At 44.1% G+C, this 62,017-nt stretch overlaps 1 protein-coding gene across 1 annotated transcript; it reads right to left on the bottom strand.

Moving 5' to 3' along the window:
- Positions 1–2,479: 2,479 nt before the first annotated feature.
- Positions 2,480–48,100, bottom strand: LOC134356585 (uncharacterized). Its single transcript, XM_063067547.1, is given in 7 exon segments — positions 2,480–2,855; positions 36,307–36,406; positions 39,678–39,717; positions 39,719–39,975; positions 46,824–47,129; positions 47,336–47,415; positions 48,075–48,100. Coding segments are annotated over 7 exon segments (1,185 nt in total).
- Between the last annotated feature and the right edge of the window lie 13,917 nt (positions 48,101–62,017).

Genomic DNA, 62,017 nt, shown 5'->3' with positions numbered 1-62,017 from the left:
ATAGGTTATTGTCTTCGCACCATGCCACCAGGTTCTTAATTTCCTCTCTGTACTCAAACTCATCATTACCCGAGATACGGCCTACAATTGTTGTGTCATCAGCAAACTTATATATTGAATTCGATGGAAACTTGCTACACAATCATGGGTGTACAGTGAGTACAGCAGGGGCTCAGTACACAGCCTTCTGGTGCACCGGTGCTCAGAGTTATTGTAGAGGAGAGCCGGTCCCCTATTTTCACAGCCTGGGTCTTGTCTGTGAGGATGTTGAAGATCCAGCTGCAGATCTGAGTGCTAAAGCAAAGGGTCCGGAGCTTAGGAATCAGTTTATTTGGAATGATGGTATTAAAGGCTGAGCTGTAGTCAATGAAAAGGAGCCTTACGTATACATCTTTATTCTCCAGATGTTCTAAGGGGGAATGTAGGGCCAGAGAGATGGCATCTGCCGTTGACCTGTTGCTCCGGTAGGCGAATTGCAAAACGTCGAGGTTGACCGGTAGGCTGTGGGTGATGTGTGCCATAGCCAATCTCTCGAAGCACTTCATAGTAATTGATGCTAGAGCCACAGGTCGATAGTCATTCAGGCATGCCACTTTGCTCTTCTTCGACACTGGGATTATCGTTGCCTTCTTAAAACACGAGGGGATCTTAGACTGAAGCAAGGAGCAGTAGAAGATGTCAGCTAACACTCCAGCTAGCTCGCTTGCACAGGCCCGGAGAACCCGTCAGGGGATGTCATCTGGGCCCGTCGCCTTTCTTGGATTTATCTTCAGTAAGGACCTTCTAACGTCCTCCTAGATGTCGCTGAATCTCGATGCCACCAGATCTGGCCGATCCGGAGGGAACGAGACGCTCCTCTTCCGTTCGAATCTTGCATAGAACACGTTAAGTTCGTCAGGAAGAGAAGCGCCACAGTTATTGATATTCCCAGCCTTTTCTTTGCCCCCAGTGATCTCATTTAGACCCTGCCATAGTCAATTGGCATCCCTGTGGTTAGCCTGGACTTCCAACTTGGCTCGATATTGCCTCTTGGTGCCCTCAATGGCTTTCCAGAGTTCACGCCTGGATTCCGTGTAGCGACTAGTATCCCCGGACCTAAAAGCCGCAGCTCTAGCCTTCAAATGGGACTTGACCTCATAATTCATCGAAGGTTTGCGGTTAGGGAATACCCGGATCGCCTTGCGAGACACACAGTCCTCCGTGCATTTCCAAATAAAGTCCGTGACAGATAAGGCATACTCAGCGAACTCAGCTGCCGAGTCCTGGAATACTAACTAGTCCATCGATTCAAAGCAGTCACGGAGGACCTCATCCGTTTCCTCCGTCCAAAGCGACAATACTTTTGACACCGTGAACTCCCGCTTTAGTTTCTGTTTGCCGGCCGGGAGGAAGAGTACGGCCTGATGGTCCGATTTTCCGAAGTAAGGTCGTGGGATGGAACGGTAGGCATCCTTGACTGCTGTGTAGCAGTGGTCAAGTACATTCGGGTCTGTGGTGGGGCAGGAGACATGTCGGTATAACTTTGGTAGCGCCGTTCTGAGGTTGGCCTTGTTAAACTCCCCGGCTGTAATGAGCAAAGCCTCCGGATACCTGGTCTTAAGTTCACTGATGTTGGCATACAGTATGTTCAGAGCACACTTCACGACCGCCCGGGGGGCGGGATGGGGGGGGGGGGGGTGGTGGAATGTAGACCGTTGTCACTATGACCTAGGTGAATCCTCATGGCAGATAGTAGGGACGACACTTCACCGACAGGTGTTCCAGGTCCGGTCTGGGATTTGTCAGTGCCACAGTGTCCGAGTACCACGCAGTGTTGATCAGTAGGTAGACACCACCTCCCCTCGTCTTGCCCGAACACGTCATGCGGACCATCCGATGGATCGAAAATCCGATGGCACAGTCGGGGATGGCAAGGGAGAGCCAAGTCTCGGTGAAACAGAATACACAGCAGTTCTTCATCTCCCCGCAGTAGGTGAATCTCCCTTTAAAATCATCCACCTTGTTCTCTATGGCTTGCACATTAGCTAGTAGGTTGGTTGGCATAGCAAACCTGAAGCCCCTCATCTTCAGTCTGACCAGCAGCCCAGCTCTTTTCCCACGCTTCCTCAGTAAATAGTGCATTTTTCAGGTTTCCATCGATGCAGTGCGTTGTTGTCTGCTCTTTGAGGTTGGTGGACGCGTCCCGCGGAGATCGATCGGCGGGTCGCGTTGTCGGGCGCTCCGGGTCGGGCCGAGTGACGGACGTAGCTCCGCTGCCACTTTAAGTTGCCGGGGGCCCGGACCGTCGACTGGGTCGGGCCGCGAAGCCGACACTTAATCCCGGAGGGCCGGGCTGTTGGCTGAAACAAGTCCGTAAGCTGAGTCACGGTTGTGGAGTCCCCCGCTCGAGCCGAGCCTCGGAGTCGATTTCCGAGGTCGGCGGCGGAGGCCTCACTTCTGGCAGCTGTTGATGTCCACCAACGGGGCTTTACAGTGGTCGCTACGGGAAGGGTCTGGGACACCTTGAGGTCTCCGACGTCACTTCTGTGTGGTCGTCTGCTCTGGAGAGGTACTGGTTGGAATGGGCCGTGTCTCCAAGCAATCCGGCATGGTAGCAGATCGCGGGTCTCCGGGTACGTGGTGGGTTTCGGACCGGGCCTTGCTGGTCGGGTCCAGGTGCGGTCCGGCGTTTAAGAAACAATTCTGGCGCGGTGATCTCCAGCTGCGTTAGTAGCTTCGCCCGGGTGTTGTTGATCGACCTAGGTGTAGCAGATTGAAGGTTTATAAGGGTTTCTCCGGTATAGGATAGTGTGGAGGGCAGCTTGCTCGGGAGAGCACGCGAAGCGTCGCCAATTAATGGCACCATCTTACTGCATCTACTCATAAAAAATGCAAATGGCCGTTTGTTATTTCTCAGAAGGGCAATGTCGCATGAGTAGACAAATTTCTCAAGCGAGTGTGAGGCGCTGGTGATATCTTCCAAAGTGCTTTTTCAGGTCGTATTTAGTTTCAGCTCAGCTCAACATCGTTTCAAATGTATCATTATTTGCTCGCAGTGGAGAATGCCCTGTGCAAAAAAAAAACTCTCTAATGCTGATGCAATAGCACGTGTGTACTAAATTTTATCTGAAAAAATATTTCAATACAGACTAATGAAGATAGACAATAAATATAATAATTGTATAAATGATAACGGTTTCAGGGATTTTAAATATCTGTAAAGTGGTAAATTCCACTGTAAACCCCAATCAAGTCCATTCTGTCACTGCGACGGCCTGAAGATGGCGGCATCTCGAACTGCTACGCTGTTACGCCAATAAATCGACACCGCCCCGCCCCCCAATTCTATTTCTTTGAATTGTTACAATCTATTTAGAAACACTCCTCCACTAACAAAAAATGCAATAAATGATATGCTATTCATTTGTCGATAAACGATACCTTATTCGCTAAACATCAGACGTAATTTTGAACCTTGGCTTCTCACTTCGGTTCATTTCAGTATTGGAGGACGAAATCTCGGTTAAAAATGCTTCGGCGAATCACTGATGATGCATTACACGCAAAATGTTTTTCACTAAACATCTTAAATAAAGGTCGCCTTGCACTGCCGACTGAGCAGCATGAATCCTATGGTATCGTTTTCTTGGATGAGAACGATATCTCCCATTCACTGTTCAATATATATCCTTTATTCCACTTAGTAAAGCATATTTGACTCGACCGTTATTATATGCTTTTACAGGATTCCGCAATGAGCAAATTCGATCAATTTTTTTTTCTCGCTCCGCTTGCAAACACTCCACCAACCCATCCCGCGAGCTTGGTTCCATCTATCACCGGTCGCACACCTTTTTCATATTTATACATTGCGCATCTTCCCTACACTCGAAGCGTCGGGTCTCCAGCTCCAAACTTTGAACACCCGCATGCCTTCACCCGCACTGCCTGGCCCACCGAATTCGTCGAGTAGTTTCCTCTTATTTCAATTATTATTTCTCATGTTCAAGGATTCAGAGGAACGACGGAGTTGTTTAGTAATTCCATGCAAACACGGTATATTTTACTCTAAAATTTACGTCTATGTATTTAAATAATATGTTAAGATCGTGTTATTTTAAAATAATATTGCTCATTGTTGCATAAAAACAAGAATTTCAGTTAATTACCCAAATTTCTCATTAATATACGTTGCCTGCGTTTTGATTGTTATGCTGTTTCTCTTGTTTCCTTCTATTTTTTCAGTTGTGCATTCTAACCAGGATGTCCATCTAGTTTTCATTTCAAGCTTTTCTGAACTTGGTCAATGGACTTGCCATTCATGTCTTTTGCCACTAGCACAGCCTTGTGGCTCTGCAAATCATGTATATTTGTGTATTGCTGAAGGTGCGTCTTTCGTTGTGTGGTTCTCATTGAAAGCACGGATCAAGTAATATTATTGTTACGGCAGAATGTGTATTTGCGGTTTACATTTAGGTGATAGTCAGGAAGGGGAAGGATGGAAACAGTCAGCGCCGAGTAACTTGCGGCTATTCCCCTCAACAGCAGGTATCCCACTTGAGATACCGTTCGAAGAATGACCTATCAGAGGAAATTGACAGCGGTCAGGTCTTTGGCACTGAGCCTGACTGTGCCACTAAAAAATAAGTTGGCAGGTGCGGTGTGGGGAGGGGAGAAGAGGCGAGCTGTGGATATAGGGGATTCTTGAGGAGAACAGGAAGGAGGTTCTGTGGACGAGAACGACATTTTCCGATGATGTTGCCTCCCGGCTACTAGGGTCCAGGTCTAGGCCTAGGTCTGCTCCACAATTCAGTCATAAAGAAACGACTGGAACGCATAGAAAAATTGTACGGGAAAGATGCCAACGGTGAAGGCACCTGCAATGACTTCCTCATCGATTTGGAGCCGAACAATCTGGAAATTGAAGTCGAGTGTGTGATAAAAGAAACATTGACAATAATAAAGCTACAGGATGTGACAGAATTCTTGTTGAATAGTTTAAAATATTAAAAGGAGATGTTGTGTAAAAGTGTTGCATGCAATTTGCCAGCAGATCGGTAAAAATCAGCAATGGCCTTTAAACTGGAGAAGATCAGTTCATATCCCAATTACCAAGAAGCAAAATGTAAGGTAATGTTCAAATTACCGGACAATTTCACTAATTTCCAATGCTAGTATCTTAATGCGAAAGATCATGTAAGCAGGACTTCAGTAATATATGGTTTTAGAAGATGCAGCGGCACCAGACACCAAATAATCTACGCTAGATAATGGAAAAAATCGAGGGAATTTCAGAAAAAGAAGTATTTATCTATGTTTTATTGACTACTCTAAAGCCGTCGACAGTGGGGGTATTGGTGTGGGTGGAGAATTGGTTAGCAGACAGGAAGCAAAGAGTGGGAATAAACGGGACCTTTTCAGAATGGCAGGCGGTGACAAGTGGGGTACCACAAGGCTCAGTGCTGGGACCCCAGTTGTTTTCAATATATATTAATGACTTGGATGAGAGATTTAAATGCAGCATCTCCAAGTTTGCGGATGACACGAAGCTGGGTGGCAGTGTCAGCAGTGAGGAGGATGCTAAGAGGATGCAGGGTGACTTGGATAGGTTGGGCGAGTGGGCAAATTCATGGCAGATGCAATTTTGTGTGGATAAATGTGAAGTTATCCACTTTGGTGGCAAAAATAGGAAAACAGATTATTATCTGAATGGTGGCCGATTAGAAAAAGGGGAGGTGCAGCGAGACCTGGGTGTCATTATACACCAGTCATTGAAAGTGGGCATGCAGGTACAGCAGGTGGTGAAAAAGGCGAATGGTATTCTGGCATTTATAGCGAGAGGATTCGAGTACAGGAGCAGGAGGTACTACTGCAGTTGTACAAGGCCTTGGTGAGACCACACCTGGAGTATTGTGTGCAGTTTTGGTCCCATAATCTGAGGAAAGACATCTTTGCCATAGAGGGAGTACAAAGAAGGTTCACCAGATTGATTCCTGGGATGGCAGGACTTTCATATGAAGAAAGACTGGATGAATTGGGCTTGTACTCGTTGGAATTTAGAGGATTGAGGGGGATCTGATTGAAACGTATAAGATCCTAAAGGGATTGGACAGGTTAGATGCAGGAAGATTGTTCCCGATGTTGGGGAAGTCCAGAACAAGGGGTCACAGTTTGAGGATAGAGGGGAAGCCTTTTAGGACCGAGATTAGGAAAAACTTCTTCACACAGAGAGTGGTGAATCTGTGGAATTCTCTGCCACAGGAAACTGTTGAGGCCAGTTCTTTGGCTATATTTAAGAGGGAGTTAGATATGGCCCTTGTGGCTACGGAGGTCAGGGGGTATGGAGGGAAGGCTGGGGCGGGGTTCTGAGTTGGATGATCAGCCATGATCATAATAAGTGGCGGTGCAGGCTAGAAGGGCCGAATGGCCTACTCCTGCACCTATTTTCTATGTTTCTATGTTTCTATGTTTCCATAATAAACTATAGCAAATCTTTAAAGAAATGGGGATACCTGGACATCTGATCTGGCTTATGATAAACTTGTCCACAGATCAAGATGCAATAGTTAGAAATGAACACGGAACAAAAAACCGGTTCAAGATTGGGAAGGGAGCATGACAAGGCTGTGTACTGTCACTCTACTTATTTAATCTATATGCTGAGTACATCACGAGGAATGCTGGTCTGGTGAACACAAATGTTGGAATCAAAAGTGACGGACAAAATATGAACAACTCAGATATGCAGATGCTACTACTCCAATGGCAAAAGTAAGGAGGATCTGAGGAAGCTTCTATCAAAGTGAAAACAAGAAGTGCAAAAGCTGGATTTGTCATGGCCCGGTCCGTGAAGTCCGTGTTCTGGTTCACGGTCCGGTCCATGTTTCCTTGTTCCAGGGTTTCTGGTTTTCCCCATTTTCTGTTGTGGGCACATGTTTCTCGTTTTGGGACTGAGACATAAATACCTCTGCAAACCAGAGATTCCCTGCTGGACTGTTGTGTTCCCCTCCTTGTATCCCCACCCCACCCCCCACCTTGCCTGACTCTATGCCTGGATACCTCGCATGATCTTAGCCTGCTCACTTAGCTTGGATACCCCGTCTATATCACTGAAGTCTTACCATCGGAACAAGACTGGAGCCTTGTTAGCTCAAGATAAGGAACCGTCTTTCGTTGTCTGAAATTGTCTCTCTGTGTCTACGCCTTCGCTAAGTGGGTCCGGCCATTTGCCGCCACCTTGTGTTGTAATCTGTCTCTTCATGTTCAGTGTTCCGCGTATGAATCCCGGCCCTACGTCCTTTTCGCAAGGAGGGGTCCCGGCTATGTGCTATGTGTGTGAGTCCCGGGCTACCTCCTGTTACCAAGAAGGTGTCCCGGCTCTGTGTTATGTTTGTGAGTCCCGGCCCTAAGTCCTGTTCCCAAGGAGGAGTCCCGGCTCTGTGGTCCGTGCTCCTGTCTCTTCTAGTCCAAGGCTCCGTTTTCCTGAAGGCCCTCGTCCACTCTGTGCCTAGTCCAGTCCATGTGCCTTTACCTGTCCTTGTGTCTCGCCCTAACCAGGAGTTCCTCACCCAAGCCATATCCAGTCCTGTGGCCTCGTCTTGTCCTCGCCTATTCTGGAGTCGGAGCAGCAGTTAAGTCCCAGGTTCTGGGTCCTTGCCCAGTCTCTGTCTCAGAGTCCACACACAAGTCTCCTCATTTCAAGACCAAGACCCCAGTCTGCAGGCCTCAAGACCAAGACCAGAACCTGCAGGTCTCCAGACCAAGACCCCAAGCCTTCCTCCAAGCCTCAAACCTCATCACGCCAAGCCTGCCTGCAAACTTGACGCCTCAAGACCCCAAGCCTGCCTCCAAGTCTCAAGCCTCAAGACCCCCAAGCCTGTCTCCAAGCTTAAGCCTCAAGACCCCAAGCCTTTCTCCAAGCTTAAGTCTCAAGATCCCTGCCTGCAGGCATCAAGACCCAGACCCCAGCCTGCAGGCTTCAAGACCAAGATCCCAAGCCTTCCTCCGAGCCTCAAGTCTCAAGACACTAAGCCTGCCTCCAAACCTCAAGCCTCAGGACCCCAAGCCAGCCTCCAAGCCTCATGCCTCAAGACCTTGAGCCTGCCTCCAAGCCTCATGCCTCAAGACCTTGAGCCTGCCTCCAAGCCTCAAGCTTCATGACCCCAAGCCTGCCTCCAAGCCTGAAGCCTCAAGACCCCAAGCCTGTCTCCAAACTCAAGCCTCAAGACCCCTGCCTGCAGGCCACAAGACAAAGACCCCAGCCTGCAGGCATCAAGACCAAGACCCCAAGCCTGTCTCCAAGCCTCAACCCTCAAGACCGCATGCCTGCCTCCAAGCCTCAAACCTCAGCACCCCAAGTCTGCCTCCAAGCCTCAAGCTTCAACACCCAAAGCCTGCCTCCAAGCCGCAATCCTCAATACCAAGACCCCAGCCTGTCTCCAAGCTCAAGCTTCAAGACCAAGACCGCAGCATGTCTCCCAGCTCAAGCCTCAAGACCAACACCCCAGTCTGTCTCCAAGCTAAAGTCTCAAGACCAAGAACCCGGCCTCAAGCCTCAAGCCTCAAGACCCCAGCCTCCAGTCCTGCAGTCATGTCATATCCATGCCTGATTCTGGCGCCCGAGCCCGAGGCAAGTACCAGGTTCTGGGTCCTTGTCCAGTCTCTGGCTTGGGGTCCAAGCCGAAGTCTGCGATCTTGTCCATGCTCCTTGTCTGTATCCTGTCGTGTCCTTACTCTAGTCAAGTCCCGTTCCTTGTACTTCAGTGTCTGTGAATTGCATTTGGGTCCGTTCCTAGCGCCCTATTGTGACAGGGTTTCGCTCAATGTGAAGAAACCCAAGACTATGTCGATCAGCCTTATTAATTCCGTGGTAACCATATAACCACGTAATAACTACAGCACGGAAACAGGCCTTCTCGGCCATTCTAGTCCGTGCCGAACACTTACTCTCGCCTAATCCCACCGACCTGCACTCAGCCCATAACCCTCCATTCGTTTCCTGTCCATATAGCTATCCAATTTAACTTTAAATGACAACATCGAACCTACCTCGACCGTTATTATATGTTTTTACAGGATTCGGCAATGAACAAATTCGACCAAACTTTTCTCGCTCCAATTTCAAACACTCCACCACTCCATGCCGCGAGTCTGGTTCCATCTATCACCGGTCGCACACCTCCTTTTTATATTTATATATTGCGCATCTTTCCTACACTCTAAGTCTCGAGTCTCCAGCTCAAAACAAAACAATAAATGGAAAACAGTTGGAAACAGTGACGGATTTTGTTTTCCTCCGTTCAAAGATTCCTATAGATGGTAACTGCAGCCATTAAATTAAACAGCGCTTACTTCTCAGGAGGGCAGCAATGACAAATTTAGAAAAAATTCTGAAGAGCAGAGATATAACGTTGTCTACGAAAATCCGTATAGTCCAGTCTGTGGTATTTCGAGTTGTGCTGAATGGCTGTGAGAGCTGGACTATTAGTCAGGATGAATACAATAGAATCTATACCTTTGACTTGGACGCTGAGGAAAGTGTAAAGAGTTCGTTGGACAGCGAGGCTTCATTATGAGACAAAAGTTGATATATTTTGGCTACATCATGAGAAGACAGTATTCCTTGGAGAACACTGTCATGTGAGGTAATCCAGAGGGTAAGAGAAGGAGAGGGCAACAGAGGCTACATTGGACAGATACTAATACGCATGAAATGCATATGACATTCGGGGGAACTTAGAGAGATGGTTTCCAACAAGAAGACTTGGTGTGCAGGAGTCCATGAGGTGACGAAGAATCTGACCCGACTTAACGACTGAGTAACAACGAGGTTGACAGCAGTAGTGGGAAAGTATTGGAAGCTATTCTAAGGGACTGTAGATAGACATGGACTGATAAGGAGAGTCTGCATGGCTTCGTGCATGGTAGATCATATCTAACCAATCTTATAGAGTTTATCGAGCCAGGATATTGTTTGAAGAGAAGACAGTGCATGTTGCCAACAACGAATTTAGTAAGACATTTGTCAAAGCCCACATGGGAGGTTGCTCAAGAAGATTCAGTCTCTTGGTATTCAAAGTGAGGTAGAAAATTTGATTAGCCATAGACTTTGTGGGAGAAGCCAAAAAATAACATTGTATGGTTGCTTCTCTGATCGGAGGACGAGTGACATGCCGCAGGGAGCTGTGCAGGGTCCGTTCCTGTCTGTTATTAATGTTAACCATCTGGAAAATAATGTGAATAAGTAGATCAGGAAATTTGCGGATTACACCAGGATTATGGGTGTAGTAGACAGCGAGGAAGTTAATAAATGGAAAGGAAGTGGAAACAGTGACGGACTTTGTCTTCCTCAGATCAAACGTTTCTATAAATGGTGACTGCAGCCACAAATTTAAACGGCGCTTACTTCTGGGGAGGGCAGCAATAGCAAACTTAGACAAAATACTGAAGAGCGGAGGTCTAACATTGTCTACGAAAATCCGTATTGTCAAGTCTATAGTATTTCCAGTTGCGACGTATGACTGTGAGAACTGGACTATGAGTAAGGCTAAATACAAAAGAATAAACATTTTTGAACTTGGCTGCTGGAGGAAATTGTTAAGAGTTCGTTAGACAACAAGAAGAACCTACAAGACAATATTTGAAGAAATACAGCCAGACTGCACATGAGGAGGCTTGATTATGAGACAAAAGTTCACATATTTTGTCCAATCATGAGTAGACAGGATTGCTTGGAGAAGACTGTCATGTTAGGTAAAACAGTAGGTAAAAGAAGTAGACGGGACAGAGGCTACAATGGATAGATAATATTACTCAGATAATGCGTATGACCTTGGGGAATCTTAGCGAGGCAGTTTCCAATAAGAAGGCTTGGTGTGCAGGAGTCGGTATCGACGAAACGACTGAACAACAACGACGAGCTTGACAGCGGTTGGGGAAATTTATTGGAAGATATTCCCAGGGACCGGACATAGAAGTCAGCGCATGTTGTCAACATCGACTTTATGAAGGCATTTGAAAAAGCCTGCATGGGAGGCTGGTCAGGAAGGTTCATTCGCTTGGCATTCAAGCTGAGGTAGTAAGTTGGGTTCGTCATAGACTTTGTGGAAGAAGCCAAAAAATAACATTGTATATTTGCCTCTCTGATCAGGCATGCTGCAGGGATCTGCGCAGGGTCCGTTGCTGCCTGTCATCCATATTTCGATCTGGGTGATAATGTTAATAACTAGATCAGCAGATTTGCGGATTACGACAACATTATGGATATAGTGGACAGCGAGGAAAGATTTCCTGGCTGTGGAGGGATCTGAGTGAGCAGGAAAAATTAGTCGGAAAATGGCAGTTGCGATTCACTGTAGACGAATACCAAATGTAATGTAATGAGCACAATACCAATAGTTTCAATATAATTATGGAGAAGGATAGGACTGGAGCTAGGATTGAGATTTTTGATTGGTGAAAAGCTAACTTTGAGGAGATGCGAAAGGATTTAGAAGGAGTGGATTGGGACAATTTGTTTTATGGGAAAGATATAATAGAGAAATGGAGGTCATATAAAGGTGAAATTTTGACGGTGCAGGATCTGTATGTTCCTGTTAGGTTGAAAGGAAAGGTTAAAAGTTTGAGACAGCATGTCACAATGGGGGGAATTGGCAGCAAGGGTGGACCCAAATGCAAGACACATCTTGTGAGGTTAAGTAAATTGAGTTTATTGTTTGATACCAGGAGAGCAAAGCTGAAGCAGGAATAACTGGACAAGGACTCAGGACTACGACTGGGCTAGGACAAGTGTCTGGGCTACGACTCTGAAAAGGATCCCAGAACTAGAGGCGACGTGAAGAAGCTACGGTATGGACTCCGAGCCAGGGACGGGTCAAGGACCCAGTCGCTGGGTCATGCCTCGGGCTCGGACCCCAGAACCAGGCATGAACATGACATGGGCTAGGGAGATGAGGAACATGGAAAAATAGAGCCTCGGTCTCGGGAGAGCAGGTACATGGAACCATGAACACATACAAAGAACACAGAGTCAGGACGCATCCTTGGGTACAGGACATAGTGCCGGAACTCATGACTCAACGGGAAGACCGACTGACTTACCCCACGGAGGCGAGAACAAGACACGACAAGACATGACCCCCCGCGGGGCATCGGCAAGACTTCCTGACCTACCCCACGGAAGCGAGGACAAGACAAGACGAACACGAAAGAATACCAGACAGTACCTATCTAGCTCCAGCGATAGAACTAGACCGAGGTGCAGGCGAGGACTCGGGGCGAGAGGGGCAGAGAAGGGATTCAGACAGGGGGTAGGACAGGGACTTGACTCAGAACTGGGAAGCCGCCAGGTCCAGGACTTGACTCGGAACTTGGATGTCGCCAGAGCCCGGACTTGACTCGGAACTTCGATGCCTCCAGGTACGGGACTTGACTCGGTAGGTGGATGCCGCCAGGGTCGGAACTTGACTCGGTACGTGGATGCTGCAAGGGGGCGGGGGGACTTGAATCGGTACTTGAATGCCCCCGGAGCCAGGACTTGACTTGGAGCCTCAGGGTAGTGGCGCGCTCTGGACTCGGCCAGAGAACAGTTGACAACGGTTCTTGATTCCCTCCGGCGGGTTACCTCGGTGAGGAAACTTTACAGGCTCGCTTTGGCGAGGTAACTTGACAGTGGTGCTTCGGTGAGGAAAGGCGAATTACCGGCACTCGCTTCGGGCGGAAACTTGGCTTGTTCCGGCCAGATGACATTGGCACGCCGTACCTTTGGTGATTCTGCAGACGCTCTCGCCACGAACAGCTGAAAGCCGGAGACTATAAACTACCGGTTCAGCCGAGAGTAAATTGCCTCTAATCACCAAGACCGAGGGACACGGGAAAACAGGAAACCAAAGGTAAACAGGGAGTCAACGGTCCGGATGTTAGCATAAACAAAGTAAATTTTAGGAGACCCCGATCCGAACCATGACAGAGCCATGTTTCTCAAGGGATATTGTAAGTTTGGTTCAGAAAAAGAGAGGGATCTTCAATAAATATAGGCAGCTTGGAGTTAATGAGGTGCTCGAGGATTATAAAGAATGTAAAAAGAATCTTAAGAAAGAAATTAGAAAAGCTAAAAGCAGATATGAGGTTGCTTTGGCAAGTAAATTGAAAATAAATCCAAAAGGTTTCTACAGTTATGTTAATAGCAAAAGGATAGTGAGGGATAAAATTGGTCCTTTAGAGAATCAGAGTGGACGGCTATGTGCGGAGCCAAAAGTGATGGGGTAGATTTTGACAGAAATATTTCAAATGTAATTAGAAACGGAAATGGTGCCGGAGGATTGGCGCATTGCTCATGTGGTTCCATTGTTTAAAAACGGTTCTAAGAGTAAACCTAGCAATTGTCGGCCTGTGAGTTTGACGTCAGTGGTGGGTACATTGGTGGAAAGTATTCGTAGAGGTGGTATATATAATTATCTGGATAAACAGGGTCAGATTAGGAACAGTCAACATGGATTTGTGCGTGGAAGGTCATGTTGGACAAATCTTATTGAATTTTTTGATGAGGTTACGAAGGAAGTTGACAAGGGTAAAGCGGTGGATGTTGTCTATATGGACATCAGTAAGGCCTTTGACAAGGTTCCACACGGAAGGTTAGTTTGGAAGGTTCAATCATTAGGCATTAATATCGAGTAGTAAAATGGATTCAGCAGTGGCTAGACGGGAGACGCCAGAGAGTGGTGGTGGATAACTGTGTGTCAGATTGGAGGACGGTGTATAGCAGTGTGCCTCAGGGATCTGTACTAGGTCCGATGTTGTATGTCATATATATTAATGATCTGGATGATGGGGCGGTAAATTGGATTAGTAAGTATGCAGTTAATGCTAAGATAGGTGACATTGTGGATAATGAAGTAGGTTTTCAAAGCTTGCAGAGAGATCTAGGCCAGTTAGATGAGTGTGCTAAAAGACGGCAGATAGAGTTTAATGCTGAAAAATGTGAGGTGCTATATTTTGGTAGGACTAATCAAAATAGGGCATACATGGTAAATGGTAGGTCATTGAAGAATGCTGTAGAACAGAGGGATCTAGGAATAATGGTGCATAGTTCCCTGAAGGTCCAATCTCATGTGGATAGGGTGGTGAAGAAAGCTTTTGGTATGCTGGCCTTTATTACTCGAAGCACTGAGTATAGGAGTTGGGATGTAATGTTGGAATTGTACAAGGCATTGGTAAGGCCAAATTTGGAGTATTGTGTACGGTTCTGGTCACCGAATTATAGGAAAGATATCACTAAAATTGAGTCAGTACAGAAGAGGTTTACGAAAATGTTGGCTGGGTTTCATATCCTAACTTACAGAGAAAGGTCGAACAAGTTCGGTCTTTATTCTTTGAAACATAGAAGGTTGAGGGGGGTCTTGATAGAGGTGTTTAAAATTATGAGGGAGATTGATAGAGTTGACCTGGATAGGGTTTTTCCATTGAGAATGGGGGAGATTCAAAGAAGAGGACATGAGTTGAGAGTTAAAGGGCAAAAGTTTAGGGGTAATATGAGAGGGAACTTCTTTACTCAGAGAGTGGTGGCTGTGTGGAATGAGCTTCCAGCAGAAGTGTTTGAAGCAAGTTTGATGTTGTCATTTAAAGTTAAGTTGGATAGCTATATGGACAGGAAAGGAATGGAGCGTTATAGGCTGAGTGCATGCCGGTGGGACTAGATGAGGGTAGGAGTTCGGCACGGACTAGAAAGACCGAGATGGCCTGTTTCCGTGCTGTAATTGTTCTATGGTTATATGTTACATTTCGGTGGGGCCAACCAGAGTAGCTCTTACACGGTGAATGGCAGGGCATTGGGGAGTGTGACAGAACAAAGTGATCTGGGAATACAGCTGCATAATTTGTTGAAAGTGGCGTCAGAGATAGATAGTGTCGTAACGAAAGCTTTGCAACAAACTGCTGCCATCGGAGACACGGTACCGCAGCATAAAAGCCGGGACCAAATGGCTCCAGTACAGCTTCTTCCACCAGGTCATCAAACTGCTTAACTCATGTTTACGCAACTGTAGTTCTATGTTATATTGACTAGCCTGTTGTACATACTATTTATTATAAATTTGTATGAATTACACTTTGCACGTTTAGACGGAAATACGCCTGTATTTAAATACTAAATTCAATTCTATTCAATTCGACTCAATTCTACCTTCATCAATGTGTTTTGTTACATCCTCAAATCAGGTTCGCAAAGCATGCCCTGCCCTTGACGAAGCCAAAGCAATGCTGACTGTCCCTAATCAAATCATGTCACTCCAAATGCTCACAGACTTTGCCTCTGAGGATCCTCTCCAACAACTGGACCACCCCGAAGTAGGATTCACTGGTCTTTAATTTCCTGGGTTATCTCTACTCACTTTTTCCAAGAAGGAAAGGAGATTTGCAACCTTCCAATTCTCTGGTATTTCTGGCGCCTCTATTCATAATACCTTTCAAACCCTCCAGCACATCCTCTTTCTTAATGTCTATACACTCAGGCGTTCCAGTTCGCTGTAAGTCATCCCCACAATTTCCAAGGTCCTTTTTACTGGCGATTTCTGAAACAAAGTATTCATTAAGTACCTCCGCTATCTCCTCCGGCTCCATGCACTTGTTTCCACTCTCACTCCTGATTGGTCCCATTCCCTCAAGATTCAACCTCCTGCTCTTCACATACTTGTAGAATGCCTAGAGATTTTCCTTAATCCTGCTTGCAAAAGCGTTCTCATGCCTCCCTCTATCTCTCCTAATTTTATTCTTGAGCTCCTTCCTGGAAGCCGTGTAATTTTCTAGATGGTGCAAGTCATAACAGAATTCATAGATTACATGAAATATCCGCTTCAGGGCACTGAGAACTAGATTTTCATTTGATGAGTCTCTGACTGAGTGCAGTCCTGTGCCCACCCAGTACATTATATTATTTCCTGGTATGGCGTCTTGAATTATCTTATAATATTTTTCCAACAATGTTCTCTCCAAATCGAAGAGTTAGTCGAAGACCACTGGAAGCTGCATAGTTTCCCCAATCCTCCTCTGAAAGTACCAACCCTGCTATTTTCTCCCACTTAATTTAATATACAATGTGTTTCCTTTTTTTTTTGCCATGAGAGAGGGCATTATATAATCGAGAAGCTGATTTACTTGGTATTGAACTCTAAGCCGATTTGTGAATCTCGAAAAATTCTAATTCTACTGTTGATAAGTCTGTATATCTACAACTCTGGCTAACATGATGTCGTACTTGAAAGTACCTGAAAAGTAATTCTGTTCCAGGTCATGTTTGTCCTGCAGGGATTGAAAACTTCGTAATACAATTTTTTTGTGTGTGTGAATGAGAGGTAGGTTGTAAGACCTTTCTTGATCCACAGTTCAAATCTTTTATCTCCTCTGTTGGGACGAAATTCGGTATCACAAGCACACCATCAGAAAAAGTTTTGACATTTTATTGATTCCACATGAATTAGCCACTTTCTGCCATACTTTCAATATGAAATTTATCCAGCTGTTTTTAATCTTTTCCAGTTGGGCCATCAATCCTTTGTCCGCTATTGAGGACTGTAGAGGAAAACTTGCAATCAATCCAAATTCTGTTTTCTTCAATCTAGCCTTATACACCCTATTGCACCAATATAACAGAGGGGTTATCTGTGAAGCTCAAAAATAATTTCTCAAACAAGGAAATGCTATACCTCGTCCTTCCTTTCCTAACTGTAAGGTGTTAAATCGGATTCTAGGTTTTTTTCCTTGCCAGATAAAGCGGGAAATCCATTTGTCCCATTCTCTGAATTGATTATCGCCCACGTCCACAGGGAAAATCCAGAAAAGGTAAAGTAACCGAGGGAGAATATTCATTTCATCGTATTTAACCTTGAATTTAAATTTAGAAAGGGGATAATATTCCACCTATGTATATCTGCTTTATTTCTGAAATTAATTTACCTGTGACTATGTTGAGAAATCTTTTGCCAGGGTATTCTTAAATATTTTAATGATTTAGCTTCCCACTTAAGATCAAATGTATCCTGCAGTTTTTCGGATGCTGTATAATTTAAGGACAAAACCTCTGTTTTCTTTACATTAATTGTATAACTTGATATTATCCCGAACTCATCCAACAGTGTAAACAATCCTCTAAATGATTCTTCTGGTTCACTCAAATAGACTAAAACGCCATCTGCGAATAGCGCCATCTTCTTTTCAATCCCTGCCACCTTGATACAGTTTACAATTTCGCTCTGTCTTACTAGTTGGGCAAGAGGTTCAATGTTTATTGCAAAATAGAGATGAGAAATTGGGCATCCCCGTCTAAATCCTCTCTCTAAAATAAAAGAGTCAGAGAGGTCCCCATTTATCTCAATTCGAGATGTAGGGCTGTCATATAAAGTCTAGATTACTTTAATAAACTTCCCTGAAAGCCGAATCTTCCTAACACTCTGTAAAGGAATACCTAACTAACTGAATCAAAAGCTTTCTCAGCGTCTATCCCACTATCAGTTTCTCTCTCCCGTTCTTAATAACTTGCTCCAGTTTGTGTAAAGTTCTCCTTATGTTGTCCTGATTTTGTTTTGCTGAATGAATCCAGTCTGGTCTAAGTGGATGAGGTCAGGTAGAAGCCTATACAGTCTTCGCGCTAATATAGATGTAAATAATTTGTAGTCTGTATCCAGAGAGCCGTGCCTGTCACGGCTCAGCACTGCCCTCTACTTGGTCGGAAGACACACAACATGCCAGTCAACATTTCACCCCTCCCAACTAATCAATACACACTTAAACGTTGGCCACCTTAATTCTATTAACCCGTTTAGCACCAAGCCGGTGGCCCCCCGGTGAAACACCTTGGCTAGATCCTCTTTTATGCCATCCTCGAGGGACCCTCTCCCAGCCCCGCTGAAGACTGCAGAATAGCGCTGGGGACACGTGGTGAGCTGTGAATTGAATAGAGTTTTGGGAGCGTTTATTGTTGTCCCTGTAGTAGAGAGCCCTGTCTGCCCGTAGCCAAGGGGTGGCAGGTTTCGTAGTTACTTTTATATGTACCTGTACTCTGTCCCCACACCGGTTTCCCGTGTATTGTACTGCGGACCCGACTCTTCCCACGCTCGTCTATTCTAAGATCGTTTGTGCGAATATTGTAGCCGCTTGTGTTGTCCCCATTCTCCTCTCCCCTTGTACATAAACTCCTTATTGTTAAAGTTGTGTGTCCAGAATCCTTGGCCTTTGCGACCCAAAGAATCTGTCTCATTCCATCACAACATAATCCAAATTAAGAGCACTGATTGGCCGGTAATTACCACGTTCTAGTTTATCTTTCCCGTATTTAGGAATAACTGAGATAATCTTCTCTCTCCAGGAAAGTGGAATTTCTCGTCTCTGTAAGATCTAATTAAAGGTGCTGAGAAATAATGGAACGAGCTGTGACTTCAGCGATTTGTACCACTCTGAGGTAAACGCATCTGAGCCTGGAGACATTCCGATCTTTATTCTAGAGACGGCCGCTTTCAGTTCTTTGGCAGTTATTGGTTCTAATAGGCATTCATTTTGTAAATCCGTGAGCTTGGGTAGATCAAGAGAATTCAGGAAATGTCTATATAGGGCTCATTGGAGGCTCGGGGTTGAGAGTAAGGTGCTCGATAATATGTTTCAAAACTCTCTTGAATTTTCCCTGTTGTATTCTCCACAAACTTTGTTTCTGGATTCTTTATTCTATGAATTGTATTGTCTGCTTGTTGTTTACGTAACATATGCTGATTTTCCTCCTACTTCATAACTATGTTGTCTCAGGTAAATAAAGTTTCTTTGAGTTTCCAATGTGCATATATCATCAATTTCACTTTGCACTTTCTAAATTTCCTGTTTTAAATTAGAAATAATTTTGTTGCTATCTGCAACTTGAAGTTGTTTTAATTTTCCTTTAAGGTCTGCGAACTTTTGTGCATCGAATTTTTCATATAAGTAGGAATGGAAATAATTTTCCCTCTCAGTACAGCTATCAATGTATCCCATAAGATCACTGGTGATGTTTCTCCCGTGTCATTATGGTCTAAGTGTTGTTTGATATCTGCCCTTAATTTCCCCATTGCTTTCAGGTTATTGAGTATATGTGAATTTAAACTCCATAGTGATTTTCTTATTTTCCTTTCCAGAATTAGAGTCATAGAGACTGGACTATGGTCCAGTTGCAATATTACACAGTTTTATCCTGAATGTTAAATATAAGAAGAGTCTATCCTTGAATAAGCTGAACGAGGGAAAGATTAAAGCGTGTAGTCTTTACTAGCGGGGTGTAATGCCCTCCACATATCTATAATTCCACACAGCTCATCTATCAATGAATTATCTTTCCTGGTCAGAGGTTTATTCTGAATACTAGTTCTTGAAGAATCTACTGCAGGGTTTAACCTAATAATAAAATCCCCTCCGCAGATTACTGCCCCTTGAGTGCTGACCATTAGGAGAACAATGTGTCAAAAGAATGACCATTCACAACCTGGTGGAGCATAAACATTCAACCGTGTTATTTCGGTACTTTCTATTCTTCTTGTAATTTTTACAAATCAACAGTATTTGTCTTTATTCTCTGATATATGTTCATAATTAAGTGCATTTGATCTTAAAGTAGCTACTGCTCCTTTGTGGCCCAATTTATATGATGAGTAAAATACATGCTTAAATCCTTTTTTTTTAAATTTTGCAATTTAGATTGGCTCATGTGCATTTCCTGAAGGAAAGCTATTTGTGTCCTCCCTTTTTTTCAATTTAGACATAATCTCATTTCTCTTAATTGGATTCAAAACCCCATTTACAGAGAAAATTATTTTTACCTGTTCTATTTGCATTTTTCTCCAATCGAAAAAAAATACGCTCCTTTTCTAAACCAACCGTAAGCAATCCCTAACTGTAAACCAGAAAAGAAAACCAAACTCGAGGCATTTCTTAACAGAGAACATTTGAACATTTTTCCCGACTTCTAAATTTAAGGCCTGAGCACCGACTCGCCTCAGTTCAGAGGGATAACTCCTATCTCCAATCTGTGTGAGAGGGCCCTCTGCAGTGTGAACAGTCATAGGGAATTCTCTCCTTTTCATGTCTCGGCCATAATGCTATCATTCAAGTTATTCAGTCTAGATTATTTTCAATTATCAGCTTTCATTTTACCTTCAAGGACGATTTACTCTTTTCAGACATTTCTTAATTATTCTACACTCTCTGTACGTTCGCGTCTGAATACTTGCAGCTTTTCCTTATAGCTTGGCACTGTGGTTCGAATGGACCATCCTCGCCGCACTGGCTGCCATGTCCACCGCGGAATCTACTCCAGTGACGACTCCGCTTGGGTGATAACTTCTATGGGTAGCCCCGAACCGCCAAATCCATCGTTGCCTCCTCCACTGCAGCGTAGCTTTTTGTCCCCTCGTCGTTAAAGACTCTTAGCCGAGCTGGATACAGGGCCTGAAAGCTGATGTTGTTTTCCTTCAGGATCCTCCGTGTTTCCGCGTATCCCTTCCGTCTGGCAAGGATCCCCGGTGTGTAATCGTGGTCTAAACTTATTTTACAGGTGTTCCACATAAAGCCGTTCTGTTGTCATGCCAGTTTAAGCACTCCTTCCTTCGTTCTGTAACTGAGAAATCTGACTAAAATCGATCTGGGCTGGGCATCAGCCGGGGGTTGTGGTGCCAAGCCGCGGTAGGCCCTTTGTCGCTGTGGGTCTTTTGCGTCTGGTATTTCAAGGTTCTCTCGAAGCAGCTTCTCCACGAATGGAATCACCAATCCGGGTTTACCTTCAACTCCTTCGGGAACTCGTAGATCATCATATTTTCCCGTTCTAGAGCGGCCCTTTTGGTCTATTAGCTTCCACTGGAGCTGCTCTGGTACCTTCAGTATTTCTCCTATCACTTGCTCTGCGTTTTGTAGCCTCTCCACAGTCCCTGCAATCCTCGCTTCGGCTTCATCTAACCTCAGATTAGTTTTTCCTATTTAGCCTTTAATATCTTCCAGCTGTTTGTTGATATCTTGTCGGAAATCACGAATCTCGCTAAGAATCAAAGTCGAATTGACTGATACTTGGACATTATCTCAGTCCTGGCTCGCCGTGAGGGGAGCTAGGCCCCTCGTCTTGCTGCTTCTGTTTATATTTATCAGCCTTCTGAGCGGACATTTATTCTTGTACTTAGACTCCATCCATGCCCCTTTTATTGATTTAGTTAAACAATACTAAATATTTGTCTAATTTCGACTTTGGAGCAGTTTACCTTCTTTTTTTGTCGAGAGATTTTCCCTACGCTACTGTTCTCTTGGTGACCCTGAAGTCCTCCCCACAGATCCGATCATTCAGAGAAAAAATAACTTACTGCCTTTCGAGCGACCCAATAGTTTTGTCCCCACAAGCCTTACAGGATGAAAAATAAATCCAGAGGTTAGCCACCACCGGCGAGAATTTTTTTTTTTGACAAGGAAAACCCGCCAGTTAGAAAATATTCATGCACAATAATGTGAACGTTCAACCGAGGGAAATATATATCGGACGATATTCGAATATTCGCAACGCGTTCTCCTGACAACACTTCTCTGCCTGAGTTTTGATGGAGCAGGAAAGATAACAGAGATTTATGATTAGTAACCCGATAAAAGATTATAAATCTAAGGCTTTAGAAAAAAAACATAGAAAACCATAGAAAAAACTACAGCACAGAAACAGGCCTTTTGGCCCTTCTTCGCTGTGCTGAACCATATTCTGCCTAGTCCCACTGAACTGCACACGGACCATATTCCTCCATACACCTCCCATCCATGTATTAGTCCAATTTATTTTTAAGTGTTAAAGAAGAACCAGCATTTACCACCTCGTCTGGCAGCTCATTCCACACTCCCACCACTCTCTGTGTGAAGAAGCTGCCCCCTATTGTTTCCTTTAAACTGTCCCGTCCACCACCCTTAACCCATGTCCTCTGGTTTTTTTCTCCCCTTGCCTCAGTGGAAAAAGCCTGCTTGCATTCACTCTATCTATACCAATATTAACTTTATATACCTCTATCAAATCTCCCGTCATTCTTCTACACTCCAGGGAATAAAGTCCTAACCTGTTCAACCTTTCTCTGTAACTGAGTTTCTCAAGTTACTGCGACATCCTTGTAAACCTTCTCTGCACTCTTTCAACCTTATTAATAGCCTTCCTGTAATTTGTTGACCAAAACTGAACACAATACTCCAGATTCGGCCTCACCAATGCCTTATACAACCTCATCATAACATTCCAGCTCTTTTGATTAATAAGGCCAATGTACCAAAAGCTGTCTTTACGACCCTGTCTACCTGTGACGCCACTTTTAGGGAATTTTGTATCTGTATTCAAAGATCCCTCTTTTCTACTGCACTCCTCAGTGCCTTGCCATTTACCCTGTATGTTCTACCTTGGTTTGTCCTTCCAAAGTGCAATACCTCACACTTGTCTGTGTTAAACTCCATCTGCCATTTTCAGCCCATTTTCCCAGCTGGTCCAAATCCCTCTGCAAGCTTTGAAATCCTTCCACACTGTTCACTACACATCCACTCTGTGTGTCATCAGCAAATTTGCTGATCCAATTTACCACATTATCATCCAGATCATTCATATAGATAACAAATAAAAGTGGACCCAGCACTGATCCCTGTGGCACACCACTCGTCACAGGTCTCCACTGTGAGAAGCAATCGTCTACTGCCACTCTTTGGCTTCTTTGATTGAGACAATATCTAATCCAATTTACCACTTCTCCATGTATACCTAGCGATTGAATTTTCCTAACTCAGCTCCCATGCGGGACCTTGTCAAAGGCCTTACTGAAGTCCATGTAGACAATATCCACTGCCTTTCCTTCATCCACTTTCCTGGTAACCTCCTCGAAAAACTCCAACGGATTGGTCAAACATGATCTACCACGCACAAAGCTATGTTGACTCTCACTAGTAAGTCCCCGTCTATCCAAATGCTTGTAGATTCTGTCTCTTAGTACTCCCTCCAATAACTTACCCACTACCGACGTCAAACTTACCGGCCTATAATTTCCGGGATTACTTTTTGATCCTTTTTTAAACAACGGAACAACATAAGCCATACTCCAATCCTCCGGCACCTCACCCGTAGACACTGACATTTTAAATACATGTGCCAGGGCCGTTGCAATTTCAACACTAGTCTCCGTAAAGGTCCGAGCGAATACCCTGTCAGGTGTTGGGGATTTATCCACTTTAATTTCCCTCAAGATAGCAATCTCCTCATCCTTTTCAATCTGTACAGTTTCCATGATGTCATTACTTGTTTCCGTTAATTCCATAGACTTCATGCCAATTTCCTTAGTAAATACAGACGCAAAAAAAAAATACATTTAAGATCTCCCTGATTTCTTTTGGTTCCGCAGACAGCCGACCACTCTGATTTCAAGAGGACCAATTTTATCCCTTACGATCCTTTTACTCTTAATATACCTGTGAAAGCTCTTTGGATTATCCTTTACTTTGACTGCCAAGGCAAACTTATGTCTTCTTTTAGCCCTCCTGATTTCCTTCTGAAGTATTTTCTTACACTTTTTATACTCCTCAAGCAGCTTATTTGCTCCCTGCTTCCTATACATGTCATACAACTCTCTCTTCTTCTTTATCAGAGTTGCAATATCCCTTGAGATCCAAGGATCCTTATTCCTATTCACTTTGCCTTTAATCCTGACAGGAATATACAAGCTCTGCACTCTCAAAATGTCTCCTTTGAAGGCTTCTCACTTACCGATCTGATCCTTGCCAGAGAACAACCTGTCCCAATCCACGCTTTTCAGACCCTTTCTCATTTCTTCAAATTTCGCCTTCTTCCAGTTTAGAACCTTAACCCTAGGACCAAGTCTATCTTTATCCATGATCAAGTTGAAACTAATGGTGTTTTGATCACTGGAGCCAAAGTGCTCCCCTACACACACTTCCGTCACTTGTCCTAACTTGTTTCCTAATTGGAGATCTAATATTGCATCCCCTCCAGTTGGTACCTCTATATATAGATTTCGAAAACTTTCCTGAACACATTTTACAAACTCTAACCCATCTAGACCCCTAACTGTATAGGAGTCCCAATCAATATGTAGAAAATTAAAATCCCCTACCAGCACAACTTTATGTTTCCTGCAAGTGCCTGCTATCTCTCTGCAGATTTGCTCCTCCATATCTCGCTGACTATTGGGTGGTCTATAATACAACCCCACTAATGTGGCCATACCTTTCCTTTTTCTCAGCTCCACCCATAAGGACTCAGTTGACAATCCTCTAATCTGTCCTGCCTGAACATTTTCCCTGACAAGCAATTCTACACCCCCCCCCCTACTTTTCATTCCTCTGCCTCTATCACATATGAAACATTGGAACCTTGGAATATTAAGCTGCCGGTCCTGTCCCTCCTGTAGCCAAGTTTCACTAGTTGCTATAACATCATAATTCCACGTGTCAATCCACACCCTCAACTCGTTTGCCTTCCCCGCAATACTCCGAGCATTGAAATATATACACCTCAGAATATTTTTACCACCACTCACAACCTTTCTATTTGCGGCTTTGCTTGAACTTTTAACATCATTTATCTTCACACCCGTCCCACTGTCAGCTCTGGCACTTTGATTCCTATCCCGCTGCAAATCTAGTTTAAAGCCTTCCCAATAGCACTAACAAACCTCCCTGAAAGGATATTGGTCCCTTGTGGTTCAAGTGTAACCCGTCTCTCTTGTACAAGTCCCATCTGCCCCAGAGGAGGTCCCAATGATCCTGAAATCTGAAACACTGCCCCCTACACCAGTTCCTCAGCTACTTGTTCATCCTCCAGAGCATCCTGTTCTTACCCTTACTGGCACGTAGCACAGGTAGCAATCCTAAGATTACCACCCTCGAGGTCCTGCTTTTCATCTTCCTACCAAGCTCTATACTCACTCTCCAGGACCTCCTCACTCTTCCTTGCTTTGACATTGGTACCGATGTGCACCACGACATCTGGCTGATCACCCTCCCACTTCAGAAGGTCATGCAAGCGATCAGAGACATCCTTGACCCCGGCACCTTGGAAGCAACAAACTACCCTGGATTCTCTGCCACCACCACAGAACCTCCTATCTATACCTCTAACTACTGAGTCCCCTATCACTGCTGCTCTCCTCTTTATCCACCCTCCCTTCTGCACTGCAGAACCAGGCTCAGTGTCAGAGATCTGGCTGCTGCAGCTTGTTCCAGGTAAGTCGTCCTCCCCACCGCCCCTCAACAGTATCCAATGCGGTATACTTGTTGTTGAGGGGAATGGCTACAGGGGAACCTTGCTCTGCCTGCCCTTTCCTTTTCCTTGCCTGAAAGTGACACAATTTCCTGTGTTCTGCTCCTTTGGCGTAACTACCTCCGTGTATCTACTATCTATAATCTCCTCATTCTCCCGAATGATCCGGAGGTCATCCAGCTCCTGCTCTAGTTCCCTAACGCGGTTTGTTTGGAGCTGCAGCTGGATGTACTTCTTGCAGGTGTAGTTGTCAGGGACACCGGAGGGCTCCATGACCTCCCACATCCTGCCTGGCATTCTCTCTACTCTAAACAATCTGGACAAAAAAACTTACCGGAACCTACCCTGGCCTCTACCTGCTTTCGCCGAATCCTGCTGAGCCAAAGCCGTCCCACTCTGCTCTCTCTTACTCCGCTGCCCGCTCACAATGCTGCCCGCTGTATGTGGCGGTCTGTTTTCAAACCTTGGCGCGTTACGTCACGCCCTGCGCAGTGCAGACCATTCCCCCCGAGCAGTGTGTAAAAAAAAAAGACTTTTTGTACCCGATTTCTTCACTCCTTTTTTCTCAACTGCTTGCTTCGACTGAAACAACAACCGTTGAAAATTTCTCTTTTTAAAACTTGGCGCGCTACGTCACGCGCCTACGCAGTGCAGACCCTTCTCCCCGAGCAGTGTTTTAAAAAAAGACTCTTTGTACCCGATTTTTTCACTCTCTTTTCCTCAGCTGCTTGCTTCGACTGAAACAAGAACCGTTGAAAATTCCTCTTTTTAAACCTTTGTTTTAACTTTGTTTCTCACCTTTGATTCTCCCTAGAACCTTTTAAGTAATAACCGAAAGTATCGTGGAATTTGCCGCAATTGCAAGTGGTTTGTAAAAAAATTCTCTTCAATTATGTCATCGATCCCGATGGCCAGAGAAAGATTTTATGAGATAAAACCATGCACATGAATAATATTACATAATGCATGGACTTACATCAATAGTCCGATACGTATCTTGAGAAAATTAGTTCAGTAGTCTCCAGTGTTAACTCCGACTGTAAAATCGAAATCGATTTAAACGGGTGATTCATTTTTTTTGGGCTAAATTTAAAGCTTCCAAGATCTTTCATCCCAACAGGCAAATAGATGTTTTTCTTTGCTATCTCTACTTTCAAAGACCAAAATACATTTTTCCAGTACAAGTTTCAATTAACAAGCATCTGTTGAATGAAAAACAATCTGGTCAATATTTGTAAAGTGTATTTGGAACTGATAATGTATCTGTACTTTGTTTTCCCCTTAAATGTGATTCCCACCATTCCATTCCAGTCGGACAATATACCTTGCAGTTCTGAACTCCAGGTAGGTAGTTTTGCACTCAAATTGATTTCATAGGTGGGGTTCCACTTTTTACTGATTCACTGGAGACTCTCTCTCTCTCTCTCTCTCTCTCTCTCTCTCTCTCTCTCTCTCTCTCTGTCTCTCTCTGTCTCTCTCTGTCTCTCTTTCTCTTTCTCTCGAATAAGAGCGATACAGCAGATTTAACACCGTAACTCATCGAACTGTTTGCTTTGTTGTTCCCCTCTGTCGCTCCTGACAAATCCCTGTCCCTTTATTAGGGACAGAGGGAGATGGGGCACGTTGAATTCGTTGGCAGGGCGATTAGTTTTTCTGTACTGCAAATCATGGTCTTTCTTGGGTTGTCACACTAGGGTGCTGTGAACGCTCCCAAATGCGAGACACAGACAATGAAGTACAAGGAACAGGACTTGACTAGAGTAGGGACGTGACAGGATACAGATAGGGAGCAGGCACAAGAATGCAGATTTGAGCTCGGGAAAGCAGGACCAGGACGAGAAACCAGGGACTAGGAGACAAGGCTTCGACTCCAAGCCCGAACCTGGGCAAGGACCCAGAACCTGGGTCTTGCCTCAGGCTCGGACCCCAGAACCAGGCAAAGACATGACATGGCTTCAGGGCATGAAGTGGCTGGGGTCTAGAGACCTGAGCTTGGAGACAGGCTGGGGTCTTTGCTCTTGAAGCTTGATGCTGGGGTCTTGGGTCTTGAGCTTGGCTGCAGGCTGGAGCCTTGGGTCTTGAGCTTGGAGGCTGGGGACATCAGGCTTATATTCTTGGAGCTTGGCTTGGGATCCTCGAGGCAGGTGTTCCTGGAGCTTGGCTTGGGATCCTCGAGGCTTGTGTTCTTTGGAACTTGGCCGCGGAATCTTCGATGCTTGGGTTCTTGGAGCTTGGCTGCGGGATCTTCGAGGCTTGCGTTCTTGGAGCTTGACTGTGGTATCTTCGAGGGTTGGGTTCTTGGAGCTTGGCTGTGGGACCTTCGTCTTGAAATTCGGAGGCTGGAGCTAAGATACAGACTGGGAACTGAACATCAACATAGACCCGGGACTTGTCCTTCGAAAAGCCAGGACTCATCGTTCACAAGACACCAACATGAGACAGGACAGTACATAGACATAGAGATGAAGTTGAACAAATTAGGGCTGAGGGAGTAGGTAACTCCTTGAAGCAGCAGGTATAGTAGAAAATATTTGGCTAACTCAAAATACAAGTGTATTTTTTGTTATATGTGACTAATTGCCGGAAACTGTTTAGTTTGTAGATCGTACGGGTGTTTCCTCAGTCACACCTGCAAAACAGAACTCCAAATGCACTCAAACACTGTCATCAGAGGATACCGCCAATTGACAGAATGAAAGTTGACACTTTGTTCATTCATGCCGTACGGTTACTCTTTCGTCACTGTTCGGTATTTCCAAGAATAACACCAATGTTCGGTTGGTTCAGTTTTCCGCGGTTGTTATCAGATATTCGTGTTCAATATGGATCTGATAATGGGCGTTGAAAAGGACGGCTATTGCCAGTTTCATTCTTTTTAGTGTTTCCTCGTTTGCAAATTGCATATGAAATTAAATTCGTAAAAGCAAGGGGGAAAAAAAAACTAATCTCGAGGGACTCTGCCGAATGTGGAAATCATGAAGAACACACAAAAAAAATGCTGATATGATTCATTCGGAAAAGCAACATGTACGAAGTTAAGTAAACTGTCGATATTTCAGGCTGAAGCGCTTTATCGGAACAACAAAAGAGGGGGTCAGAAGCTGGATTGGTAAGAAGGTGTGTGGAATATAGGAGCGGCAATGACGGAGAAGCTGGGAGGTGATGAGTGGAAAAGGAAATGGTGCAAGAAGGAATCTGAGAGGAGGAGACAGTAGACCTTGGAAGAAACGGAAGAAAGAGAGGAGCCAGTGGAGGTGAAGGCCAGATGAGGAGAAGAGAAGAGGTGAAAGGGAGCCGGAATTGGGAATAGAGAAATAAAGAGATGGGGGATGATGAAATAATTATCAAAAGTTAGAGAGATCAGTGTTTATGCCTTCAGGTTGGAGTCCATTCAGATGGACGAAAAATGTGATGATATTTCGAGGGTGTTGAGTCGTAAATGTTACAATGACAAGAGTCTGCTCAGGTCTGTTAAATTAAGCTCCTTTGGGATACTGTTTATACACATGTTGGAATCGATTATTCGGAATGAGATTACGGAGTACCTGGAGGTACATGACAAGATAGGTCAAAGCCAGCATGGTTTTCTGAAAGGAAAATCCTGCCTGATTAACCTACTGTCATTTTTTTTCAGGAAAGTACAAGCCTGGTAGACAAAGAATATGTAGTAGATGTTGTGTACTTGGATTTTCAGAAGGCCTTTGACAAGATGCCCCACATGAAGCTGCTTAGCAAGATAAGAGCCCATGGAATTACAGAGGCTTTACTGGCATGGTTGGAGCAGTGGCTGATCGGCAGAAAACAGAGAATGAAATAAAGAGATCGTATTCTGGCTGGCTGCCGGTTACCCGCGGAATTCCACCGGGGTTGGTGTTGGGTCCACTGCTTTTTATGATGTATGTCAATGATTTGTTCTATAGGATTAATGGATTTTGGCTGAATTTGCCGATGATACATAGCTAGCTGGAGAGGCGGATAGTGTTGAGAAAACAGAGACCCTGCAGACAGACTTAAATGGTTTAGGGGAATGGGCAAATAATTAGCAAATTGAATACAATGTTGGAAAGTGTATGGTCTGCACTTTGGTGGAAGATGTAAACGTGCGGACTATTACCTTGATGGGAAAATAAATAAAAATTCAGAGATGCAAAGGGACTTGGGAGTCCCTGTGCAAGATACCAGAAAAGTTCATTCCTGGAGGCATCGAATATAACAGAGTTCTGACGTTGAGACTCCGTAAGGCATCCGTGAGACCAGATGGAGTATTGTTTGCAGTTTTGGGATACTTCTTTTAGAAAGGGTATACTGACATTGGAGAGGGTTCAGTGAAGGTTTACGAGAATGATTCCAGGAATGAAAGGGTTACCGTATGAGGAACGTCTGGCAGCTCTTGGGCTGTATTCCCTGGAGTTCAGCAGAATGAGGTTTGATCTCGTAGAAACATTCTGAATTATAGAAGGCCTGAACAGATTAGATACGGCAAAGTTATTTCCCATGGCACTGGGAGTCCAGCAGAAGAGCGCACAACTTCAGGATTAAAAGACGTCCATTTAGACAGAGATGAGGAGAAATTACTTGAGTCAAAGAGTGGTATGTATGTGGAATTTGTTGCCAAGAGGGGCTGTGGAGGCCAAATGATTGGGAGCATTTACGGCAGAGATAGTTAGGTTCTTCAATATCCAGGGCATCAAAAGGTATGGGGAGAAAGCTGGAGAGTGGGGATGACTGCAAGAATTGAATCAGCCCATGATTGAATGGCGGAGCAGCCTCTATGGGGCGAATAGTTTACTTCTGCTTCTATATCTTATGGTTATATATATATGTATGTGTGTGTGTGTGTGTGTGTGTGTGTGTTTTGCGTGGCTCTGTAGCATAGAGGCTAGCGTAATACTATTAAAGCAGCAGTGATCCAGATTTAATTCCCGTGCCCGACTAAATGGTGTGTTTCTAAGTTTCCCATGACCGTATGACTTTCTTTGGGCGCTCGGGTTTTCTCCAACATTCCAAAGGCGTATGGGCGAGTCGGCTAATTGGTCACATGGATATAAATGGGCGGCACGGGCTGGTTGGGCTGAACGGCTTTGCTACAGTGCTGCATCTGTCAAGCAAATTTATAAGTTATTCATGGCTATCTCTCTGCTTTGCCTGAGAATAGATAATGCGCTCTTCTTGTTGTCATTCTTTGCGAAATCCTTTGTTCTCCCTCAGATTTAATGAAACATAGGCAGTGGTGGGCTCAACCGAAGCTTGTTCACCCTGTTGGAAAAAAAACATGTTTAAAGTTGATAACTGATAGAAAGGTCAGTGATCATGAACTAAGTTTGCTTCCGAATATCTAATAATAGAAAACGATTAAAAATGGTTGGAATAACCTTTTGTCCGCGTATAATGATATATCATACCAGAGGTATGATACCAAACGCATTTCAGGCTGGAAGTCGCTACGTTTACTTTAGATTTCCGAACACCCACTAACAACCATCCTATCAATTGGATGGGTTTCTCAGGTCTGACCATCTCTGTTTTTCATCTCTTCTGTCATATTCCGTCCGTCCTTCCAAGTTTTGTGCATGGGCTTCATCCGATGCGTTTCTCTTACGCACCCCATCAAATTATTATAATTATTGGCATGACCAGGTTTCCTACCCACGGTGCAATTAGGATCTGTGATCCTTCAAACTCGCATTATCTAAGTTAAGGATATTGCAACAATTGACAAGACCTGATGTCCTGTTTCAGCCTGGCTTAACTGAGCGGCGCAGCACTGTATGGAAGGTGCGATAAGCTGCGACTTCCCCTTCAGCAGCCTGGACGAGGAGTTCAGGGTTTCCCGCACACGAGAGGTGCTGCAGTACAGGGATTCCAAGGACCCTAAAGTGGAAGCAGCAGGCATCCATGTACGGACGGGCAGGAAGTGGAAGGCACAGGAAGGGCTGGTGGTAGCAGTGTCCCGGCTGAGATACAGGGCTCTAGTGGGGACAGTGTGAACTGGGCGATCGAGGCTGGGCTCCGTTTCACCAACTCGTTATGACAAGGCCAAAGGCAAGGACAGACGCCACCTCGTGCTGGAGGAAGTGTGGGCTGGCGTTGAAGAGGAGAAGAACATCATGATGGTGGACATGCGGCAGCAGGGAGCATGGAGAAGTTGGGAAAGTGCGCTAGAGCGGAAATACTCCTGGTCTGACATCTGGCAGTTAGAAACCCAGCGCAAGAAATTTATGATCCAGGCTGTCTGTGATGTCTTGCCAAGCCCTGCAAACCTCCATGTCTGGGGCAGGAGCGATACACAAGCATGTCCTCTCTGTCCAGGAAGCGGATCACTGGAGCACATCCTTAGCACCTGCTCTAAAACCTTGAGGAAATATCACTAGCGGTGGCCTCATGACAAGCTGCTGAAGGCAATGGCAGAGAGCATTGCAATGGCCATGACCACCGGCAAACAAAGTGGTCAGAGGAAAATATCCCCTTGTCAGAGCCGGAACATAGCCCCTACGTCAGCCCAGACCACCATCATCATCGGGCCCGCTTAGCACCGCTTCACGTTGACCTGGGTAGGCAGCTGAAGTTTCATCATCAAATAGCAACAACTACACTGAGGCCGAATGTGGTCTTTTCTTCAGTGTCCTCTCATCAAGTTGACAGTTCCCTGGGAGGACCACACTGATAAGTCAAATGAGCGGAAGCTGGTCAGGTACCAGGAGCTGGTGGAGCAGTGCTGGAGGCAGGGCTGGATGGCTCGCTGTGAGCCCATTCAAGTAGGGTGAAGGGATTTTGCCGGTCGCTCAGTCTGCAGAGTCTACACCCTAGTTGGCATCATTGGTTCTTGCAAGAGGAAAGCTATCAGGACCATCACAGAGCCCGCTGAGAGAGCCTCCAGATGGCTATCGATCAGGAGGGGTAATCCGTGAGCCAGTGTTTCTGGGACACAAGCTGTGGTCTGATCAACCCTGGCTGGGTCGCCTGGGCGAGGGTGCATGATGTTGAAAGACCCGAAACACCCTATGACCCCAGGTTATATCGCTGGTGATGTGTCCTAGCGCATCTGTAGGATGTATCTCAGAAGCAGGTAGAAAATTCAGGAGGGGCATCTTGCCTGCTGTTGAGCTAATTGGTTTTGCTGGCGAATCAATTAAATTACAATCGAAAGAAGTAGAACAGTTGGATATGCCTATTATAGTAAATCGGTAAAATAACATTTGTTTTGGCTGACAGAATAATACAGCATTCCAGAGGAATAAAGCAACGGTAAAAAAAAAAATATATATATATATATATCTTCAACGTTCCAGCTTCAGTTTAGACTTTACTTTCAGAAGCGGTCCGTCATTTCGGGTAGTGCTATGAACGCTGACAGAAGTTTCACCGGAGTTCTACTATAATGAAACCAGTGATATATGTCAACGTTGTTTTGGTGATGCTGCAGCAAATATCGTTATGTAAAAGTAAAAATATGCGGTGAAATTAGGAAGGTCGTTAATGGCACACAAGAAGACGTTTCCAGTTGTGGACAGATGGGTATACAACCGATAAAGATTTAACATATGCTAACAGGAGGATCCAGGTGAGACAAGTATAATAACATTGAACTGCTGGAACTCTGAAGTAAAACAAACAAGTAATACACACAGTAGGTCAGGAAACACGAGAGCAAAGAGAAAGAGTTAACGTTCACGTTACTTTCTGCGGAGGTGCGTTCAATACGAAAGGACAACGTTCTCTCTTTCCCAAGATGTCGTGAGAGATTTTTAATTTCCGGATTAAATCCAAAATGGCGATGACAAACATTTATAAGTTTCAGGCATTTCTTTCAAAATTGAGGATGATAATCATTCAGCGTAGCCTCATCGAGCAGAAGGCGCCTCGTTCAGTTTCGTTAAAATGTGAGTATCATTATGCACCAGATACTAGATTACATTAGATTATTAGGATATGCAGTCCTCTTGTATTGTCATTTAATAATGCATGCACTAAGAAATGTTACAATGTTCCTCCAGAAATGATATCACAGAAATACAATACAAACCGACTGAAAAACTGACAAAACCACATAATTATAACATATAGTTACAACAGTGCATGGCAATACCGTAATTTGAAGAAGAATTGACCATGGGCACGGTAAAAAAAATGTCTCAAAGTCTTTCGAAAGTCCCATCATCTCACGGAGACGGTAGAGCAAGAAAAAACAAACTCTTCCTGCCATGAGCTTCCAGCGCCGCAAACGTGCAGCATCCTGGAAGCACCCGACCATAGCCGACTCTTGAGTCCGTCCAAAAACTTCGAGCCACTGATCAGCCCTCCGACATCGAGCACCGAGCACCATCTCACCGACCCCGGCTCCGGAAGCAGGCAATAGGCAAAACGGAGGATTTGGGGCTTTCTCCTCCGGAGAATCTCGATCGCACTGCAGCAACGGCAGCGAAGCAGGCATTTCAGAAGTTTGCCAGGTGTTCCTCCGTGCTTCTCACGTCTGTCTCCATCAAATCAGGATTGTGCACAGCCCCTAGTTAACAGATATGATATCATTTCGGTGCTAGGAACGGACGCAAATGCAGACACAGACGCTTAAGGACAAGGAACAGCACTTGACTAGAGTAGGGAAGTGACAGAATTCAGACCAGGAGCAGGGACAAGAACGCAGACTTGGGCTAGCGAAAGCGGGACCAGGACTAGAAACCATGGACTAGGAGACAAAGCTTCGACTCCGAGCCCGAGACTGGACAAAGACACAGATCTTGGCTGGGGTTCGGACCCCAGAAACAGGCAAGGGCATGACATGGCTTCAGGACAGGATGTGGCTGCGTTCTGGAGGCTTGTATTGGCTTGAGGCTGGGGCCTTGGGCCTTGAGCTTGGTTGCAGGCTGGGGCCTTGGGCCTTGAGCTTGGCTGCAGGCTGGGGCCTTGGGCCTTGAGCTTGGCTGCAGGCTGGGGCCTTGGGCCTTGAGCTTGGCTGCAGGCTGGGGCCTCGGGCCTTGAGCTTGGAGGCGGGGAATTTCAGGCTTGGGTTCTTGGAGCTTGGCTGCAGGATCATCGGGGCTTGGTTCTTGGAGCTCAGAGACAGACTGGGAACCGAACATCAACATACAGCCGGGACTTGTCCTGAGACAAGCCGGGACTCATCTTTAACACGACACTAACATGAGGCAGGACAGAAGATAGACATAGAGCCGGTACTTATCCTAAGACAAGCCAAGCCGTGGCTCAACTTCATCTCCACACCAAGGTCGGACAGATCCCTCCGTCAGGTAACGGCAGAACGGCCGGAACTACCCAACAAAGGCAAAGACAAGACAAAACAGATCCCCTCGCAGGGCAAGGGCAAAACAGCCTGGCTTACCCCACGGAGGCGAGGACAAGAAGAGAAAACACCAAAGAACGACAGACAGTTCCATCTCTGCTCCGGGGTAGCTCCGAGGCTCAGATCGCCCAGCAACCTCAGCTGGCCACGGAGACAGCCGGATCCCTACCTAGCTCGGAGTAGCCTGCAGCCACTCAGCTGGCCCGGAAAACGGCCGAATCCATACCGCAAAGACAGCTCCGACTACTGACAGCAAGGCTCGGTGAGAGCTTGGTTCTCCAACGCAGCCTAAAGATGGCAATTGGCTGTTCTAACCTTCCACCGGCAGGTTACTCGCAGGGGATCTTCACAAAACAAACCAGCAGCCCACACTCAACCCCAAGGCTACTTATATTCCAAGCCACAAGATGGGAATCAGGTGCCTATGATTAACTCAAACAACAAACTGCTGGAAGACCCGGAGTCCGGAGTCCACGGACCGGATCGTGAACCGGAATGCGGGCTTCAAGGACTGGACCATGGCAATACTACGCTGTTAATTGGACGCATATTCAATTCCATTGCATGTTATGCACAGCGATTTGGATCTTTGCTGGGAATCGGGTTTAAAAACTGTATATGACTTTCCAAATCAAGATTTCGCTGCATATTCAATTTTGCTTGCTGTGCGTTTAAATCAAATATAACATATATTGCCAAATGATTCGTGCGTGTACTGTGTTTCGCCATTGACCACTACACCGCGATTCTCTTAAGTCGATATTTGACACTAAAACTCTCAGTCTTAGATTTGTACTTAATTATTCGTCACACGGAGAATGATTAACAGCCTAACTTCCATTGGTATATATTACTGTTTATCTTAATGAAAGAGGTCATGAACTGGTGCGGAATCCTGAAAGACTATAGGAAGCAAATTCAACAGGACTATTCAAATATATCTTGGATAAATACTTCAAAATAAAGAGTTGTCAGAGAGTTTCATTCTTCCCTACTGCGTTCCAAATGTTAGAACAAAAATATTTATTGTATCTCTGCTATATGCATACGCCACTCTGAAAGAAGACAAGCCATTTCATCTACCGGCTCTGCATTTCGACATCAGTCCAAAGAACTTGTGTTAATCCCTTAAGAAAAATGCATTGTAAAAATTGGACATTATTCGTTTGATACCAATCGGATTCAGCGCGTAAGAGGAACTGCTGAAGGTGCGGATCTTTCAGAAAGCATTTTGCGGTACCAGTTGTCTTAATACAGTGCATCAACATCATGGCACTATGCTCAAGAGTCTTTGACTTTTACCGAAGCTGTAAGGTGATAATAGTATATGAGTGGTCGTACTACATTTAAATACTGTCGCTAAAATGTAAATTAAAATCAATGAGACATGCACAAGTTCGTCATCATTCTTTCCACAGTCACAGTAAGCATAGACGTATGCGAAATTGCTTACGCTTCAAAGTATGGATCTGCCCTTGTATTGAAAACGACATTTGAAGCGTTCCAAAGGGATATAACGGCATTTATGAACAAGAAGCAGCTAGTAAATACACACGAGTAGACTGGTGAAATTATTGCATTTTAAGATCCTGCTTCTATTGTGCCTGACGATTATTTATGTCATCAGGTTCGAACATCTCAATCCCTGTCTCATCATGCTGTAACTACATTTATTCTTTTTGAAGTTAAATATCTTTCGTGCATCTATTTTGCACGAATAGAGATCATATTTCTCAACGATCAGGGTCCTTACCGTCCGATCTCTTTAACTTGACTTTCATCAAGACTTATTATCAGAGCTGAAATTGCCGATCCGCCCACTGCACATGCCAGAATCAATTTAGTATCAGTGCCTTATGGATCTACAGGGGTAAATAAGAAACTGTGAAACGTTTATACATCTAAAACCAAAGGCACACATGAGAATCAACAATGTAAAATATTTTATAGGCTGCTTTCACATCTCACTACACAATATCGGAAAATATATCATTAGATAGGAAGTGCAAATTTCCATTTTGTTATATCAGGATGAGAGAAAAAGTTTAAGTTTTGCTTTGTCACAAATTTGGAAATGATCAGAAGTTGGTAACTTACAAATACTGCACGAATTTAAGTTCTGAATTCGTCCCACATGATTTTAAAATTTCACGTTGTATATTCACTGTCAATTACTAAGCTTTGTTACCTAAACCTCAACAATGAATATCAATCGAGACAGGTTACATAAAAACAACCAAACAATTATTAAACAGGGATAAACGATAAGGAAAAAAAAACAAACGAAAACTTTAACCGGAAGTTTTACCGGAACTTTAACATGCGGCCGTTCAAATAACTCGGCACTCGGCACTGGTTCTTAAAGCGTTAAATGCGAAAAAGCGATAAAGTTAATATAGTTCTTCAAGCTGTAACTTCGAAAGTCCAACAGATTTACACGTTGAATTGGGAGAGACTTCTCTGGAGTAAGATTTCTTCACAGACGCAACTTTACTGCTGGTTCTGTCCACAGGATTCACGATGCCAAAAATAAACAGTTTAAATCAACTGACCTTAAATAATTTTATAGAGGGAGAGCAAACCGTTGCATGAACTCCTTGCTCTTTTTGGGAAGAGTTATTTTTTGATGCAGGTTGCTACTCCACCAACGAAGATTCAATAAGGTCGATCCTTTGTTAAACTGTCGAGCAATGCAGATTCCTCTCAATCCTTCGATCCTGCAGTTCGATAAATTCTTCACTCTCCCTTCTACTGTTAGAATTGAGTAAATCAACACATCTAGCAAATATATCCAGTCCAATAATATGGTATCTTGCAATAGAACGCAAAACCAATAAAAAAAATGAAATTGCGTCACAAAAACAAACACGCAACAGAAACGGAGATACAGCACGTTCTACCTGGAAATCTACAAACTAAAAACCAACTGTGTCACCTGGGTCGACCCTTATATATTCATGGACCACACGTCATCATGTGACTCACATCGGCGGGAAAATCACATCAGGTGACCTCCAAAAGACCATTACATCATTTTCACAAAAAGAACACAGATCTCCTTGAGCATGTAACAGCTGCAAGAAGGTCAAGAAGGCGGTCTCTGCAAGCGTCGTTGAAAACGTAGAGCACGACAAAACACCGAAGATGACCTATTCATCCACTGCGCCTAGTCCGATCTCCAGCCGTATCGACTCTTGTCTTGCCAGTGGATCCAGATGGGAACTGGGAGGAGAGAACGAGGTCGACGCTGCGCATATCTCCCTCACTTAAATCCAAATCAAGGGCCAGTCTCGACACCATCATCATAATGGTGTCGAGGTCTTCATCTTCATCGACGACGATGGACGAACAACAACTAAGCTTGAAAATCAGTCATTTTCCGTGTTTGGGTAGCTGTTCCTTTACTGTTCTTAAAAAAGGTCACACTGACCCAACACTATGACACATAAGCGCTTCCATCTTATATTGCGCGTGTGACGGCAAGCAAAGCTATCGGACGATTCATGCTAACGAGAGAGATAAGAAAGACAATGGAGAAACATTCAAAGTGCTAATAAGAGAGAAGAGAGGAATTAACGGAAAAGAAACACAATTCAGAATATTGACAGACCGGTTGCTTTGAACCTGAACTGTTTGAAGTTTGATGGAAAGGTGATACCCCAGCAGGGGGATAAAAAGAGCAGGTTTGCTAAGGCACGCAACACACCAGGAGACCACGAGATCCTGGAAAGAGCAGTGTACCCCCACAATGGTGGGTGTTTGGAGGTCCGGTTCGTGGGAACCGAACAGAGGCTCACAGGTGTAAAGGTACGATCGGTGGGACCCTGGGGCGTGTGTCCGCCCTTGCCTGGGTGCCGAGTTCAACGCGCAAGAACGATCGTAGCCGGAACGGAGGGGTCGCAGTCGGTGACCACAGCAGGGATTAGAAGACATAAAAGAGTCTGCCCGAAACCAACTGCGCAGACATCAAAGGTCTGCTTGAACCAAATTGCATCTCTCTCTCTCTCTCTCTCTCTCTCTCTCTCTCTCTCTCTCTCCAACTGTACAACAACAGCGATTACTGCGAACTGCACTAAACTGAACTGAACTCTGCTTCACTTAAGACTGATTGTTTTACCCCTAGGCTGCGATAGAGCTTGGTTGATTCCTATTACCCTATTTATGTGTATATGTGTGTATTATCATTGCTAACCTGCTACATTGATATCCTTACGATTAGAGTACTGTATTACTTATGTCTTTAATAAAACTTTATTAGTCCCTGGTAATCCAGCCTCCAACGAGCGATCCATTTCTGCTGGTTTGCCAACCAAGTTACGGGGTATGTAACAGGCGCAAAATATATTCATAGGAAGAGGATTCGAGTACAGCAATAGTGAGGTACTACTGCAGTTGTACGAGGCCTTGGTGCGACAATACCTGGAGTATTGTATGCAGTTTCGGTCCCCTAGTCTGAGGAAAGACATTCTTGCCATACAGGGAGTACAAAAGAGGTTCACCAGATTGATTCCTTGGATGGCAGGACTTTGATATGATGAAAGACTGGATCGGATAGGCTTATACTCGTTGGAATTCAGAAGATTAGTGGGGATCTTATTGAAACGTATAAAATCATAAAGGGATTAGACAGGCTAGCTGCAGGAAGATTGTTCCCGATGTTGGGGAAGTCCAGAACGAGGGGTCACAGTTTGAGGATAAAGGAGAAGCCTTTTAGGACCGAGATTAGGAAAAACTTCTTCACATAGAGAGTGGTGAATCTGTGGAATTCTCTGCTACAGGGAATAGTTGAGGCCAGTTTATTGGCTATATTTAAGAGGGTGTTAGATATGGCCCTTGTGGCTAAAGGGGTCAGGGAGTATGGAGAGAAGGCAGGTACAGGGTTCTGAGTTGGATGATCAGCCATGATCATACTGAATGGCGGTGCAGGCTCGAAGAGCCGAATGGCCTACTCCTGCACCTATTTTCTATGTTTCTACGTTTCTATGTTTCTAAAAGATTCTGGACATGCTGAAATCCAGAGTCACACAGAAAATCCTGGAAGAACTCAGCCGATCAGGAAGATCTAAAATGTCGACGTTTAAGGCCGAGATCCAATATCATGACTTGATGAAGACACCATCTTACTTTGCTCCTGGGTGTAGCTGAAACTGGCAGGCGAAACTGGTGAGGGAGACATGCGACACCAGTCAGGTGTAATCATCTTTTCCACAAGTAGACTTCGTGATTTCTAATAAACCTAAACCTTCGTACAAGCCATCCATCGTTCGCTTTGTCACACTTCCTATTCTAGTGCAAATTTGCTTGTTATTTCTTTGCCAAGAGATTTCAAATTTCTTCGTGTAGAAAGCAGCCGTTTTACAAAAGAGCTTTCGAAGAGACAAAAATCCTCCAACAGGCGCAATTTCCAATGGAGTTTGAAGAACTTGAGTAAAAACAAAGATATATTGGAAATTTTAGATCCATTTCTGTGCAGGTTGATTCCTTTATCTCCCCACCAACTAGCATGGCACTCTAACTTAATTACCCACCAGTATTACCAGTATATAATAAATCCTTTCACATCCTTTGAATTTCACGCATTTGCTAAACGACACACAGACACAGACACACAGACAGACAGACAAACAGACACACACACACACACACACACACACACACACACACACACACACCTAAGCGAAACAATGTTCTTCCGAGGCAAATTTGCAACATAAATTAGACAGAGCACATGTAGTTACTATCCAGCACTGACAGTCACAATCTAAGCGAAATAAAATACAGTCAGTTTGGGAGACGGAGTTCAGAGAATACACCTCAACAGTGAAGCTAGGAGGTCCGAAGTGAGGAAGACCTTCTCTTTTGAATGGTATTTGAGCTTTATTTTACAGTTGGGTTTGCGGCGGGCGTTAGCTTTGGAAACCTGGGTACTTTTGGACTTTTCATTTCGTGTCAAGACTGAGTTACAAATCCCCCAAAAAATCACTGATTTCTATAATATGAATGCAAATAGTGTTTAGTATTCTGGTAGCTCAATGTTTAGGAGTGTTTCAGGTTTTGGTGTTTAGCTTTCTAGTCATAAACATTCAGCAGTAGAGCTATCCCCGGAATGTGAAACTCTCCTGGAATAGTTCCCCCATATTGAACCTGACAAATCAGCTCCCCCATGAAACAACCAGGAACGCAAATGCAAATTGATATTAAGCACATTGATTATCTCGTTCTTTTCTTTCTAAACTCTGAAGTCCTGCAGCAATATGGTGAACAGTGACTTGGCACTGCTATAGGATCGCGTGTGGAAATGATGCTTTGCAGAGGGTCAAACAGGAACTGAACGAACTCAATTTCACCATGCACAGAGTTTACTGAAACGTGAGCCCAAGTTTAAGGTTTTGTAAACGTGACCGCTTCCACTATTGCTATGGCCGGTGTCTATCCGGGGAGATTTAATAGTTAGATTGCTTTATCTGTTTGTCACAGCAGTTAGGATTTCACTCTGCCTACAATAGCCATCCGGAGCTCACGATTGCCCGACTCCACTTCCTACGTCAATACCGACGTCAACGTTATTGGCCTTCTCAAATTCTTGGTGAAGGACAAATCTCAGGTGAAAAAGAAATGTAAGGGCTTCTGCAATTACACTAAGCATAAAGGGATAGCGACAGGCAAAATTGATCCATTTGAAGATCAGCCGGTTCAACAAACCGAAAGAGAAGGAGCTGATATGTTATATTATTTCCATTCGTATTTATTCGGGAGACGTACACGGAGACGATACAATTAAGGCAATACAGAAGCAATGTCATGGTCCATATACGGATTACAAACTTGAGGCAAATTAGGATGCAGAAGTCCCCAGAACATGGCAATGTGTACCAACGGATCTTGTTGGAAGCTAATGCAGAAAGTGAAATGGCCCCAATAGAGGTATTCAAAATGTCTTTACCCGTGGGTGAAGTGACGGTGGACTAGAGTATAACTAATGTTTTAAGACGATATGACGATAGGGTATAGAAGCCAAATTAAGCCATTTGGCCCACCAAGTTTGCTCGACAATTTCAACATAGATAATATATTCTGCTCAGCCCCAGTCTCCCGCCTTTTACCCGTAGCTCTTCATACTCGAACCAATCAAGCCTGCATCAACCTCTGCTTTAAATATCCATAAAGACGTTGTCTCCATAGCACCGTGTGACAAAAAAAAAAAAATCCACAGGTTCACCACACTCTCGCTATAGGCATTCCTCTTCATTCTCTTTTTTTAAAAGTATGCCCCTCTATTCTGAGGCTGCGTTGTCTGGTCTTAGCATCTCCCACCATAGGAAACATCCTCTCCACATTCACACCTTCAAGAACTTTCAACTTTCAATGAAGTTCAATATGGTCACGCCTGATTTTTTTTCTGAATTCTTGTGAAAACAGGCACAGAGCCATAAGACGCTCTTCATATGACTAATTATGGAATTCTGGATTCACTGTCGTGAACCTTCTTTGAACCCTCTGCAGTTTCAGCACATTCTTTCCTAGGTCAGGGAGCTAAAACTGTTCACAATACGCCGTGACGTCTCACCAGTGCTTTATAAAGTCTCAACATTACAGCTTTTTTTATATTCTAGTCCTCTTGACGTAAGTGCGATCATCGTATTTTTCTTCCTGCCACAGACTCAACTGGCAAACTAACCTGCATAGAATACTGCACACCGACTCCCAAGTCCCTTTGCACCTCAATGTTTTATGTATTTTCTCTCCATTTGGAAAATATTCTAAACTGTCACACCCTCCACCAAAGTGCATGACCACACACTTCTCTTCACTGTATTCCATCTGCCACTTCTTACCTATTCTACTGATCTGTCAGAGTCCTTCGGTTGCCTTTCAATTTTCGAAAAACTACCTGACTATCCACCTAGTGTCATAAGGAGGGGCGCTGAGAGCGGACCCATATGCAAGACACAGACACTGAAGTACTAAGAACAGGAATAGGTTTGTCAAGAAAGGAAGGGAAGTGGGGAAGAGACGACGCTGGACAAGGCACGGGACCTGGACGAGGCTAGGATACAGAGCCTGGGCTAGGACTGGATTTGGAAAGCGGGACCTGATCGAGGAGCTAGTAATTTGGAACCTGAACAAGGACTCCGAGCCAGAGAATGGATAGGGACCTGAAACCTGGGTCTTGACTCAGGTTCGGCCCCCGGATCCAGGCATGGAAAGGATGTGGCTACGGGACGAGGAGAGGCAACAGGACTGGACGTGAGAGTCCTGGACATGACGAGGGAACCCCAGCACCGGGCTAGGCGAGGTACTCCTGGGCTGGGCTAGGCACATGGACAGGACGAGAACATAAAGACTACACATGGTCTTGTGAGAACAGAAACGCAGAGTCTTGGTCGAGGGACAACAAGAACGCAGAGCCTTGGTTCAGAGACAATAGGAACATAAAGTCTTGGTGGACAGAGAACAGGAACATGGAACACAGAGCCAGGAGATCTCCTTGGGAACAGGACTTGGGGTCGGGGCTGTACACAGAGTCAGGACCCCTCCTAGGGAACAGCACGTAGGGCCAGGACTCATACACAGAACACTGAGAGACAGATCTCCACTCAAGGTAGCGGAAAACTGCCAGAACTACCCAGCGAAGGCGAGGGCACAAAGAGACGGCTCCCATCGCAAGGTAACGGCAAACGGCCGGACCTACAAAGCGAAGGCGAGGTCACAAAGAGGCAGCTCTAAACAACGAAAGACAGTTCCTTATCTAGACACAGTAAGGCCCCGGTCTTGCCCTGGCGTTTGAATTCGAGGGCGTTACGTGCGAGGACACAGGCGAAGGTAACAGGCAAGGCTTCAGACGAAGGTAACAGGAGAGGCTTCAGGCGAAGGTAACAGGAGAGGCTTCAGGCGAAGTTAACAGGCGAGGCTACAGAAGGAAGGGGAAGGAAAGGGAACAGTCCAGCAACTGAAGCTAAGCCAAGACCTGTTTATGTCGCCAGCACAAAATGAGAATCATGTGCCTCAATTAACGCACACAACAGGACAAGGGAAAACCGAAAAACTTGGTATAAGGAACGACGTACCGGACCGTGACACCTATCTTCATATCCTCTGCAAACTTTGGAGGAACATCTGGAAAACTTCCGAAATTCCTCTTCGCTACCGCAGCTACTGTGTGGTAACCGAAATTTCCGGAGCAGAAGACCGCGAAAATCTCGGTTTTGCTTGCTTCAGCGGCTGGGGCGAGGTCGAAGGCGCTCGGCAGAGGATGGCGCTCGGGAGGCTGCATCGGAGGACTGGTCGGAGGCTCGAATTTTTCGGATGGATGGACTTCGTGTCGGCGGTGGTCCACTGCTTCCAAGGCATTGGCAAGTTCACGGTGCCTGGAGGTTTATGGCAGGGAGTTTCTCCCTTTTGCCTTCTGCTATCGGGGAATCGGGAGTCAATGGACTCGGGAACCTTTGAGACTTTTTTTTTTACCATGCCCATGGTTTGTTCTTCATCAATTTATGGTATTGCTTTGCGCTGCTGTAACTATATGTTATAATTATGTGGTTCTGTCAGTGTTAGTCTTTGGTTTGTCCTGTTTTCTGTGATATCACTGGAGGAACATTGTATCATTTCTTAATGCATGTATGAATTTTTAAATGACAGTAAAAGAGGCCCCAGTGTTCTCATAAGCCAGACAATGTCATTTATTCTATTATCCATATCCCTGACATATAATCTTAAACAAATTGGTCACAACTCACACCCCTGTGGAACACCGGTAGTCACGGTCAGCCAACCAGAAAATGCTCTCTTTGTTCCCATTCATTGTCGCTTACCAACCAGCCACTGCTTTATCCACCCTAGAATCTTTCCTGTAACACTTTGAGCTCGTAGCTTGTTAAACAGCCTTGTGTATGGTACCTTGTCAAAGGCCTTCTGAAAAAACAAGTACACAAAAAGCGATTTTGCCTATATTTATCTATCTTGCTTTCCATTCTTTCAAATAACTTAATCAGATTTTTCTAGCGAGTTTCCCTTGAGGAAATCCTGCTGACTATGGCGTGTTTTATAATGTGCCTCCAAGTAACCTCACACCCGATTCTTAATAATGGACACCAACATTTTGTCAACCAGTGAGGTCAGGCTGCCTCTCTGCCTTCTTGAAGACTGGAGTGGCATTTGCAATTTTCCAGTCTACCAGAACCATTCTAGAATCTAGTAATTCTTGAAAGACCTTTATGAATGCCTCCACAATCTCATCAGCAACTTTTATCAGAATCCTGGGGTGTACATCATCTAATCTACGTGAATTACCTATTCTCAGACATTTCATGTTCCCAAGATCTTACTCACCAATTATGTCTCTCGGTTTGTCATTATTCAAGATAGACTCTCGGAATAAGCCAGGACATTATAGATATTGCAGATCAGTAGTTAATTTTTTGGAAGATATTCTAAAGTATATTTGAAATATTTATATAGACTGGGTATGATTGGGAATAGACAACATTGTTTTGCGCAAGGTAGGCTGTATCTATCAATCTTAAGGAGCTTTTGATGAAGGATAACAGTGGATATGGTCAACATGCATTTTAACAAGGGCTTTGGAAAAGTTTTGCAATGGGGTGGTGGGCTCATCAAGAACGTTAAGTTGGCATTCAGGATAAAGGAGTAAATTGTATCTAGCATTGGCTCGTGGGAGAATCCAGCGTATGGTAGAAGGCCTTTCACTGGTGGTGTGCCACCAAGGATCGATAGTGGTTATTTTCTTCGTGGATTATAATGTAGTAAACTGGATCAGCAAATTTGAGGAATTGCATAACCGGGAAGGCTATCGAAGGTCGCAGCGTGTTATGGACCAGGTGGGCTGAAAATGGCAGACAGAATTTAATGAAGGTAATTGTAAGCTGTTGCACTTTGAGAAGTCAAACCACTCTCGGATATACACAATGAACGAGACTGGCATTGAGGAGTACGGAAAAAAATAATCTTGGAATTTTGATCGATAATTCATTGAAAGTGGAGTCAAAGACGGATAGTACTGTAAAGATAGCTTCCGTCAGATTCGCCCTCATATATCAGAGTATTGAGTGCAGAAGTTGGGAAGTTATGCTGAATTTGTATTAGACGTTAGTGAGAACAGATTTGATGCATTGTTCGCAGTTCTGTTTACCAATCTGCAGGAAAGTTATCAATACGAATGAAGGAGTACAAAGAAAACTTACAAGGATGTGCATGACTTTGAGGACATGTGTCATGAGGAAAGGTTTAACAGGTGAGAATTTTCTATTATTCGTAAGAGAACGAGCGAACATTTGATAGAGGTGTAAAAATTATGATGGATGCAGAGATGGTGCATGTAAGCCTGCTTCATCCACTGAGGTTGGGTTAGAATGTAATTGGAAGTCATAGCTTAAGAGGGAATTGAGAAGTACTGAAGGCGAACATTAGAGGGAAACTTCTTCACTCAGACGGGGATGCTATTGTGGAACGATCTGCCAGAGGAAGTGTTGAATGTAGGTTTGCACTCGACTCTCTAACCTTTACTATCTAACAAAATCCACCTCGATATTGAGACGTCTATATTTCTCACAATTTGTATGGTGAAAGAAGTATAGATTTTGCTAATCCTGCATGACAAAAGTTAGAATGACGATTTGCAGTGGATGTGACAAATTGTTACTTGATGTTGGAATTAACTCGTTTGGAGCTGGGTATTATTCCTCTCTACTTGTTGATACGGAAATAGAGCATAGTTCTGCTGCATACAGACCCTTTGATAGAGATTATATAAGTTTTCATAATTTGTGTCCTCTGTGATGACGAATCGAATTATCTATTTCCAGCCGTTCACATTAATATTAATATTATTTCTGCTTCTTGCTTGCAAAACAATCCTAACCTTGCTTGAAAATTAATTCGTTGTATTGAAAGTACCTGCGCGATAATAAGGGTAAATTCCAAAGGTATCACTAACTTTGGATATTAGGTTTAACTGGGAGAGAGTTGATGAACAGGGCTGAACGAACAGCAGTAGAAAAGAGCCGGGGAAATACCAAACGATAAACAGAATTAACTTTACTATGTACCTAATAGTTGCTACATGAAATGTGATTAATTCTTCTGTTCTTTGCAATTCTGAATTTACAATCTATGGACTGCGTACATTTTAACTCGGGAAACAAATGTATTCTTGCCGTTTGTTTTATGAAGTAGAAACATTTCGCTTTATCCTCATCACCAAGTTTGATGTAAAATGCACAGAGCCGAAAATCTCCAAACAGCCACACTCACCGAACACAGTGAACTTGCTGCCACTTCCTCTCCCGAAAGATTGTTCCTGATTCTTTGTTTCACAGTAATACAGTCCGGAGTCGACGACTTTGACATTCCAGTGTACAAGTATTCCCCTTCCACTTTCTGCAATAAAATATTTTCTTCCATCCCTTTCTAAAAATGGCTTCTCCCCTTCCCTCCACCAATGAACGTCAATAGTATCTTGTGATAGTGGAAATTTGCAGAACACTGTAACACTCGCATGAAGCGGGACGTCCAGGTCTCTCGGGAATTGAGATACTTCGCTCCTAGTTACCTTGACGGCTGCCGGTAAAAATAAGCTAGAATATTAATAACAGTTAGACTCAGTAAATTAAAAACAAATTAAAGACGTAGGTGACTGGATATTTAAGACCCAAAGACGATCGAATAGCTGAAACACTGTCACCAAATATGCTGCGGGCACTCAGGGTTAACTTTTCGAAAATCGAATAATTCAGTTGGAAAATGGCATGCATAGATCAGCATACTTAACCAAGTATTAGTCAGAAGCGCCATGTACAAAACTGTAAATTTCTCCGATATTTTACAGAAACCGAATCGACCAATTCTTGCAATGCAAGTAGTATTAAAAAAATGCTGGAGGAAAAGGTTTTCGTGAGGAAATGTATTAATCATGTAAGTACGAGGTAGGATGACGCCGCCGCAAGGCAGAATAATGTGGTTCAGGTTTAAACTCTGCCTGGACTGGGAGGGAGATAAGAACTCTTATAATTCTAATTTTTGCGTGGCCTACCTAGTGCTTTTGCGATTATGCTGGAAATCTAGCCATCTTGCTGAATTCAGGAATTATCCAAAACTTTATTGAGATATAAATTCAAAACTGTGCTCTGCGCATTTTGATGGTAAAGGTGGAAATGTGGAAAGATGGTAAATGTAGGAGTTGAACAATGTCTAATAGGATAGGCAGGCAAAAATAATAACAATTCTTAATTCCAATTTACCTTTGCAGTTTTGCTCCATTTCAATCATAAATAGCACCCTGCTGGTTTCTCACTACATAGGGGAGCGCAGTTGCGCTCAGGCAGTCAAAAGGCTTTAAGCCGCGACGGGTAGGGACCGTGTTACGTAAATGAAAACAAAAAGCTTCTCCTGATAATTTCCTTTAGAGTTTGGTTATAGAGGTTCGACTAATAAACTACTGCTTAATATCTGGATTGCAAAACAAAAAGGAAAGTAATGAACGAGACTGGTTTGAACAGCAAATACGTTCCCTCGGACATCGTCATGCTCATGCCGACGGTACAATGTATGTTTTTGGATTCTGAGCATTGATGACAAAACAGAAACGATATATAGTCGCGTATTCTGTCTATTACTTCAGAATACTCCAAGTAATACTACAAGTAATTTAAATGCCTAAGTTTCATGAAACAAAAGCATATATTGTGAAAACTTCGTAAATTTATTCCAGTGACAGATTTCAGTCATTTTATTCTTCAAAGTAGGCCTCATAGTATTCAGGTTCCTTACTCGCTGCTGTGACCAGCTCTCATGAAGAACTCAGCGAAAAGCAGCAACAAATGCTGTCTGTGATAGAGATAGATTCCCGGTATAGGATATTGATCACATAAAGGGACTGCTTAGAGTTGAAACAACCAGTCATTCAGTTTAACGATAACAAAGATACAAGAGGTACTGCAATGAAATCTATAAAGGGCGCAGCGAGAAAGCCTCAAAAGATTGATTTCAGTTCCAAGGCTCCATTTTAAATCCAATAAGCAGGAGATGTTGCGCTGTGGAAAATGCTGCTCTTTCAAATATCTCCCACATTTCCACAAAGTGAACGGGAGACTATAGGATAGGACATCGAGCAATAATTTTAACCAGATATAGAAAAAGAAGGTCAGCACGCACCCATGTGTCTAACCTGGCAGGGCATAAACTGTTATCCATTTTATAAAATGACAACACTAAATTTTCAAAAGCAACTTGGTTGCCGATGAAATAATGCTGGGTTTTCATGTGCTTCCTAAGAACTGTCACAATGGGTGCTGGAAATTGACCCAAATGCAAGACACAGACACTGACGCACAAGGAACAGGACTTGACTAGAGTAGAGACATGACAGGATTCAGACCAGCAACAGGTACAAGAATGCTGACTTGGGCTAGGGAAAGCGGAACCAGGACTAGGAGACAAAGCTTCGACTCCGAGCCCGAGATTGGACATGGACCCAGAACCGGCGTATAGTTCAGGTTCCAACCCCGGAACCGGGCAAGGACATGGCATGGTTTGAGTCTGGGGTCTTGGTTCTTGAGCTTGGCTGGGATCGTCGAGGCTTGTGTTCTTGGAGCTTGGCTGCGGGATCGTCGAGGCTTCGGTTCTTGGAGCGTGGCTGCGGGATCGTCGAGGCTTGGGTTCTTGGAGCTTGGCTGCAGGATGGTCGAAGCTTGGTTTATTTGAGCTTGGCTGCGCGATCTTCGAGGCTTAGGTTCTTGGAGCTCAGACACAGACTGGGAACCCAGGGAGGCGAGGACAAGAAGAGATAAACACCAAAGAACAACAGACAGTTCCATCTCTGTTCCGGTGTAGCTCCAAGTCTCAATTCGGCCAGCAACCACGGCTGGCCCGGGAAACAGCCAATCCGTACCGCAAAGACTACTCCAAAAAGTGGCAACAGGGCCCCATGAAGCAGTGGTTCTCCAACCAGGCCTGGAGATCACAAATGGTTTAATCAGCAGGTTGCTCCGAGGGGGTCTGACAAGACAAACCAGCAGCCCACACTCAGTCCCAAGGCTACTTATATTGCAAATCCAAAGATGGGAATCAGGTGCCTTTGATTTAGTCAAAGAAGGTATAGCTGGAAGACCCAGATTCCTGAGTCCAAGCAACCGGACCTGGAAACGGAAGGCGGACCTCACGGACCGGACCATGACAGCCTCCACCCCCACCTCCTCGCCGCCCCGCTGCGCTCCTGCTACGGCAGCCTGCGGGCGACTGAAGAGGCTGTCCAGGACTATAGACAACTTGGGCGTGTTGGTGCGAGTTTTCGGCACAATCGGCTCCTGGACGGCGAGAGTTCATCTCCAGTGTCTGGCTCGCTGGGTCCATGGTTGGCTGGTTCGTTCTGTTACAATGATAGCTGGGAACGGACCCAAATGCAAGACACAGACAGTGAATTACAAGGAGTAGGACTTGACTAGAGCAGGGGCATGTCAGGATTCAGATCAGGTGCAGGTACAAGAATGCAGACTTGGGCTCGGGAAAGCGGTAGCAGGACTAGGAACCATGGAGTAGGAGACAGGGCTTGGACTACGAGCCCATGTGACTGGACATGGACACAGAACCTAGGTCTTCCCTCGGGCTCTGACCCCGGAACCAGGCAAGGACATGACATGGCTTGAGGCTGGTGTCTTGGGTCTTGAGCTTGGTTTGGGATCCTCGAGGCATGGGGTCTTGGGTCTTGAGCTTGTATTGGGATCCTCGAGTCTTGGGTCCTTGGAGCTTGGCTAGGATCCTCGAAGCTTGGGTTCTTGGAGCTTGGCTTGGGATCCTCGAAGCTTGGGTTCTTGGAGCTTGGCTGCGGAATCCTCGAGGCTTAAGTTCTTGGAGCTTGTTTGCGGGATCGTCGAGGCTTGGGTTCTTGGAGCCTGGCTGCCGGATCGTGGAGGCTTGGGTTCAAGGAGCTTGGTTGCGGCATCGTCGAGGCTTGGGTTCTTGGTGCTTGGCTGCGGGATCGTCGAGGTTTGTGTTCTTGGAGCTCAAAGACAGACTGGAAACCCACGGAGGCGAGGACAAAAAGAGGCGAACACCATTGAACAACAGACAGTTCCATCTCTGCTCCGGTGTAGCTCCAAGTCTCAGTTCGACCAGCAACCACAGCTGGCTACAGAAAACGCCGAAACCCTACCTAGCTCGGAGTGGCTGGCACGCAGGCCAGGGAAACAGCTGAATCCATACCGCATAGACCACTCCATCAATTGGCAAGAAGGCTCCATGAAGCAGTGGTCCTCCCACCAGGCCTAGAGATCACAAATGGTTTCATCTGCAGGTTGCTTCAAGGGGGTCTGACAACGGAAACTAGTAGCCCACGCTCAGTCTCAAGGCTACTTATATTGCAAGCCCAAAGATATAAATCAGGTACCTTTCATTTAGTCAAGCAAGGGACAGCTGGAAGACCCGGAGACCTGAGTCCATGGACTGGACCGTGAACCAGAATGCGGATTTCACGGACCAGACCATGACACGAACGGAGTTAAGATTCTAATTACCATGTCAAACGCCTCTCCATTTGGAACAGTTTTGTTTCAAATTCCACGAAACAGTGGGGACGTTATGCTGTTTTCATAGAAGATTTGTCACCATTATTAAATTGTATCTCCTGTCCTCTCAGATCTGAAATTATGTAGCTACCTGGGGCCTATGATAGGTCATAGGTAACATACATTTTGTCCATTTGATCCAACGTTATGTAATTGAGGTCTGTTTGTTGAGGAGTTTATCCGGGAGAGGATATGGACATTGTGAACCTTATCCTCCTGTGGTTCTGGATGAATCGTAAGAGACAAGTCCAATGAGAGACAGCTTACTTTTAAGTTACAGGCAATTTGTGATGCCATATACAAAAATGTGTCTGCGGCAGGAAACACTACTTCCAGAAGGTATGTGTTCTGTCGAGATTTCTGCATTAATATTCAGATATTCCTTTTTATCGACACATAAATCCTAAAGATGAGAGTACTGTAATCAGATCCCGATGAACTACTCTCTGCTCTCCATTAGTCCATTCTTCATGGTGTGTAATAATGGAGCCGTAACTTGGACCGATTACTGAGCACTTAAAAACAAGTTGGCTGTTAAAAATTGCCTCGTTTGTGGACGGTTGGGATTGTCGTGGTAGCTCTTAGGTGACAATTGAATAAGAGCATTTAAATGCTCTAGATCATTTAAAACTACATCCACATCTCTACATTTCAACCAAAAGTAGATTTACAATAAATATAGGAAGCATGGAGTAAATGAGGTGCTCGAGGAATATAAAGAATGTAAAAAAGAATCTTAAGAAATAGATTAGAAAAGGTAACAGAAGATATGAGGTTGCTATGGCAAGTAAGGCGAAAATCAATCCAAAGGGTTTCTACAGTTTTATTAATAGCAAAAGGATAGTGAGGGATAAAATTGGTCCCTTAGAACATCAGTGTGTACAGCTATGTGCGCAGCCATAGAGATGGGGGAGATTTTGAACAAATCTTTTCTTTAGTATTCTCTAAGGAGAGAAGGATATTGAATTGTGTAAGGTAAGGGAAACAATTAGGGTAGCTATGGAAACCATGCTGATTAAAGAAGAATAAGTACTGGCGCTTTTAAGGAATATAAAAGTACATAGGTCTCCAGGTCCTGACGGGATATTTCCTAGAACCTTGAGGGTAGTTAGTGTAGAAATAGCAGGGGCTCTGACAGAAATATTTCAAACGTCATTAGAGACGAGGCTGGTGCCGGAGGATTGGCGTGTTGCTCATGTTGTTCCGTTGTTTAAAAAAGGTTCAAAGAGTAAACCTAGCAATTATTGGCCAGTAAGTTTGACGTCAGTGGTGCGTAAATTAATAGAAATAATTCTTAGAGATGGTATATATAATTATCTGGATAGGGAGGGTCTGATTAGGTACAGACAACATGGAACGTGGAAGGCTATGTTTGACAAACCTTATTGAATTTTTTGACGAGGTTACTAAGAAAATTGACGAAGGTAAAGCGGTGGATGCTGTGTATATGGACTTCAGTAGGCCTTTGACAAGGTTCCACACAAAAAGTTAGTCAGGAAGGTTCAATCGTCAGGCATTAATATTGAAGTAGTAAAATCCATTCAACAATGGCTGGATGGGAGATGCCAGAGAGTAGTGGTGGATAAATGTTTGTCAAGTTGGCGGCCAGTGACTAGTGGTGTGCCTCAAGGATATGTACAGTGTCTAATATTGTTTGTCATATACATTAATGATCTGGATGATGGGGTGGTAAATTGGATTAGTAAGTATGCAGATGATACTAAGATAAGTGGCGTTGTGGATAATGAAGTAGTGTTTGAGAGAGATTTAGGCCAGTTAGAAGTGTGGGCTGAAAGATGTCAGATGGAGTTTAATGCTGATTAGTGTGAGGTGCTACATTTCAGTAGGACTAATCAAAGTCGGACATATATGGTAAATGGTAGTGCATTTAAGAATGCAGTAGAACAGAGGGATCTAGGAATAATGGCGCATAGTTTCCTGAACGTGGAATCTCATGCGGATAGGGCGGTGGAGAATGCTTTTGGTATGCTGACATTTGTAAATCAGAGCATTGAGTATAGGAGTAGGGATGTAATGTTAACATTGTGCAAGGCATTGGTGAGGCAAAATTTGAATTATTGTGTACAGTTCTGGTCACCAAATTATAGGAAAGATTTCAACAAAATAAAAGGAGTACAGAGGAGAGTTACTAGAATGTTACCTGGGTTTCAGCACCTAAGTTACAGAGAAAGGTTTGGACAAGTTAGGTCTTTATTCTTTGGAGCGTAGAAAGTTGGCAGAGACTTGATAGAGGTATTTAAAATTACGAGGGGGACAGATAGAGTTGAAGTGGATAGGCTTTTTCCATTAAGAGCAGGGGATAGCCAAACAAGAGGACATGAGTTTTTAAAGTTACTGGGCAAAAGTTTAGGGGTAACACGAGGGGGAACTTCTTTACTTAGAGAGCGGTTGCTGTGTGGAACGAGCTTCCCGTAGAAGTGGTAGAGGCAGGATCGATTTTGTCATTTAAAAAAAAATGGATAGGTAAATGGACAGGAAATTAATTGCGGGTTATAGGCTGAGTGCAGGTAGATGGGATTAGGTGTGAGTAAGCGTTCGGCACGGACTAGAAGGGCCAAGATGGCCTCTTTCCGTGCTGCAATTGTTATATGGTTGTATCTCTATATTTTCACCAGCACATATTTGTTCAGCGTTCACTGAGGCGGAAAAGCACAGGGAAATATAAGACATTTGTTTTTTGTTATGTATTTAATTTATTTTTTTTTTATTTCAAATGCTTGGATACATGACAATCTCAGAAAAATCAAGACGTTTTTAAATGTCAAGCACAGCTCTAGTTAGGCCAAATGATTGACTGTAAATATAGATTTCTAATTTGTGAGAACATTTTGTCCACCAGACGACGTAATCCTTTGTATTATCGCGCATTTAAACGTCTCTGCCTTCATTACAAGCATAACCCGAAATGTCTTCAACAAGGTTCTTTTAGGCTAAATGTTTCAACTGAATGTTCATTATTCTTGAATAGACAATAGCGAGCTGAACTGGAGTTAGTTGACTGCAAAATTAAAGCTACAGTTTGATACTGCTATGTGATATTCGTAGGAAACACTCGGCAAGCGCCTGTTGAGATAAATAGTGTGAACACTTCATGTTGATAATTTTTCACTCGGTCATGAAGAGAAATGATTTATATTTTCCCCTTTTCATAGAAGGTTCCGGATTTTTCTCCTTAATGTCGGATTGCAAACATCTGCAATGCTGTTTTCTATTAATTACCCTGCTTTCCTATTAATGATGTAACTTGATATCTGCCGAACACATGGCGACATGACCTTACTTCCCCATTCATTGAAATCTTTAAAAGTATCGTGGAAAACTTCAGATCATCTCTCGATATTGCCACTTCATGTAATATTGTCTACCTGTTCCTTGTTCCCTTAACACTACTTTTAATATAACAACGGATCAGTACAGCAGAGGATTCGGGCCTTCGGCGAACCTGTCTGTCGCGAACACGATGTCAAATTCAAATAAATATCTACTTGCTGCGGTCCCTCATTTAATTAATCAGAATAGAGAATGCTTTTCCCCGAAATCCGTTTAATCTGCAAAGTAATTGTTTCTCCATTCAATGCTCTCACAGAATGACTCACACATAAATATAAGCTATTTAGCTGTATTTAACAAATATTTCGTCTATTTATTTCCAGAATGAACATAGCACAGAAACAAGAAGTATAGATTTTGCAGCACAAACGTGAGAAAAATCTAGCTGACAGAAGCAAGATATCAAATAAGTTATTTACACTTATTGACCTACTCTTAATCGTCAAGTGCGATAACACGAGGTGTCTGCTACATACAGTTTTCAGAAAGGAACAATCTTTGACCACAGATTCTCCATGATATCACCAGCAGACTCGCGGGTGCAATTCTATTCTCAGGTAGCGTGTTAATTCCCATAAACACAAGGTACAAATGCATGCTTGGTAAACTGACAGACGTATTAAAATTCTGTTTTGAACATTTTTTTTAACATCGAAAACTTGCAGAAACTCGCATGAAAATATTCGACTTAGTGAACTATATAGAGGAACTGAAAATATATCCATTTTGAGAGGATATGATACTTCATCGGAATTGAACAAAAAACTCGGGTCTTTTAAATTAGCAGATACAATAGGAAAGGAAAACGCAAAAATGTACTTATTTCTTTCGATGTTAATTTAAATACTTGGATTCCTAATTCACGAATGTGGATTTAGAAGTCCAGAAACACAATTCTGAGGAAAAAAGGTAAATTGAAGTGTGAATTATTTGATCTGCCTGTACATGCTAACCTGATCTGCTTTCGTGCTTCCGTGCATTCCATATTCAATGGTCCAGCAATTTGGACTATGGGTCTTTTTTGTTATCTACTCCATTAGGCCACATAATATTCCTTTAATACGGAATTTTATTCCGTATTTTATTCTACTATAATCCGAACAGGTCCTGATCCCCACAGCTGTAAATGATCCGCGAGATGAGTATGTCATTTGGAAGAACTTTCAACTGCTGAGGCAGCTGAGGTGAAAAGAGGGTTGGGGAGGTCAGGCTAGGTGCAGATTCTGGAGGGTGATAGGCAGAAAGGCAAAGACTACCACTTCTAGAATCTAGACCATTAGAGGAGAGGTGAAGGGCAGATAGAGCCAGGGCAAGATGGGGAAGGGGAATGCTTTGTGTAAAATATGTGTGTCGTGGATGGATGGAACCACCGGGTAGCAAAGTGTTTCGAAAGTGTTGCTTCTTCAGATGTGGATGAGATAGCCTGCTTGAAGTTGAATACAGGGATAACTTTACATTATTTGTATCAGGTAAAAAATTGGAGAAACAAGGCATAAACTTTTATTGAATATAAAGCGCGTAATTGTATAATGGAAATGACGCATGGAAATAATTCAACTAAACTAAAATATTTTGTGAAGATTTTCTTTTGTATTCAATGCCTCAGGCTTCTTGCATCAGTTTCAAACAGTAATCCTCCAGCATTGATGTATTCCAGTTACATTGATACCATTTTTCATGACCGCAATCTCCTTGTGAATCCTTCCACTGTGTCTGTTCCGATCAGCACCAAGATATGCATGGAAGACGTCTAAATGGGAATGCAGAAACTGAATTTTTACGGACATGCTGCACTTCATGGTTTTGTATGCTTGAAGTATGTGGCCAAGCAGCTGCAGATAGTTTGCTGATATATTTTTCAACGACATCCTTGAATGCCTTCCACGTGATTTTCTCCGGTCCAACGAGATGTCCTTCGAATGGACGGCCATTGATGACTTGTTTGATAATCAGACTAATCGAAAATGCCTTCCTTTATTTTAGCATCAGTTAATGTGGGAAAAATCTCTCTCAAATATCGAAAACATCGACGGAAAAATCTGTACCGGGAGACAACAAATTTCATCCTTGGTGTTTTGAACCCAGTAATTCTGCTTTTGTCTTTGACAAACCGAAATTTCCGATCAAGTCATTTAACTCAGATTAAGTATCACAAGAGGCTCACTCGACATAAGGAGTTCGGTGGTGATGTCTCGACATAAGGTATCGGTGTCGTTTCCATTCTTGCCTGTTACACATTATCCTCTTCCTCTGCCTCCTCTACAATTTATGTCTCTGTTGGCTTCAGTACTGCAGGGCTATCATCATTCGGTACAGGTCTCGATAAAGAAAGGAGATTGCAGTGTTCAGTAAATTTCCTGTTTAAAACAGAGAAACCAGACACACTGGTCAGTCAGAACTAGCTCTCGGCATATCATCGGAACCTTGAATTCCATTGCCTTCCAAATATCTCTGAGCCAAATGCTCAGATCGTTAACGCCTGTTGAGTTACAAATGTGAAGATCCCAGGAATTGAGTTGTTCGCCAACCTTACACTCGAAGGAGAACTCATAGGCTTTCTTAACAAGACGAGTCATGCTCCGTGGTTGATAGTTAAGCGTATACTAGCCACAAGTATAACAGAAAGTATCGCGGTTGATGCAACATTGGCGAGATACCATGCTTTCACAAATACTGCTGAAAAAAAAAAATCATTGTTACGACTACACGCAATATACCCGCAGAGCATGCGCAGGAACATGATGACTGACCGACGAACACTTAAATGCAACGAATGGAACGGAGTGTGCACGATGCTTTTATAATCTTTGTAAATCCCGGTACTTATCCCTGTAAGCGTAAGTGCTACACCCTGTCCCTATACCTCCTCTCTTGCCACCATTCAGGGCCCCAAACAGTCCTTCCAGGTGAGGCAACACTTGACTTGTGAGTCTGTTGGGTTCATCTATTTCATCCGGTGCTCCCGGTGCGGCTTCCTCTACATCGGTGAAATACGACGCAGATTTGGGGACCGCTTCGTCCAGCACATCCGCTCCATCCGCCAGAACCGGCAGGATCTCCCAGTAGCCACCGACTTCAACTCTGCTTCCCATTCCCATTCACTTATGTCCATACATGGCCTCATCTACTGCCATGATGAGGCTAAACTCAGGTTGGAGGAGCAACAACTCATATACCATCTAGGTAGTCTCCAGCCCCTTGGTATGAACATAGAATTCTCCGACTTCCGGTAATTCCCTCCCTCTCCCTCCCCCTATCCCTAGTTCACTCTGCCCCCTCCCCCAGCTGCCTATCACCTCCCTCATGGTTCCGTCTCCTTCTACTACGCATTGTGTTTTCCCCTATTCGTTCTTCACCTTTCCTGCCTATCACCTGCCTGCTTCCCCTCCCCCACCCCTTTATCTTTCCCCTTCCTCGTTTTTCACCTGGAACCTGCTAGCCTTCCCTTTCCCACCCTCCCCCCACCTTCTTTATAGGGCCTCTGCCCCTTCCCTCTACAGTCCTGACGAAGGATTCAGGCCCGAAACGTCGACTCATCATTGCCACGGATGCTGCCGACCTGCTGAGTTCCTCCAGCGTGTTGCGAGTGTTCTTTTCACCCCAGCATGTTCATTGCCTTGAATTATAAGTTGAAATCACAAATATAGGCGATTTAGAAATTGTACGTGTTAGGGAAACTTCATGGTGACTTTCATGATCAGCAGCACAAAATCCATAAGACAAGCCAAAAGTATTCAGGATGCAAATACTTTGTTGCCCAGCGAACTAAAAGGTGAAGTGGCAGTAGAATATGGGGCGGGGAGAGACACAGTATACTGGGGTTTACCTACAACTGGCGAACTTGGTGACCGAGATCTTGGGTTATGGAATTTGAAAGCTGAATATGACCCCAGAGACAGGCCACAGAATGTTAACTTTTGATGCAAGGAACTTTTTTTTAAAAAGAAAGCCGTGCTGCAGCAAGGCAACATGACTTGGTTTAGCCACAATTGCGAACCATTTTGATCATTTTAAATGGTATGTTTTCCTTAGTGAGGCTTCTCTAAATTGGATCATGCCGTATCTATGGAGAGAAGTGAACAGTCGAGGTTGCATGGCTCGACTCTGCATCAGAACTGGAAGGAAGGAAAGAAGGAGGAGAGAAAACTAGTATTGAAAGGTCAGGAAAAGGTTGGAGAAAGGTTTGGAGAGTATTGGAGGGTAAGGAACTGAGGGGGATGTATCTGGGACGCCAGGTAGCAAAGTTGAGCCCTACGGAGACGTCGTAGGTTTATGAACGAAACGTCTAAGTAGGAGGGTGCCCACCTGATGACCCGGATGAGCTACCTGCGCTTCTTGTCACCACTGCAGGCCCACTGCTAACATTAAGATTGCCTACTTATCATAGGCATTTATTAGTCCTATTAGCTATACTACGAACAATACTGTAAAGCATACAAGTTGAGTAATGGAATTCTACAGAAGCATTCACGTACAAATTGGTTATATTTGTAATGCAGTTGTTGATTGGAAGCAACAAGTACCTTTCTGTTGGGTCTTACAAAATAAATCACAAAATTAACTTTGATTTAAATGATACGATATTTCTATTTCAAAACTTCTCCCAATATAGCGTTGGTGCGTGGCCAAGTGGTTAAGGCGTTCGTCTAGTGATCTGAAGGTCGCTAGTTTGACCCCTGGCTGAGGTAGCCTGTTGTGTCCTTGAGCAAGGCACTTATCCACACATTGCTCTGCGACGGCACCGTTGCCTAGCTGTATGGGTCCTGATGACCTTCCCTTAGACAACATCGGAGACGTGCAGAGGAGAGACTTGCAGCATGGGCAACTACTGGTCTTCCATACAACCTTGTCAGACCTGCGCCCTGGAGACCTTCCAAGGCGCAAATCCGTGGTTTCACGAGACTAACGGATGCCTATATAAAAAAAAATATTATTAACAGCAGCCATAGAAACCTGTTGTGAGCCACATTATGTGCACATACTATATGAATAAATTGATGGTTTTCATAATATTGTGAATATGAATTGAAGTTAACAAAAGAACATTTTCAATAATCGTTATTATGGAGTCATGTTAATGAGAAAGAACTATTTTTCACCGACATAAACGCTAGGTCGGTGTTATTGCTTCATTATCACGAACAAAAGCAAAGTAAATCAATTCCGAATTGGTTCTCACTGTCATCAAGGTACCCGATATGGCTATTCACACACTACCTACTCATGTATGAATAAATTCCTTCAGTTTTACTATGCTGGAGGTGGAACCATGGTACTGAGGCGTTTAGTTATCTTCAGAATCTAGTGCAGAGCAAAAGGTAAGTAAATAGCTTAAGATAGATGTTGTAACCAGTACCTCTGAAGTAGTTGAAAGCACAATGTATCAGACTGGAGAAAAGTACCTTAGATGAGAGGGGATATTATTCACAAAAGATGAAGGTGAATGTAATACACAAAACACAATATTAGAATAACGGGTACTGCTACACGCATTCAGAAAGTATTTTCAGGCGAACTTACTTTGGGTAACAAAATCGAATTGCATCATGATACAAATCTTCATCGTAGGCTCATGGATCCGCCCCCCCGCCCCATTTCCTTTAAGTGTAGGCATAATTCTTTGATAGGAGGTAAGAATCAAACCTATTTGGTGGGATGGAACGGGTTCTTTAGTTTCTAAGTTTGTTGAACTAGGAGCAGAAGTACCGCAGTAAGCGAAGCAAATGACATGTTAATGCTATAGAATCTTAGAACTTTGCTTAGGGAAAGAAGCCATTCTGGCTGCATTACATTTTTATTTGCAAAATATTTACAATTGTGACGGGGTCCTGAAATACCCCTATGCACTGTGCTCTTGGAGAGAGAGAGAGAGAGAGAGAGAGAGAGAGACAGAGAGAGAGAGAGGTGTCCAACACAGACACCTTGTTAAAAGATAGAGAAAGAAAGAGACAGCGAGGCGAAGACTGCTTTGAAATGGGTGTTATGGTTTGTTGGCATCTTGTTTACACTGTTCCAACGATACTAGCAGCTTCCAAGTACTTACAGAGAGCGAAGGCAGAAGCTGCTTGATGGACAGTTGGTATTCAGCACATGGAGATAAATAGCAGGTCTGCTGTTAGACTTACAGGCACATGGTGTTGGACACAGAATGAGCTTTGTTGTGCCCACCGAAAAGGTGGGTTTTGGAGGATCGATCAGTGGCTCTCGCTGTGTGAAAAAGATGTGACCGGTGGGGACATCCCAAGGTCGTGACAACCCTTGCCTGGGTTGATAATTCCAAGACAGGTGAACGGTCCTCTTTGTTGTGGTCACAGTCGGTGACGTCGAAAGGATTTCGGAGGACAACGGGAAGATCGATGGCGTCAGCTCAGCTGAAGACTCAAATCTCTCCCTCTGTCTCTCCATCACTACTCAACTCAATACCGCGAACTGAACTGAACTTTACTCATCTTAGTGAGACTATCTATTTACCCCTAGACTTGAAGAAGTTTGGTTTTCATATATTTACACACGCTTATACATATCTAATCATTGCTAACCTGTAATATATATATCTGATTTTATATTACTGTATTGCGTAGTTAATATTAAATGCCATTAGTTAATGCCAATACTGGACTCCAAAGCGTTTTCCATTTCTGCTGGTTTTTTACCCGGTCACGGGGTACGTGACACAATGAACATTTTATCTTACCTCTGGAATCTGCTTTCAACAATTGGCCGGACTACAAATGGCTCCTCAGCCTGAAGTGACTGTGCAAAAATGTGGGCCGTGGATCCTTAATGAGGGAATTTTTGCTGATATTTGTATATTGCTAGCAATCTGTGATTTTAAGAATACCTGACATTGTGAAAATAAATATTTTCCCTGATATTTTTTGAAATTCACTAATTACAAAGCTTGCGAATCTACATGTCTGGAAATAAAAACAGGCTTCACCCGTTCACCCATTGTGCCTCGTGCACAGTCAACATTATCTTTGCCTTACGTTCAGGATCTGTGTTAGACAATGGTTGATATTTCAATTAAGTTATGTTTTAATTTAAAAAGGAGAGAAACCAGGAATATCTAAATCTACTCAACTTTATAATAGCTGCACAAAAAAAATTATGGCCAGATAATGTCTGGAAAGTTGCAAGAGTACCTCGCCTTTAGGTTATTCCCATAATTACTGAAATTACTTCAAAGCAAGAAGACACTGAGACCCAGGTAAATAGGTCCACCTTTCAATCTTTCAGGTATGAGGTGGCAGTTTTTCGATCGAACCTTACAATTATTTACACAGCCTGAATCTTCAGCACACAGAAACAACAAGTCAATTGGACAATCGGCGAGCCTTTAAATAATCCTTTCCAATATTAACATCTCAATGCGTCGGTTGCAGAAAGGCTGCTTTGGTCTTTGCATTCAGCCGCTCCCTTAAATAGATTGCATTAACGTTCATATGAAATATTGGATGTTAAACTGAGCACGAGCATTGCTCTGTGCGCGAGAGATGGACCGCAGCACGAGATTTCAGCCCGAATGGAAAAATA

This window comes from Mobula hypostoma, chromosome 14 (genome assembly GCF_963921235.1).
Source record: "Mobula hypostoma chromosome 14, sMobHyp1.1, whole genome shotgun sequence".
Taxonomy (NCBI): Eukaryota; Metazoa; Chordata; class Chondrichthyes; order Myliobatiformes; family Myliobatidae; genus Mobula; species Mobula hypostoma.
This window is presented reverse-complemented; position numbering and strand designations above follow the sequence as displayed.